This window comes from Pelmatolapia mariae, linkage group LG20, assembly GCF_036321145.2.
Source record: "Pelmatolapia mariae isolate MD_Pm_ZW linkage group LG20, Pm_UMD_F_2, whole genome shotgun sequence".
In the NCBI taxonomy this organism is placed as follows: domain Eukaryota; kingdom Metazoa; phylum Chordata; class Actinopteri; order Cichliformes; family Cichlidae; genus Pelmatolapia; species Pelmatolapia mariae.
In genome coordinates this window covers 34,653,598-34,714,545 of record NC_086244.1, presented here as the reverse complement: position 1 = coordinate 34,714,545, position 60,948 = coordinate 34,653,598, and the positions used below count along the sequence as shown (strand labels likewise).

Sequence of the window (60,948 nt, the reverse complement as noted above, 5' to 3'; positions counted from 1 at the left end):
GTGTGTATGTAGCTGCTGAGGGACAGAGTGCAGATGCAAGTGATTTGTGTCCATTTTGTGAGGAAACAAAGAGTTTGTGAGCAAGTCCTACAATAATAACAGTAAGATTTTGAGAAAGCCCCCCAAAATAGCTAAGTTTTGATGAATAGATTGTGTGTACAGAGCGTAAATTGAGTGAGTTAGAAGCATTTGTTGGGAGGTGAGAGAGCAGATTGAGATGGGCTGTTGAGCAGCTGAGAGAGCTGATTGTGGCAGTGTTTTGCTGAGAAGAGAGAAGAGGAAAGAAAGAGCAAGTGTCATTATTTGAAAGAGAGAAAGATGGCGGGCAGGCCGCCTTTGCGCAAAGAAAAAGGAAAAGAAAAGGGCAAAAGAGTGAGGGGCTCCGGTTCTTTAAGCGCAGCCCAGAAGCCCACTAGCTGCTGAGGAACAGCGTGGATTCGAACCAGCGACCTCAGGTGTCACACACGAGCTAGTAGCCTGGCAGTATACTCCTGCGCCACCTGCGCAAGCCGGAAGAATCGGGACATATTTGGTATATTTAAGTTCTATAAACATGCTCCTACGCAGGGGCGATTTTAGCCCATTTCTGGGGGTGCTTCAGCTCCCCCAAAATGAATCAAAGCACCCCCAAAGATTTCTTACTTCTTTTTTTTTTTTTTTTGACAATATTTGCTGTTTGTGTGACACACTACTAAAAATATAAAAAGCATACAGTACTTGGTTGAGACGGAACATTTGAACAACAAAAGTATAGAGAACCCCTCCCCCCTCCCAAAATGGTTTGTTCCAGCTCGCCCCCACTCTGGCTCTAGGGTCGTTGCTGCCACAGCGATGGTAGCGGAGACGCAGCGGAGCGGAGGTGGATTGGCTGGATTAAAACAGGACATATTAGCAGCATTTAACCTTCAGTTACTCTTTATGTAGTTAGATAGGAGTCGTGTTTCTTTTTAGCTGAAAAACCTTACACCCAGGTAACCTGCAGTGCTGAAAACGTGTTTTCCAATGATGTTTGCTACCCTACAATCCGTCCTACTCTGTAGTAAATTCTGCGACATTTGACCGTCCTGTTGCTCCCACTGAAATGTATACAGCCTATTTAAAATCTAAAACTTAAAATTGTCCGTAGCCTGCCGTTGTTACCACTGTCCTGTTTGAAATGGATACTAACTAGCTAACTGACTGAATGCCCATTAACCTTATAACTCCTGTTGTGTGTGTGTGTGTTTGTGTACAGAGAGACAGCCAGGTTCATAATGGATATAAGGAAGGCTTTTTCAAAAACAGGAGCCACATTCAGGTAAAAGTGTAAGAACAAATGATCCATCAATAAAGGATAATGTTGGATCAGTGTTTCAATATTTTATATCTTTTATTAGATGTTCATGTGGTTTGGTTATTTGCCTTTTGGTTGAAAGTACACTGAGAGAGGACTTTTCGTTAGTGATCTTAATAATTTTTTTTTTCACATGAATGTAATTTTTTCATCTAATTGAATACAATCTATTTGTGTATGATTGTCAGTCCAAAGAGGGAGAGAGGAAAGAGGGGAACGTGAGGAGAAAGTACAAGGTCAGGAAGAACCAGGTAAGAAAACAGACAGGGAACAGTGACAGGCAAAAGAGAAACTATGAAACTGACGAAGAGAAAAAACCTGATTTTACTCATACAGTCTGGAAGTTGTGTCCTCCCTATATTAAAGCTGCTATCTGCAAAACAAACTGGGTTGAAACATTTTTGACCCTCTTTAACAACATTCCAACATAACATTATCATTGATTGGGGAGATTAAAATGAATGATATATTTTTATGTGGTTCAGCCACAACTCTACTAAAACCTCAGCCAGTAATAGGTAGGCCAACTTTTGGACTGTCCAGTTGTGTGTATGACTGCCGCATACAGACCCCCTTATCAGTGTTTCTCAAACTTTTTACAGTGCACACCACCTGAGAAAAATGTCAAGCTCTCCCAAGTACCACTATGAAAGCATGAAACTCATAAATCTTACAACACAAAATTAGTATTATTAAATTAGTATCTGCAGTAAAGATTTTTTCATACATTGTATACATTCTACCACAGGCAAAGTTGCCTCCATTTTTATAGTACTTGTTGACCACCTCCACCTCCTCTCTCTCTATCTGAACTGTCAGTGGACCTGGTCTGGACCTCCCGAAGTCCACAACCAGTTCCTTGGTCTTTGAAGTGTTGAGTTGCAGGTGGTTTGTGTGACTCCATGTAACAAAGTTTCTCACCAGACTCCTGTACTCCTCTTCCTGGTCATCCTAGATGAGGGGTAGGCAACTCCAGGCCTCGAGTGCCGGTGTCCTGGAGGTTTTAGATGTGTCCATGATCCATCACAGCTGATTTAAAGGGCTAAATGGCTCCTCAGCATTTCTTGACGTTCTCCAGAGGCCTGGTAATGAACTAATCATTTGATTCAGGTGTGTTAACCCAGGGTGTGATCTAAAACCTGCAGGACACTGGCACTCGAGGCCTGGAGTTGCCTACCCCTGTCCTAGATACACCCCATGATGACTGTGTCGTCCACAAACATCTGAGATTCAGAGTTGTAGCAGACATCAGAGGTGTACAGGGTGGAGAGAAGAGGGGACAGCACAGTTCCCTGTGGTGCTCCTGTGCTGCTGACCACAGTGTCAGACGTGACGTCCTTCAGCTTGACGTACTGTGGTCTGTCAGTGAGGTAGTTGGTTTTTAATAGTATTCATTTATTTCTCCTCTGACTTTGGCCTGGGTCTTGCGGTTCCAGTGAAAGGAAATCTTAACGCTTCAGGTTACCAAGACGTTTTGGACCAGTCTGTGCTTAAAACACTGTGAGAACAGTTTAGGGAGGGTGTTTTTCCCTTCCAACACGACTGTGACCTAATGCACAAACATGGTCCATAAAGACATGATTGAATGTGTCTGGCATAGAAGCAGAGTGGCTTGCTTTGAGCCCTGATCTTAACTCCTAGATCACCATTGTGATGAACCAGAATGAACCCCTCAGTTTCTTGCACCGTCACAATGAGGCTTTTTCCACCGAGCCTCTGAAAAACACTGGCAAAGGAGCTCCTCTGGGCTTTTACCACGTCCAGAATGTGAGTGCACACACACACATCTGCACCTACACACACACTAACTGTGCTTCAACGATTTTATTCTAACTCAGTTTGTCAAACCCTTTATTTTTATCTGTTGGAGCAGATTTCTGTCGAAGTTACAGAGTCTTTTATTGAGAACATCAAGAGCAAGCCCGTCGTGTTTGAAGTGTTCAGCCACTACCAGCAGCACCCGCTGCACCTCCATGGCCAGGACGTGAACAGGTTGGTGGGGGTCAAACAGCAGATCCAGTCATGCAGTGATAATTCATATTTAATGCAGCAGATTTTGTTAGAAATGTGTAAACGATTGTATTCTAATCACATTGGCTAATTTTATATGCATATATAAATAAAAGGTATTTTTATTAAGTCAACATTCCTCCAACAGCATCCAGGAAATACTATCCTATTCCCATCCGTTGCTTAGAAACTGTCCTGAGGAGACAGCTTCAGGATCAATGACGTGTCATTCACACCAATGAAGACGTGAGTAGAGCAGTTTTCAAGTGTAATAACATTCCTTTCGATCATATTGAGTATAGACGAATGCAACTGTGAGCTTTAGCGATTAGCCCGTTTCAACAGGACCGTGATCCTGATGTGTGAGACAGCAGGGTGCTGCCACTGGTGTTGTAATCTGTGATTTAGTTCCTCCTAATATTTCAGTTTGCTTCCAGTATCTATCCTCTGTGATTACTGGCTCTATAGACAGATTTAATAGAAGTGTGTGAGCTACTGGCTCAGTATAAAGGGTCAGTAGTGTTTTCACGTCACCTATCCATCCTCCATTCAGTCACCCAAAGCATGTAGTAAATACTCCTCACTTTTATTCATCTTCTCTTCAATTCAGAAAATTTTCAGCTTGATAACATTGAGCTTCTGTGTGTGTGTGTGTGTGTGTGTGTGTGTGTGTGTGTGTGTGTGTGTGTGTGTGTGTGTGTGTGTGTGAGTGTGTGTGTGTGTGTCAGTTCCAGCCACCAAGTTGAACACCATCACCAAATCCAACCTGGGTCAGTGTGTCAGCAAGTACGACCTGCTGGTCTGGTTTGAGATCAGCGAGTTGGAGCCCACTGGAGAGTGAGTATCCACCTGGAGTGTTATATTCACGCACAAGCTTTAAAGGAACCATAAAAATGATCTCCATGAAGAATATTATAAGTTGGGATGCTGTGTCTCCTCCTCCCTCCATGCACAGGTGCATCCCAGCCATCGTGGATCACAGTGGAGGCCTGCCCTGCCATGGTACCTACCTGCTGCACCAGGTACAGGATTGGTGCACATGTTGTTTTCTTATTAAAATGGCCTGTATTTGTATAGCACTTTACTAGTCCCTAAGGACCCCAAAGCGCTTTACACATCCAGTTCACATTCACGCACTGGTGATGGCAAGCTACAGCCCCCCTGGGGTGCACTGACAGAGGCGAGGCTGCCGGACACTGGCGCCACCGGGCCCTCTGACCACAACCAGTAGTCAGACAAGGGTGAAGTGTCTTGCCCAAGGATACAACTACCGAGACTGTCCGGGCCGGGGCTCGAACCGGTTTACAAGGCGAACTCCCAACTCTTGAGCCACGATCGCCCGCTTACTCACACAGTGGTAACTGCTTCCTTTGTACACAGTTTAATATCTTCTTTTAAAGCGTAATGTTGCTCTAGCTGTGCTCACTGTGATCCTGAGCTCCTGTTATGTTTGCTGCAGGATCAAGGGTGACCCTCATCCACGAGAAGGGCAGCGAGATATTTTCAGTCTGGAAAGATGAATCTGTCGGGCTTTAGGCTGCTTCTCACTTTAAGCAGTTCATGCTGTAGCTGTAGCTGATGGACCAAAAAATTACATTTCATATTTTAGACATTCAGCTGCTGACTCTGAAGTCAACAGGGCTCTTGAGTGTGGATGATTGTGTTGGTACTGGATGCTGTGATCAAACAGCTGTTCTGATCTGTCTTCATTCATGCCTGTCGATATTAAGCCTCCTAAGCTCCAAACCAGTAAAAGCAATATTTGGAGGCAACACCCTTTTTACTACTTTTCTGTATTTGTTTGTGATTGTGTGACACTGAACCACAGTGCTATGTATATCCTCTGTAACACTCAGACGTTTCCAGATCAATGTTTTCCCCCTCAGCTGTTTCTCACTATAGAGTCTTACCTCAGGAACAATGAGGCCAATGAGGCACCAGCAGAGCATATCTGGCTCTCAGTCTGTGGCTGATAGTGCCCCCTGCTGTTAATAACAGGAACAGTGTAACCTTGTATAGAGCTCATAGTGATGGTCTTAAGATTGCTGCTGCAAGGCAGTCATTTGTATCCATGTGTGCTGTATATATTCTGAGCATATGCAGTTATGTGAGCTCTCAGGTTTTATGTTTTAGGACATAATTAAAAATAAATCAGGTCCTTAGTAGGTCTTAATATGAGGTAAATGCAACCTCAGATGAACAACACATAACACGTTATACCACGTCATTATTTATTTAACAAACACTGAGCCGAAATTCAGATGTTTAAAAAACTAAGTACATCCAAGACTATTTCCATAATTAGTTAAGAGGGTCAGTATTAGCCAAGTGCTAATCAAATGCACTAGATCAGCGGTCCCCAACCCCCGGGCCTCGGACCGGTACCGGTCCGTGAGTCGTTTGGTACCGGGCCGCAAGAGTTGAGGCTCAGGTGTGAAATGTATGGTTTTCAGGGTTTTTATCAGTTTTCAGCGTTATTTTGTTATCGTTTTTATCGTTAACTCGGTTTTCCTGGGTCTTTTCACGTGTGTTATGAATAAATCGTGATGATTATTTGGGCTTTTTTTGCTGCCAAAGAACCTGCAAAGTGTCTAGGTCACTGAGTGAGCCATGAAGTACTCTAGAGTCAAATGAGATCATCGTTGGGTCAGTGACTCCAGAGCGCAGCAGCAAAGCAACAACAGAGTGGTGCTGCAGTGGCTCAAAGTTGAGACTTCAACATGATTGAACGTTAAGAAAGCTGTGAATGAATAAATATCTGCAAACTTCAATGAACCGAAGAAACATTGTAAAGACAAATGGGCCACAAATCCGTCCACACTGCTGTGAAACACTAATAAAAAACGATTACCTCAAGTTTTTGCTGCTAAAGTTGGTTCCATCAGCTGCTGAATCACAGGTACTCACAGGTCACATGTACTTGGTTATAGTCATTTGTGCATTTTGGGTTGTTTTAAATAAATAATGATGTGTTGTAATAATCTAGATCCAGAACCTTAGACTGCTTTTTCACGTGTCTGTAAATGAATTTCTCTCTTATCATTGTCCCGATTGGTGTCGGCTGACACTTGACACTCTGTGGCTCCTGATTTATCTGTTGTCAAGGTCTCACCTCAGTGCGATTCCTCACGTTTTGTCATGATTCAAGGATGAATGTGAACACCGCTTCAGTCACTGTGTTCACTTCCTGATATGTCAGAACTCTGCTCACGTCACTCACTTTTTTTTTTAGCAACATGACACACTGCTGTAAACAGACACCCTGTAATGTTAGCACCAAGTAGGACTTCATAAAAAATAATGCTGTTAAACTAACTTTTCCTCTTTCTGTCTATACTCGTATACTCTATACTCGACACTCATGTTCTCTAGTTCAAGCAGAAATGATGTGGATCGATTCAAATTCCTGAACCTGGATGATTTCAGCTGGAAACAAACCAACTCTGCTTCTTCCTCAGAAAAACAAGCACTCTCTTAAAAAAAAAAAATAAATGAATCAAATCTCTTCTTTTCAGATCTGTTGTGTCCAAGAAGGGTTTTCTAAGCTTCGTGGAGCCTCGCTCTAACTCATAGGTGAAGCATTTTGTGGTTGTTCGCCGGCCCTACGTCTTCATCTACAACAGCGACAAGGACCCCGTGGAGCGAGGCGCCGTCAACCTCTCCACAGCACAGGTGGAATACAGCAAAGACCAGCAGGCCATGCTTAAGGTTTGAGGCAGGATAGAGAAAGGCTCGATGTAACACGTTTGTTTTTAATGAGATTCATTCAAATGGTTTTGGTGCACGTTGGCCAATTTTGGACACATTGAATGATGAAATGGCAAATGGACTGGGATTTATCATTTGAATGAACATGAATATAATGTGATGTTTTCTTTTCAGATGCCCAACACATTTGCAGTGTACACAAAACATCGAGGCATCCTCCTGCAGGCCAACAATGAGAAAGACATGAACGAATGGCTGTACGCTTTTAGTCCTCTGCTAGCAGGAAGGATAAGGTACACACACACGCTCCTCTCACACCACAGTCAAACGTGCAGCTTCTGCACCCTTCAAAAACATTCCCTTCTCCTCACAACATAAAACTCTCCCCGCAGATCTAAGCTGGCGAGGCGGCGCAGCGGCCTGACGAAGAACTGAGCGGGCGGAGCGGTTCCACTGTCGTCCACGTCATACGTAGATCCTCCTCAATCTGTGTACATACGCCGCCTCTAAACCCCCAATAGTGCCAGTGTCAGTTAGTGAGTCAGTAAAATACTCATGCATTTGTGTTAACATTAAAACTGCAGACTAACTAGAGACAAACAAGCGAGGATCGCTTCATATCTCAGCAGTTTAAAAAAACAAACAATGACCAATTGTTCCTGCAGGAGTAGATTTGGGCCCCTTTTTGCTTTTTCATCCCAAGGAATATAAACAAGGTTACAAGGAGATGAGGAGGAGGAGGACTAGGAGGATGAAAACGAACTAAGGAGAAAACTTGATTTGTACATCGGGTGTGTTCTGGGATCAGTGTGTTAGTTAACCCTCATTTAACACATTCCTCTCTGCTCCTCTAGCTTGCTCTATCTCACTGAGAATCAGAAGCCTTGACATTTACTGCTATTAACTTTACACTCTTGTTGTCAAGACGCAAAGAAAACACAGTGAAAAGGTTAGAAGGACGTAAGGAAAAAAGAATGAAGGTGCAATGTTTCTTTAGTTTTTTTGCTTTGACGGCAGTGGTTAGCCAGCAAAGCTGCTTTTAAATGGCCCGCAGGACAGATTACGATGTAGTCCCATGACTCCCCTCGCTGTCACACCAGCGTCGGCTGAAATCTCTGAAGTGAAGTACTCGTGTTCAGCTGTCTGTTACATATAGATAAAAAATAAAGCTCTGACGTGACCTCGGGTCAGCCAGCCTGACAGTCAGAGAAACAGAAACGTGCTGGATTGTGGATCTCTGAGCTGCACATCAAAGATGCACCTATGCACAGATCAAGTCTCAAAAGTGCAATGTACCTCATATACATGTTGATGCGAAGCGCTGCCAGAGCAAACGTTTCCACTTCATTTGCAGAGGTGTTTTTATTTTGGATTGTGTATTTATTGTTTGCAATGTATATGTATTTGTTTGCAGCTCTTTGCACATATTAATAAAAGGTTGAACTAACTGATCAGATAAAGTCTGTGCGGTTTAGTTGTTCCACTCATATTAAACCAAATGAAAGGAAAAGGAGACCTAACATGTAACCCCTGCACCTCCACTGAGGAGGTGAGTTACATTAGTGCTTCCTCTTTATTAGAAAGTGGTTTGAGTGAATTAGAAGTCTGTTGTTTTTTTGGAGGAGATCTACTCATTAGTCATGCTAGGCATCCATCTGAACTCTATCAAAATAAAGGTGTATTTTAACTCATTTTAATTTTTTAATATCAGAGATATAGGACTATACAAAGTAGCTGGTGACATCTAAAACGACAGCAGACTTATTGTGTCTTTCTTCACCTCATCACTTTTTTCTGTGTTTGTTTTTCTGTTGATGCCTTTCAAACAAAACTAGCCGTGATATTTCCCACCTTCCCCCTCTGAAATTTAATATCAGTTAACCCCAGATGTGTCATGCAGATATCCTAATTCTGTGTATGGTAATCTTGCACCATTGAACTGTTAGTGAATGAGGCAACAATAAAAGTGGGAAACGTGCATTAGCAGATGAAGTGCTGCCTGCTTATTTCCTGCTTTATGTGAGCTTCTGCTGTAGTTTATTATGTGCTTTTAGTCCCAAGAAACCAGCCTTTTACTGTGGCGCACAATAAGATCTTCTGATGTTTGGTGTCATCTTCCTGTGATCTCCTGTGAACAGGTGGATTAATTCACTTCAAGTTTATGTATGTAGAACCAAATCACAGCAGGGGCTGAACACTGTAAAGACTCTAGAATAATTATGGAGGCACAACATTTAAAGCTCCAGTCCTTCTATCCCACATACCTAAAAGTTAGTTATATGATAAATAGCCCCGTGTTTGTTTACTTGATTTGTAAAATGCAAAGTGGTGACTTTTTCTTTTCAAGTACGTCCTCGTATGGAGACATGTTTCTTTTTAATGGCATAAAACAAGTCATTGTTTACAAAAATGTACATTTTATTGGGCAGAATGAGGTAAACAGTGAAGAAAAGTATGAGAAAACAGAGCATAGGATCTCCGGAGACTGTGGCAACTAGAATTATTGTATACATGTGTGTGTATTAAGGACTGACACAGACAAAGAACTAATCATACAATGAAGCAATGCCATTTTAAAATGTTTATTTATAAACAGGATAAAACCATTCAAGTATTGAGTCATGAATAAAACAGCACCCTCTGATCTGCTAATTGGGAAACAGAGGATGTCAGTGTGTTTTTCAGTGCTAGTCCAAATTGAGTGAGAGGACTTTACATTTGAATAGATTCGATTACAAGTTATATTTGGCTTTAATTGAATGCAGTTCAGTTTGATTTAAATCAAGCCAATTCACAACATATAAACTTGAAATATATGGTAAGATAAAGGTTGTGCAATAATACAGAAAAAGCCCCAACAATCAAATGATCCCCTATGAGCAAGCACTTGGCAACAGTGGGAAGGAAAAACTCCATTTTCGGCAGAACCAGGCTCAGGGAGGGCGGCCATCTGCCTCCACCGGTTGGGGGTGGGGTAAGAAAATGAAACTAAACTATAGGAAGACAAATAGGAAAGATGTTCATGATATATATGAAACTTTCTGCTAGCCCTGACTAAAATGTTGTTTTTGACAGGAAAGTATTGTTTCATTCATCCATTTAGAGACAATCTGAACCATTTAAGGTGAAGGATTAAGCCTCAACCTAACCCGATTTAGTACTTTGACTTGCAAAGTACTTTTCAACTCTAATAATTGCTAAGAGTATATTTCTTATCATCTATTGGTCATCTGACCTGAGAAACTTCAGTTAACATTATAACACAGAAGTGATTGTCTGATCAGAAACTGTTTATTCCACCAGGTGGACAGCAGGAATAAGACAAACCAGATACTAAGAAATAAATTATACAATAAAATATTCTCAATATGCTAAAATTCCCACCGAGACTAGATAAGATTATTCTAAAACTGGTCAAAATACAATTCTCTTCGTGCACAAAAATCCCACCCAGTCCCACAACCCAGGACGAATATTCCTTGTGTGTTCTTGAGCTGGACAGAAATTCCTCTTGCTGAGCGGGGTCCAGGCCAGCCTCGTGCCAGGCAGACGAGGAGCCTCCTGTCCCAGTCTCGTCCGTCCACTGGGCCCATCACATCCCAGCCCAGTTAGCATTCTGCACTGGAGTCCGTCGCTCGATACCACCGCGGCTCCCCTCACGTCATCACCTGTAAGTAAAAACAAATAGGAGCCAGAACCATCATCCCGGAAGCTGCCCTGGCTTATAGCCATGGCGACCCTCTCCCAACACGGCTGCACCCACTGAACAACAGTGAGACACTACTCACAAATGCAGGCAGTGCTATACATCTGATTTAATCAGATTACAAACAGAAAATGGGATGATCCGTCACAAACTTCGACAATTTACTGTTTTTAATCCGCACAGTGATTTTGGTTTGTGCTGATATCTTTGGAAAAAGGTTTCTTGACTGACAAGTTGGGATCTAACATCACAAACTGACATCTGGTAACACGATGTACCAAATGAAAATGGGTCTCTGTAGACGTCATCGTTCCCTTGCCCTCTTTTGCTGGCCTGCTTCTTTCTCTCTCTCCTCTTTCGGTGTATGCCTGTGTTGTTGTCCGTGTGCTTGTCTTTTTTAGGGGATGCTCCTCCACCTTCCTGTCCCTCGGTCACTTGTCAACAATCAGCTGATTACTCGCCTGTTCCTCATGAGGTCTTCAAGCTGGCTTCTAAACAACCAGATCATTGCATTACCAAGGTATCATGCCACAGTCATGTCACATTTTCCATCAGTTCTTGCCTTTGCTCACTCTCTGTTTCTGTGCAGACGTTTCAACGTTACGGATCTCCGCAACCTTCTGTGACAGTGTCTGAGTGTGCCTTCAGACAACCTTCACTACCTCTGCCCCGTCTCCTGGAGCCCACAGTGTTTATCCTGTATTCATAACTATCTGCAAATAAACCTCTAAAACTTTACCACAGTGTCTCATCATCATTCTGTTGTTTTCATAACAGTACACTGTAGAAATATTGGACTGTGTATTAGGTATTGAGGTCATAGTGAATGTAGTTTATTAGTGTGTGTCGTAGTATGATTTTGTTGTTGATAGGATCAATTTCTTTGGGGGGGGATAACCGACACTGGTTACCCCAGGCTGCACTTTTTTTGCCCAAAGAGGAAGGTGGACAAGGGCTGGTTCGCCTAGAGAGCAGAACTGTGTCTCGTTTGGCTCTTGATGAAGGCGGTCACACTTTCTCCCTCTCCCTTATCTTTCCTGCTTGGCTTTCTCGTGCCTCTGTCTAGTCTTGTCTACTTGTCTCCCTTTACACTGGAAGAGTCTTACAGTCTGTTCTCAAACACCTAAAAGAAGAATTACGGATTTGATCAACTGGTCCCTGAATGCAATTGACGCCCTCTTCTCCACGAGAAGCCTGGGTTCGGGAGAGCCCTCGTGCCCTTTATTCCATACAATTATTATTATTATCCCATACAAACACTTTTGAGCATTAACCATCCGGATGGGAGATGTGCATGAAGAGGGTCACAGCAGATCTCAAAATGTCAGACTGTTACTCAAACTCTTATAGCCTCTGGTGGCCCCCACCTAGCCATAAAACCAACAATCAGAAAAGCAAGGCCACGATTGTCTGCAAACAGTATTCTCTTTATAAATCAGCAGGATGGAATGTCATAAAACAGTGTAACTCATTCACAGTAAATCAGCAGTATAATGTAATACAAATCAGTCTAATAAATCTTATAGTTGTCACCTTCTTCTAAGTCAGGAGTATAATGCAAACTAAACTACATAATGATTACACCATCTATAATAAGTATAAGTGTAATGTGGCCTACAGCAGTATCATGATTCAACCATTCTTTGATTAAAAGTATAATGTAACATATGACAGTATAATAACCTCACACTCATTAGATGCAGCACGGATGACATCTTGGAGAAGCTTGCGGCTGCTGTGAGTACTGAGACTCTGACAACATCTGACAACATCTGGGAGAGGCTCGCGGCTGTCGTGAACACTGGTGGTGAGAGACCAGTGATGGACCTTAGACGACTGTAAAATTGACATGCAGTGGTTCGCGCTAAAGAAAGAACAGCACCGTTATTTCATGCGGCTACCATATCGGCGCCAGCTGCGGTCTGGAGGCTGGAGCTGAACATAGCAAACAATCTCTCCCCTGATAGCAAACTGTGTTTAGACTGTTAGACTTTTCCAAACGCCTTGGTATGCTGATCTCCAAGGCCGAGTCGGAACGGCGGGTGTGTATGTAGCTGCTGAGGGACAGAGTGCAGATGCAAGTGATTTGTGTCCATTTTGTGAGGAAACAAAGAGTTTGTGAGCAAGTCCTACAATAATAACAGTAAGATTTTGAGAAAGCCCCCCAAAATAGCTAAGTTTTGATGAATAGATTGTGTGTACAGAGCGTAAATTGAGTGAGTTAGAAGCATTTGTTGGGAGGTGAGAGAGCAGATTGAGATGGGCTGTTGAGCAGCTGAGAGAGCTGATTGTGGCAGTGTTTTGCTGAGAAGAGAGAAGAGGAAAGAAAGAGCAAGTGTCATTATTTGAAAGAGAGAAAGATGGCGGGCAGGCCGCCTTTGCGCAAAGAAAAAGGAAAAGAAAAGGGCAAAAGAGTGAGGGGCTCCGGTTCTTTAAGCGCAGCCCAGAAGCCCACTAGCTGCTGAGGGACAGCGTGGATTCGAACCAGCGACCTCAGGTGTCACACACGAGCTAGTAGCCTGGCAGTATACTCCTGCGCCACCTGCACAAGCCGGAAGAATCGGGACATATTTGGTATATTTAAGTTCTATAAACATGCTCCTACGCAGGGGCGATTTTAGCCCATTTCTGGGGGTGCTTCAGCTCCCCCAAAATGAATCAAAGCACCCCCAAAGATTTCTTACTTCTTTTTTTTTTTTTTTTGACAATATTTGCTGTTTGTGTGACACACTACTAAAAATATAAAAAGCATACAGTACTTGGTTGAGACGGAACATTTGAACAACAAAAGTATAGAGAACCCCTCCCCCCTCCCAAAATGGTTTGTTCCAGCTCGCCCCCACTCTGGCTCTAGGGTCGTTGCTGCCACAGCGATGGTAGCTGAGACGCAGCGGAGCGGAGGTGGATTGGCTGGATTAAAACAGGACATATTAGCAGCATTTAACCTTCAGTTACTCTTTATGTAGTTAGGTAGGAGTCGTGTTTCTTTTTAGCTGAAAAACCTTACACCCAGGTAACCTGCAGTGCTGAAAACGTGTTTTCCAATGATGTTTGCTACCCTACAATCCGTCCTACTCTGTAGTAAATTCTGCGACATTTGACCGTCCTGTTGCTCCCACTGAAATGTATACAGCCTATTTAAAATCTAAAACTTAAAATTGTCCGTAGCCTGCCGTTGTTACCACTGTCCTGTTTGAAATGGATACTAACTAGCTAACTGACTGAATGCCCATTAACCTTATAACTCCTGTTGTGTGTGTGTGTGTTTGTGTACAGAGAGACAGCCAGGTTCATAATGGATATAAGGAAGGCTTTTTCAAAAACAGGAGCCACATTCAGGTAAAAGTGTAAGAACAAATGATCCATCAATAAAGGATAATGTTGGATCAGTGTTTCAATATTTTATATCTTTTATTAGATGTTCATGTGGTTTGGTTATTTGCCTTTTGGTTGAAAGTACACTGAGAGAGGACTTTTCGTTAGTGATCTTAATAATTTTTTTTTTCACATGAATGTAATTTTTTCATCTAATTGAATACAATCTATTTGTGTATGATTGTCAGTCCAAAGAGGGAGAGAGGAAAGAGGGGAACGTGAGGAGAAAGTACAAGGTGAGGAAGAACCAGGTAAGAAAACAGACAGGGAACAGTGACAGGCAAAAGAGAAACTATGAAACTGACGAAGAGAAAAAACCTGATTTTACTCATACAGTCTGGAAGTTGTGTCCTCCCTATATTAAAGCTGCTATCTGCAAAACAAACTGGGTTGAAACATTTTTGACCCTCTTTAACAACATTCCAACATAACATTATCATTGATTGGGGAGATTAAAATGAATGATATATTTTTATGTGGTTCAGCCACAACTCTACTAAAACCTCAGCCAGTAATAGGTAGGCCAACTTTTGGACTGTCCAGTTGTGTGTATGACTGCCGCATACAGACCCCCTTATCAGTGTTTCTCAAACTTTTTACAGTGCACACCACCTGAGAAAAATGTCAAGCTCTCCCAAGTACCACTATGAAAGCATGAAACTCATAAATCTTACAACACAAAATTAGTATTATTAAATTAGTATCTGCAGTAAAGATTTTTTCATACATTGTATACATTCTACCACAGGCAAAGTTGCCTCCATTTTTATAGTACTTGTTGACCACCTCCACCTCCTCTCTCTCTATCTGAACTGTCAGTGGACCTGGTCTGGACCTCCCGAAGTCCACAACCAGTTCCTTGGTCTTTGAAGTGTTGAGTTGCAGGTGGTTTGTGTGACTCCATGTAACAAAGTTTCTCACAAGACTCCTGTACTCCTCTTCCTGGTCATCCTAGATGAGGGGTAGGCAACTCCAGGCCTCGAGTGCCGGTGTCCTGGAGGTTTTAGATGTGTCCATGATCCATCACAGCTGATTTAAAGGGCTAAATGGCTCCTCAGCATTTCTTGAAGTTCTCCAGAGGCCTGGTAATGAACTAATCATTTGATTCAGGTGTGTTAACCCAGGGTGTGATCTAAAACCTGCAGGACACTGGCACTCGAGGCCTGGAGTTGCCTACCCCTGTCCTAGATACACCCCATGATGACTGTGTCGTCCACAAACATCTGAGATTCAGAGTTGTAGCAGACATCAGAGGTGTACAGGGTGGAGAGAAGAGGGGACAGCACAGTTCCCTGTGGTGCTCCTGTGCTGCTGACCACAGTGTCAGACGTGACGTCCTTCAGCTTGACGTACTGTGGTCTGTCAGTGAGGTAGTTGGTTTTTAATAGTATTCATTTATTTCTCCTCTGACTTTGGCCTGGGTCTTGCGGTTCCAGTGAAAGGAAATCTTAACGCTTCAGGTTACCAAGACGTTTTGGACCAGTCTGTGCTTAAAACACTGTGAGAACAGTTTAGGGAGGGTGTTTTTCCCTTCCAACACGACTGTGACCTAATGCACAAACATGGTCCATAAAGACATGATTGAATGTGTCTGGCATAGAAGCAGAGTGGCTTGCTTTGAGCCCTGATCTTAACTCCTAGATCACCATTGTGATGAACCAGAATGAACCCCTCAGTTTCTTGCACCGTCACAATGAGGCTTTTTCCACCGAGCCTCTGAAAAACACTGGCAAAGGAGCTCCTCTGGGCTTTTACCACGTCCAGAATGTGAGTGCACACACACACATCTGCACCTACACACACACTAACTGTGCTTCAACGATTTTATTCTAACTCAGTTTGTCAAACCCTTTATTTTTATCTGTTGGAGCAGATTTCTGTCGAAGTTACAGAGTCTTTTATTGAGAACATCAAGAGCAAGCCCGTCGTGTTTGAAGTGTTCAGCCACTACCAGCAGCACCCGCTGCACCTCCATGGCCAGGACGTGAACAGGTTGGTGGGGGTCAAACAGCAGATCCAGTCATGCAGTGATAATTCATATTTAATGCAGCAGATTTTGTTAGAAATGTGTAAACGATTGTATTCTAATCACATTGGCTAATTTTATATGCATATATAAATAAAAGGTATTTTTATTAAGTCAACATTCCTCCAACAGCATCCAGGAAATACTATCCTATTCCCATCCGTTGCTTAGAAACTGTCCTGAGGAGACAGCTTCAGGATCAATGACATGTCATTCACACCAATGAAGACGTGAGTAGAGCAGTTTTCAAGTGTAATAACATTCCTTTCGATCATATTGAGTATAGACGAATGCAACTGTGAGCTTTAGCGATTAGCCCGTTTCAACAGGACCGTGATCCTGATGTGTGAGACAGCAGGGTGCTGCCACTGGTGTTGTAATCTGTGATTTAGTTCCTCCTAATATTTCAGTTTGCTTCCAGTATCTATCCTCTGTGATTACTGGCTCTATAGACAGATTTAATAGAAGTGTGTGAGCTACTGGCTCAGTATAAAGGGTCAGTAGTGTTTTCACGTCACCTATCCATCCTCCATTCAGTCACCCAAAGCATGTAGTAAATACTCCTCACTTTTATTCATCTTCTCTTCAATTCAGAAAATTTTCAGCTTGATAACATTGAGCTTCTGTGTGTGTGTGTGTGTGTGTGTGTGTGTGTGTGTGTGTGTGTGTGTGTCAGTTCCAGCCACCAAGTTGAACACCATCACCAAATCCAACCTGGGTCAGTGTGTCAGCAAGTACGACCTGCTGGTCTGGTTTGAGATCAGCGAGTTGGAGCCCACTGGAGAGTGAGTATCCACCTGGAGTGTTATATTCACGCACAAACTTTAAAGGAACCATAAAAATGATCTCCATGAAGAATATTATAAGTTGGGATGCTGTGTCTCCTCCTCCCTCCATGCACAGGTGCATCCCAGCCATCGTGGATCACAGTGGAGGCCTGCCCTGCCATGGTACCTACCTGCTGCACCAGGTACAGGATTGGTGCACATGTTGTTTTCTTATTAAAATGGCCTGTATTTGTATAGCACTTTACTAGTCCCTAAGGACCCCAAAGCGCTTTACACATCCAGTTCACATTCACGCACTGGTGATGGCAAGCTACAGCCCCCCTGGGGTGCACTGACAGAGGCGAGGCTGCCGGACACTGGCGCCACCGGGCCCTCTGACCACAACCAGTAGTCAGACAAGGGTGAAGTGTCTTGCCCAAGGATACAACTACCGAGACTGTCCGGGCCGGGGCTCGAACCGGTTTACAAGGCGAACTCCCAACTCTTGAGCCACGATCGCCCGCTTACTCACACAGTGGTAACTGCTTCCTTTGTACACAGTTTAATATCTTCTTTTAAAGCGTAATGTTGCTCTAGCTGTGCTCACTGTGATCCTGAGCTCCTGTTATGTTTGCTGCAGGATCAAGGGTGACCCTCATCCACGAGAAGGGCAGCGAGATATTTTCAGTCTGGAAAGATGAATCTGTCGGGCTTTAGGCTGCTTCTCACTTTAAGCAGTTCATGCTGTAGCTGTAGCTGATGGACCAAAAAATTACATTTCATATTTTAGACATTCAGCTGCTGACTCTGAAGCCAGCAGGGCTCTTGAGTGTGGATGATTGTGTTGGTACTGGATGCTGTGATCAAACAGCTGTTCTGATCTGTCTTCATTCATGCCTGTCGATATTAAGCCTCCTAAGCTCCAAACCAGTAAAAGCAATATTTGGAGGCAACACCCTTTTTACTACTTTTCTGTATTTGTTTGTGATTGTGTGACACTGAACCACAGTGCTATGTATATCCTCTGTAACACTCAGACGTTTCCAGATCAATGTTTTCCCCCTCAGCTGTTTCTCACTATAGAGTCTTACCTCAGGAACAATGAGGCCAATGAGGCACCAGCAGAGCATATCTGGCTCTCAGTCTGTGGCTGATAGTGCCCCCTGCTGTTAATAACAGGAACAGTGTAACCTTGTATAGAGCTCATAGTGATGGTCTTAAGATTGCTGCTGCAAGGCAGTCATTTGTATCCATGTGTGCTGTATATATTCTGAGCATATGCAGTTATGTGAGCTCTCAGGTTTTATGTTTTAGGACATAATTAAAAATAAATCAGGTCCTTAGTAGGTCTTAATATGAGGTAAATGCAACCTCAGATGAACAACACATAACACGTTATACCACGTCATTATTTATTTAACAAACACTGAGCCGAAATTCAGATGTTTAAAAAACTAAGTACATCCAAGACTATTTCCATAATTAGTTAAGAGGGTCAGTATTAGCCAAGTGCTAATCAAATGCACTAGATCAGCGGTCCCCAACCCCCGGGCCTCGGACCGGTACCGGTCCGTGAGTCGTTTGGTACCGGGCCGCAAGAGTTGAGGCTCAGGTGTGAAATGTATGGTTTTCAGGGTTTTTATCAGTTTTCAGCGTTATTTTGTTATCGTTTTTATCGTTAACTCGGTTTTCCTGGGTCTTTTCACGTGTGTTATGAATAAATCGTGATGATTATTTGGGCTTTTTTTGCTGCCAAAGAACCTGCAAAGTGTCTAGGTCACTGAGTGAGCCATGAAGTACTCTAGAGTCAAATGAGATCATCGTTGGGTCAGTGACTCCAGAGCGCAGCAGCAAAGCAACAACAGAGTGGTGCTGCAGTGGCTCAAAGTTGAGACTTCAACATGATTGAACGTTAAGAAAGCTGTGAATGAATAAATATCTGCAAACTTCAATGAACCGAAGAAACATTGTAAAGACAAATGGGCCACAAATCCGTCCACACTGCTGTGAAACACTAATAAAAAACGATTACCTCAAGTTTTTGCTGCTAAAGTTGGTTCCATCAGCTGCTGAATCACAGGTACTCACAGGTCACATGTACTTGGTTATAGTCATTTGTGCATTTTGGGTTGTTTTAAATAAATAATGATGTGTTGTAATAATCTAGATCCAGAACCTTAGACTGCTTTTTCACGTGTCTGTAAATGAATTTCTCTCTTATCATTGTCCCGATTGGTGTCGGCTGACACTTGACACTCTGTGGCTCCTGATTTATCTGTTGTCAAGGTCTCACCTCAGTGCGATTCCTCACGTTTTGTCATGATTCAAGGATGAATGTGAACACCGCTTCAGTCACTGTGTTCACTTCCTGATATGTCAGAACTCTGCTCACGTCACTCACTTTTTTTTTTAGCAACATGACACACTGCTGTAAACAGACACCCTGTAATGTTAGCACCAAGTAGGACTTCATAAAAAATAATGCTGTTAAACTAACTTTTCCTCTTTCTGTCTATACTCGTATACTCTATACTCGACACTCATGTTCTCTAGTTCAAGCAGAAATGATGTGGATCGATTCAAATTCCTGAACCTGGATGATTTCAGCTGGAAACAAACCAACTCTGCTTCTTCCTCAGAAAAACAAGCACTCTCTTAAAAAAAAAAAATAAATGAATCAAATCTCTTCTTTTCAGATCTGTTGTGTCCAAGAAGGGTTTTCTAAGCTTCGTGGAGCCTCGCTCTAACTCATAGGTGAAGCATTTTGTGGTTGTTCGCCGGCCCTACGTCTTCATCTACAACAGCGACAAGGACCCCGTGGAGCGAGGCGCCGTCAACCTCTCCACAGCACAGGTGGAATACAGCAAAGACCAGCAGGCCATGCTTAAGGTTTGAGGCAGGATAGAGAAAGGCTCGATGTAACACGTTTGTTTTTAATGAGATTCATTCAAATGGTTTTGGTGCACGTTGGCCAATTTTGGACACATTGACTGATGAAATGGCAAATGGACTGGGATTTATCATTTGAATGAACATGAATATAATGTGATGTTTTCTTTTCAGATGCCCAACACATTTGCAGTGTACACAAAACATCGAGGCATCCTCCTGCAGGCCAACAATGAGAAAGACATGAACGAATGGCTGTACGCTTTTAGTCCTCTGCTAGCAGGAAGGATAAGGTACACACACACGCTCCTCTCACACCACAGTCAAACGTGCAGCTTCTGCACCCTTCAAAAACATTCCCTTCTCCTCACAACATAAAACTCTCCCCGCAGATCTAAGCTGGCGAGGCGGCGCAGCGGCCTGACGAAGAACTGAGCGGGCGGAGCGGTTCCACTGTCGTCCACGTCATACGTAGATCCTCCTCAATCTGTGTACATACGCCGCCTCTAAACCCCCAATAGTGCCAGTGTCAGTTAGTGAGTCAGTAAAATACTCATGCATTTGTGTTAACATTAAAACTGCAGACTAACTAGAGACAAACAAGCGAGGATCGCTTCATATCTCAGCAGTTTAAAAAAACAAACAATGACCAATTGTTCCTGCAGGAGTAGATTTGGGCCCCTTTTTGCTTTTTCATCCCAAGGAATATAAACAAGGTTACAAGGAGATGAGGAGGAGGAGGACTAGGAGGATGAAAACGAACTAAGGAGAAAACTTGATTTGTACATCGGGTGTGTTCTGGGATCAGTGTGTTAGTTAACCCTCATTTAACACATTCCTCTCTGCTCCTCTAGCTTGCTCTATCTCACTGAGAATCAGAAGCCTTGACATTTACTGCTATTAACTTTACACTCTTGTTGTCAAGACGCAAAGAAAACACAGTGAAAAGGTTAGAAGGACGTAAGGAAAAAAGAATGAAGGTGCAATGTTTCTTTAGTTTTTTTGCTTTGACGGCAGTGGTTAGCCAGCAAAGCTGCTTTTAAATGGCCCGCAGGACAGATTACGATGTAGTCCCATGACTCCCCTCGCTGTCACACCAGCGTCGGCTGAAATCTCTGAAGTGAAGTACTCGTGTTCAGCTGTCTGTTACATATAGATAAAAAATAAAGCTCTGACGTGACCTCGGGTCAGCCAGCCTGACAGTCAGAGAAACAGAAACGTGCTGGATTGTGGATCTCTGAGCTGCACATCAAAGATGCACCTATGCACAGATCAAGTCTCAAAAGTGCAATGTACCTCATATACATGTTGATGCGAAGCGCTGCCAGAGCAAACGTTTCCACTTCATTTGCAGAGGTGTTTTTATTTTGGATTGTGTATTTATTGTTTGCAATGTATATGTATTTGTTTGCAGCTCTTTGCACATATTAATAAAAGGTTGAACTAACTGATCAGATAAAGTCTGTGCGGTTTAGTTGTTCCACTCATATTAAACCAAATGAAAGGAAAAGGAGACCTAACATGTAACCCCTGCACCTCCACTGAGGAGGTGAGTTACATTAGTGCTTCCTCTTTATTAGAAAGTGGTTTGAGTGAATTAGAAGTCTGTTGTTTTTTTGGAGGAGATCTACTCATTAGTCATGCTAGGCATCCATCTGAACTCTATCAAAATAAAGGTGTATTTTAACTCATTTTAATTTTTTAATATCAGAGATATAGGACTATACAAAGTAGCTGGTGACATCTAAAACGACAGCAGACTTATTGTGTCTTTCTTCACCTCATCACTTTTTTCTGTGTTTGTTTTTCTGTTGATGCCTTTCAAACAAAACTAGCCGTGATATTTCCCACCTTCCCCCTCTGAAATTTAATATCAGTTAACCCCAGATGTGTCATGCAGATATCCTAATTCTGTGTATGGTAATCTTGCACCATTGAACTGTTAGTGAATGAGGCAACAATAAAAGTGGGAAACGTGCATTAGCAGATGAAGTGCTGCCTGCTTATTTCCTGCTTTATGTGAGCTTCTGCTGTAGTTTATTATGTGCTTTTAGTCCCAAGAAACCAGCCTTTTACTGTGGCGCACAATAAGATCTTCTGATGTTTGGTGTCATCTTCCTGTGATCTCCTGTGAACAGGTGGATTAATTCACTTCAAGTTTATGTATGTAGAACCAAATCACAGCAGGGGCTGAACACTGTAAAGACTCTAGAATAATTATGGAGGCACAACATTTAAAGCTCCAGTCCTTCTATCCCACATACCTAAAAGTTAGTTATATGATAAATAGCCCCGTGTTTGTTTACTTGATTTGTAAAATGCAAAGTGGTGACTTTTTCTCTTCAAGTACGTCCTCGTATGGAGACATGTTTCTTTTTAATGGCATAAAACAAGTCATTGTTTACAAAAATGTACATTTTATTGGGCAGAATGAGGTAAACAGTGAAGAAAAGTATGAGAAAACAGAGCATAGGATCTCCGGAGACTGTGGCAACTAGAATTATTGTATACATGTGTGTGTATTAAGGACTGACACAGACAAAGAACTAATCATACAATGAAGCAATGCCATTTTAAAATGTTTATTTATAAACAGGATAAAACCATTCAAGTATTGAGTCATGAATAAAACAGCACCCTCTGATCTGCTAATTGGGAAACAGAGGATGTCAGTGTGTTTTTCAGTGCTAGTCCAAATTGAGTGAGAGGACTTTACATTTGAATAGATTCGATTACAAGTTATATTTGGCTTTAATTGAATGCAGTTCAGTTTGATTTAAATCAAGCCAATTCACAACATATAAACTTGAAATATATGGTAAGATAAAGGTTGTGCAATAATACAGAAAAAGCCCCAACAATCAAATGATCCCCTATGAGCAAGCACTTGGCAACAGTGGGAAGGAAAAACTCCATTTTCGGCAGAACCAGGCTCAGGGAGGGCGGCCATCTGCCTCCACCGGTTGGGGGTGGGGTAAGAAAATGAAACTAAACTATAGGAAGACAAATAGGAAAGATGTTCATGATATATATGAAACTTTCTGCTAGCCCTGACTAAAATGTTGTTTTTGACAGGAAAGTATTGTTTCATTCATCCATTTAGAGACAATCTGAACCATTTAAGGTGAAGGATTAAGCCTCAACCTAACCCGATTTAGTACTTTGACTTGCAAAGTACTTTTCAACTCTAATAATTGCTAAGAGTATATTTCTTATCATCTATTGGTCATCTGACCTGAGAAACTTCAGTTAACATTATAACACAGAAGTGATTGTCTGATCAGAAACTGTTTATTCCACCAGGTGGACAGCAGGAATAAGACAAACCAGATACTAAGAAATAAATTATACAATAAAATATTCTCAATATGCTAAAATTCCCACCGAGACTAGATAAGATTATTCTAAAACTGGTCAAAATACAATTCTCTTCGTGCACAAAAATCCCACCCAGTCCCACAACCCAGGACGAATATTCCTTGTGTGTTCTTGAGCTGGACAGAAATTCCTCTTGCTGAGCGGGGTCCAGGCCAGCCTCGTGCCAGGCAGACGAGGAGCCTCCTGTCCCAGTCTCGTCCGTCCACTGGGCCCATCACATCCCAGCCCAGTTAGCATTCTGCACTGGAGTCCGTCGCTCGATACCACCGCGGCTCCCCTCACGTCATCACCTGTAAGTAAAAACAAATAGGAGCCAGAACCATCATCCCGGAAGCTGCCCTGGCTTATAGCCATGGCGACCCTCTCCCAACACGGCTGCACCCACTGAACAACAGTGAGACACTACTCACAAATGCAGGCAGTGCTATACATCTGATTTAATCAGATTACAAACAGAAAATGGGATGATCCGTCACAAACTTCGACAATTTACTGTTTTTAATCCGCACAGTGATTTTGGTTTGTGCTGATATCTTTGGAAAAAGGTTTCTTGACTGACAAGTTGGGATCTAACATCACAAACTGACATCTGGTAACACGATGTACCAAATGAAAATGGGTCTCTGTAGACGTCATCGTTCCCTTGCCCTCTTTTGCTGGCCTGCTTCTTTCTCTCTCTCCTCTTTCGGTGTATGCCTGTGTTGTTGTCCGTGTGCTTGTCTTTTTTAGGGGATGCTCCTCCACCTTCCTGTCCCTCGGTCACTTGTCAACAATCAGCTGATTACTCGCCTGTTCCTCATGAGGTCTTCAAGCTGGCTTCTAAACAACCAGATCATTGCATTACCAAGGTATCATGCCACAGTCATGTCACATTTTCCATCAGTTCTTGCCTTTGCTCACTCTCTGTTTCTGTGCAGACGTTTCAACGTTACGGATCTCCGCAACCTTCTGTGACAGTGTCTGAGTGTGCCTTCAGACAACCTTCACTACCTCTGCCCCGTCTCCTGGAGCCCACAGTGTTTATCCTGTATTCATAACTATCTGCAAATAAACCTCTAAAACTTTACCACAGTGTCTCATCATCATTCTGTTGTTTTCATAACAGTACACTGTAGAAATATTGGACTGTGTATTAGGTATTGAGGTCATAGTGAATGTAGTTTATTAGTGTGTGTCGTAGTATGATTTTGTTGTTGATAGGATCAATTTCTTTGGGGGGGGATAACCGACACTGGTTACCCCAGGCTGCACTTTTTTTGCCCAAAGAGGAAGGTGGACAAGGGCTGGTTCGCCTAGAGAGCAGAACTGTGTCTCGTTTGGCTCTTGATGAAGGCGGTCACACTTTCTCCCTCTCCCTTATCTTTCCTGCTTGGCTTTCTCGTGCCTCTGTCTAGTCTTGTCTACTTGTCTCCCTTTACACTGGAAGAGTCTTACAGTCTGTTCTCAAACACCTAAAAGAAGAATTACGGATTTGATCAACTGGTCCCTGAATGCAATTGACGCCCTCTTCTCCACGAGAAGCCTGGGTTCGGGAGAGCCCTCGTGCCCTTTATTCCATACAATTATTATTATTATCCCATACAAACACTTTTGAGCATTAACCATCCGGATGGGAGATGTGCATGAAGAGGGTCACAGCAGATCTCAAAATGTCAGACTGTTACTCAAACTCTTATATCCTCTGGTGGCCCCCACCTAGCCATAAAACCAACAATCAGAAAAGCAAGGCCACGATTGTCTGCAAACAGTATTCTCTTTATAAATCAGCAGGATGGAATGTCATAAAACAGTGTAACTCATTCACAGTAAATCAGCAGTATAATGTAATACAAATCAGTCTAATAAATCTTATAGTTGTCACCTTCTTCTAAGTCAGGAGTATAATGCAAACTAAACTACATAATGATTACACCATCTATAATAAGTATAAGTGTAATGTGGCCTACAGCAGTATCATGATTCAACCATTCTTTGATTAAAAGTATAATGTAACATATGACAGTATAATAACCTCACACTCATTAGATGCAGCACGGATGACATCTTGGAGAAGCTTGCGGCTGCTGTGAGTACTGAGACTCTGACAACATCTGACAACATCTGGGAGAGGCTCGCGGCTGTCGTGAACACTGGTGGTGAGAGACCAGTGATGGACCTTAGACGACTGTAAAATTGACATGCAGTGGTTCGCGCTAAAGAAAGAACAGCACCGTTATTTCATGCGGCTACCATATCGGCGCCAGCTGCGGTCTGGAGGCTGGAGCTGAACATAGCAAACAATCTCTCCCCTGATAGCAAACTGTGTTTAGACTGTTAGACTTTTCCAAACGCCTTGGTATGCTGATCTCCAAGGCCGAGTCGGAACGGCGGGTGTGTATGTAGCTGCTGAGGGACAGAGTGCAGATGCAAGTGATTTGTGTCCATTTTGTGAGGAAACAAAGAGTTTGTGAGCAAGTCCTACAATAATAACAGTAAGATTTTGAGAAAGCCCCCCAAAATAGCTAAGTTTTGATGAATAGATTGTGTGTACAGAGCGTAAATTGAGTGAGTTAGAAGCATTTGTTGGGAGGTGAGAGAGCAGATTGAGATGGGCTGTTGAGCAGCTGAGAGAGCTGATTGTGGCAGTGTTTTGCTGAGAAGAGAGAAGAGGAAAGAAAGAGCAAGTGTCATTATTTGAAAGAGAGAAAGATGGCGGGCAGGCCGCCTTTGCGCAAAGAAAAAGGAAAAGAAAAGGGCAAAAGAGTGAAGGGCTCCGGTTCTTTAAGCGCAGCCCAGAAGCCCACTAGCTGCTGAGGTACAGCGTGGATTCGAACCAGCGACCTCAGGTGTCACACACGAGCTAGTAGCCTGGCAGTATACTCCTGCGCCACCTGCGCAAGCCGGAAGAATCGGGACATATTTGGTATATTTAAGTTCTATAAACATGCTCCTACGCAGGGGCGATTTTAGCCCATTTCTGGGGGTGCTTCAGCTCCCCCAAAATGAATCAAAGCACCCCCAAAGATTTCTTACTTCTTTTTTTTTTTTTTTGACAATATTTGCTGTTTGTGTGACACACTACTAAAAATATAAAAAGCATACAGTACTTGGTTGAGACGGAACATTTGAACAACAAAAGTATAGAGAACCCCTCCCCCCTCCCAAAATGGTTTGTTCCAGCTCGCCCCCACTCTGGCTCTAGGGTCGTTGCTGCCACAGCGATGGTAGCTGAGACGCAGCGGAGCGGAGGTGGATTGGCTGGATTAAAACAGGACATATTAGCAGCATTTAACCTTCAGTTACTCTTTATGTAGTTAGGTAGGAGTCGTGTTTCTTTTTAGCTGAAAAACCTTACACCCAGGTAACCTGCAGTGCTGAAAACGTGTTTTCCAATGATGTTTGCTACCCTACAATCCGTCCTACTCTGTAGTAAATTCTGCGACATTTGACCGTCCTGTTGCTCCCACTGAAATGTATACAGCCTATTTAAAATCTAAAACTTAAAATTGTCCGTAGCCTGCCGTTGTTACCACTGTCCTGTTTGAAATGGATACTAACTAGCTAACTGACTGAATGCCCATTAACCTTATAACTCCTGTTGTGTGTGTGTGTGTTTGTGTACAGAGAGACAGCCAGGTTCATAATGGATATAAGGAAGGCTTTTTCAAAAACAGGAGCCACATTCAGGTAAAAGTGTAAGAACAAATGATCCATCAATAAAGGATAATGTTGGATCAGTGTTTCAATATTTTATATCTTTTATTAGATGTTCATGTGGTTTGGTTATTTGCCTTTTGGTTGAAAGTACACTGAGAGAGGACTTTTCGTTAGTGATCTTAATAATTTTTTTTTTCACATGAATGTAATTTTTTCATCTAATTGAATACAATCTATTTGTGTATGATTGTCAGTCCAAAGAGGGAGAGAGGAAAGAGGGGAACGTGAGGAGAAAGTACAAGGTGAGGAAGAACCAGGTAAGAAAACAGACAGGGAACAGTGACAGGCAAAAGAGAAACTATGAAACTGACGAAGAGAAAAAACCTGATTTTACTCATACAGTCTGGAAGTTGTGTCCTCCCTATATTAAAGCTGCTATCTGCAAAACAAACTGGGTTGAAACATTTTTGACCCTCTTTAACAACATTCCAACATAACATTATCATTGATTGGGGAGATTAAAATGAATGATATATTTTTATGTGGTTCAGCCACAACTCTACTAAAACCTCAGCCAGTAATAGGTAGGCCAACTTTTGGACTGTCCAGTTGTGTGTATGACTGCCGCATACAGACCCCCTTATCAGTGTTTCTCAAACTTTTTACAGTGCACACCACCTGAGAAAAATGTCAAGCTCTCCCAAGTACCACTATGAAAGCATGAAACTCATAAATCTTACAACACAAAATTAGTATTATTAAATTAGTATCTGCAGTAAAGATTTTTTCATACATTGTATACATTCTACCACAGGCAAAGTTGCCTCCATTTTTATAGTACTTGTTGACCACCTCCACCTCCTCTCTCTCTATCTGAACTGTCAGTGGACCTGGTCTGGACCTCCCGAAGTCCACAACCAGTTCCTTGGTCTTTGAAGTGTTGAGTTGCAGGTGGTTTGTGTGACTCCATGTAACAAAGTTTCTCACAAGACTCCTGTACTCCTCTTCCTGGTCATCCTAGATGAGGGGTAGGCAACTCCAGGCCTCGAGTGCCGGTGTCCTGGAGGTTTTAGATGTGTCCATGATCCATCACAGCTGATTTAAAGGGCTAAATGGCTCCTCAGCATTTCTTGAAGTTCTCCAGAGGCCTGGTAATGAACTAATCATTTGATTCAGGTGTGTTAACCCAGGGTGTGATCTAAAACCTGCAGGACACTGGCACTCGAGGCCTGGAGTTGCCTACCCCTGTCCTAGATACACCCCATGATGACTGTGTCGTCCACAAACATCTGAGATTCAGAGTTGTAGCAGACATCAGAGGTGTACAGGGTGGAGAGAAGAGGGGACAGCACAGTTCCCTGTGGTGCTCCTGTGCTGCTGACCACAGTGTCAGACGTGACGTCCTTCAGCTTGACGTACTGTGGTCTGTCAGTGAGGTAGTTGGTTTTTAATAGTATTCATTTATTTCTCCTCTGACTTTGGCCTGGGTCTTGCGGTTCCAGTGAAAGGAAATCTTAACGCTTCAGGTTACCAAGACGTTTTGGACCAGTCTGTGCTTAAAACACTGTGAGAACAGTTTAGGGAGGGTGTTTTTCCCTTCCAACACGACTGTGACCTAATGCACAAACATGGTCCATAAAGACATGATTGAATGTGTCTGGCATAGAAGCAGAGTGGCTTGCTTTGAGCCCTGATCTTAACTCCTAGATCACCATTGTGATGAACCAGAATGAACCCCTCAGTTTCTTGCACCGTCACAATGAGGCTTTTTCCACCGAGCCTCTGAAAAACACTGGCAAAGGAGCTCCTCTGGGCTTTTACCACGTCCAGAATGTGAGTGCACACACACACATCTGCACCTACACACACACTAACTGTGCTTCAACGATTTTATTCTAACTCAGTTTGTCAAACCCTTTATTTTTATCTGTTGGAGCAGATTTCTGTCGAAGTTACAGAGTCTTTTATTGAGAACATCAAGAGCAAGCCCGTCGTGTTTGAAGTGTTCAGCCACTACCAGCAGCACCCGCTGCACCTCCATGGCCAGGACGTGAACAGGTTGGTGGGGGTCAAACAGCAGATCCAGTCATGCAGTGATAATTCATATTTAATGCAGCAGATTTTGTTAGAAATGTGTAAACGATTGTATTCTAATCACATTGGCTAATTTTATATGCATATATAAATAAAAGGTATTTTTATTAAGTCAACATTCCTCCAACAGCATCCAGGAAATACTATCCTATTCCCATCCGTTGCTTAGAAACTGTCCTGAGGAGACAGCTTCAGGATCAATGACATGTCATTCACACCAATGAAGACGTGAGTAGAGCAGTTTTCAAGTGTAATAACATTCCTTTCGATCATATTGAGTATAGACGAATGCAACTGTGAGCTTTAGCGATTAGCCCGTTTCAACAGGACCGTGATCCTGATGTGTGAGACAGCAAGGTGCTGCCACTGGTGTTGTAATCTGTGATTTAGTTCCTCCTAATATTTCAGTTTGCTTCCAGTATCTATCCTCTGTGATTACTGGCTCTATAGACAGATTTAATAGAAGTGTGTGAGCTTCTATTGTGTGAGCTACTGGCTCAGTATAAAGGGTCAGTAGTGTTTTCACGTCACCTATCCATCCTCCATTCAGTCACCCAAAGCATGTAGTAAATACTCCTCACTTTTATTCATCTTCTCTTCAATTCAGAAAATTTTCAGCTTGATAACATTGAGCTTCTGTGTGTGTGTGTGTGTGTGTGTGTGTGTGTGTGTGTGTGTGTGTGTGTGTGTGTGTCAGTTCCAGCCACCAAGTTGAACACCATCACCAAATCCAACCTGGGTCAGTGTGTCAGCAAGTACGACCTGCTGGTCTGGTTTGAGATCAGCGAGTTGGAGCCCACTGGAGAGTGAGTATCCACCTGGAGTGTTATATTCACGCACAAGCTTTAAAGGAACCATAAAAATGATCTCCATGAAGAATATTATAAGTTGGGATGCTGTGTCTCCTCCTCCCTCCATGCACAGGTGCATTCCAGCCATCGTGGATCACAGTGGAGGCCTGCCCTGCCATGGTACCTACCTGCTGCACCAGGTACAGGATTGGTGCACATGTTGTTTTCTTATTAAAATGGCCTGTATTTGTATAGCACTTTACTAGTCCCTAAGGACCCCAAAGCGCTTTACACATCCAGTTCACATTCACGCACTGGTGATGGCAAGCTACAGCCCCCCTGGGGTGCACTGACAGAGGCGAGGCTGCCGGACACTGGCGCCACCGGGCCCTCTGACCACAACCAGTAGTCAGACAAGGGTGAAGTGTCTTGCCCAAGGATACAACTACCGAGACTGTCCGGGCCGGGGCTCGAACCGGTTTACAAGGCGAACTCCCAACTCTTGAGCCACGATCGCCCGCTTACTCACACAGTGGTAACTGCTTCCTTTGTACACAGTTTAATATCTTCTTTTAAAGCGTAATGTTGCTCTAGCTGTGCTCACTGTGATCCTGAGCTCCTGTTATGTTTGCTGCAGGATCAAGGGTGACCCTCATCCACGAGAAGGGCAGCGAGATATTTTCAGTCTGGAAAGATGAATCTGTCGGGCTTTAGGCTGCTTCTCACTTTAAGCAGTTCATGCTGTAGCTGTAGCTGATGGACCAAAAAATTGCATTTCATATTTTAGACATTCAGCTGCTGACTCTGAAGCCAACAGGGCTCTTGAGTGTGGATGATTGTGTTGGTACTGGATGCTGTGATCAAACAGCTGTTCTGATCTGTCTTCATTCATGCCTGTCGATATTAAGCCTCCTAAGCTCCAAAAAAGCAATATTTGGAGGCAACACCCTTTTTACTACTTTTCTGTATTTGTTTGTGATTGTGTGACACTGAACCACAGTGCTATGTATATCCTCTGTAACACTCAGACGTTTCCAGATCAATGTTTTCCCCCTCAGCTGTTTCTCACTATAGAGTCTTACCTCAGGAACAATGAGGCCAATGAGGCACCAGCAGAGCATATCTGGCTCTCAGTCTGTGGCTGATAGTGCCCCCTGCTGTTAATAACAGGAACAGTGTAACCTTGTATAGAGCTCATAGTGATGGTCTTAAGATTGCTGCTGCAAGGCAGTCATTTGTATCCATGTGTGCTGTATATATTCTGAGCATATGCAGTTATGTGAGCTCTCAGGTTTTATGTTTTAGGACATAATTAAAAATAAATCAGGTCCTTAGTAGGTCTTAATATGAGGTAAATGCAACCTCAGATGAACAACACATAACACGTTATACCACGTCATTATTTATTTAACAAACACTGAGCCGAAATTCAGATGTTTAAAAAACTAAGTACATCCAAGACTATTTCCATAATTAGTTAAGAGGGTCAGTATTAGCCAAGTGCTAATCAAATGCACTAGATCAGCGGTCCCCAACCCCCGGGCCTCGGACCGGTACCGGTCCGTGAGTCGTTTGGTACCGGGCCGCAAGAGTTGAGGCTCAGGTGTGAAATGTATGGTTTTCAGGGTTTTTATCAGTTTTCAGCGTTATTTTGTTATCGTTTTTATCGTTAACTCGGTTTTCCTGGGTCTTTTCACGTGTGTTATGAATAAATCGTGATGATTATTTGGGCTTTTTTTGCTGCCAAAGAACCTGCAAAGTGTCTAGGTCACTGAGTGAGCCATGAAGTACTCTAGAGTCAAATGAGATCATCGTTGGGTCAGTGACTCCAGAGCGCAGCAGCAAAGCAACAACAGAGTGGTGCTGCAGTGGCTCAAAGTTGAGACTTCAACATGATTGAACGTTAAGAAAGCTGTGAATGAATAAATATCTGCAAACTTCAATGAACCGAAGAAACATTGTAAAGACAAATGGGCCACAAATCCGTCCACACTGCTGTGAAACACTAATAAAAAACGATTACCTCAAGTTTTTGCTGCTAAAGTTGGTTCCATCAGCTGCTGAATCACAGGTACTCACAGGTCACATGTACTTGGTTATAGTCATTTGTGCATTTTGGGTTGTTTTAAATAAATAATGATGTGTTGTAATAATCTAGATCCAGAACCTTAGACTGCTTTTTCACGTGTCTGTAAATGAATTTCTCTCTTATCATTGTCCCGATTGGTGTCGGCTGACACTTGACACTCTGTGGCTCCTGATTTATCTGTTGTCAAGGTCTCACCTCAGTGCGATTCCTCACGTTTTGTCATGATTCAAGGATGAATGTGAACACCGCTTCAGTCACTGTGTTCACTTCCTGATATGTCAGAACTCTGCTCACGTCACTCACTTTTTTTTTTAGCAACATGACACACTGCTGTAAACAGACACCCTGTAATGTTAGCACCAAGTAGGACTTCATAAAAAATAATGCTGTTAAACTAACTTTTCCTCTTTCTGTCTATACTCGTATACTCTATACTCGACACTCATGTTCTCTAGTTCAAGCAGAAATGATGTGGATCGATTCAAATTCCTGAACCTGGATGATTTCAGCTGGAAACAAACCAACTCTGCTTCTTCCTCAGAAAAACAAGCACTCTCTTAAAAAAAAAAAATAAATGAATCAAATCTCTTCTTTTCAGATCTGTTGTGTCCAAGAAGGGTTTTCTAAGCTTCGTGGAGCCTCGCTCTAACTCATAGGTGAAGCATTTTGTGGTTGTTCGCCGGCCCTACGTCTTCATCTACAACAGCGACAAGGACCCCGTGGAGCGAGGCGCCGTCAACCTCTCCACAGCACAGGTGGAATACAGCAAAGACCAGCAGGCCATGCTTAAGGTTTGAGGCAGGATAGAGAAAGGCTCGATGTAACACGTTTGTTTTTAATGAGATTCATTCAAATGGTTTTGGTGCACGTTGGCCAATTTTGGACACATTGAATGATGAAATGGCAAATGGACTGGGATTTATCATTTGAATGAACATGAATATAATGTGATGTTTTCTTTTCAGATGCCCAACACATTTGCAGTGTACACAAAACATCGAGGCATCCTCCTGCAGGCCAACAATGAGAAAGACATGAACGAATGGCTGTACGCTTTTAGTCCTCTGCTAGCAGGAAGGATAAGGTACACACACACGCTCCTCTCACACCACAGTCAAACGTGCAGCTTCTGCACCCTTCAAAAACATTCCCTTCTCCTCACAACATAAAACTCTCCCCGCAGATCTAAGCTGGCGAGGCGGCGCAGCGGCCTGACGAAGAACTGAGCGGGCGGAGCGGTTCCACTGTCGTCCACGTCATACGTAGATCCTCCTCAATCTGTGTACATACGCCGCCTCTAAACCCCCAATAGTGCCAGTGTCAGTTAGTGAGTCAGTAAAATACTCATGCATTTGTGTTAACATTAAAACTGCAGACTAACTAGAGACAAACAAGCGAGGATCGCTTCATATCTCAGCAGTTTAAAAAAACAAACAATGACCAATTGTTCCTGCAGGAGTAGATTTGGGCCCCTTTTTGCTTTTTCATCCCAAGGAATATAAACAAGGTTACAAGGAGATGAGGAGGAGGAGGACTAGGAGGATGAAAACGAACTAAGGAGAAAACTTGATTTGTACATCGGGTGTGTTCTGGGATCAGTGTGTTAGTTAACCCTCATTTAACACATTCCTCTCTGCTCCTCTAGCTTGCTCTATCTCACTGAGAATCAGAAGCCTTGACATTTACTGCTATTAACTTTACACTCTTGTTGTCAAGACGCAAAGAAAACACAGTGAAAAGGTTAGAAGGACGTAAGGAAAAAAGAATGAAGGTGCAATGTTTCTTTAGTTTTTTTGCTTTGACGGCAGTGGTTAGCCAGCAAAGCTGCTTTTAAATGGCCCGCAGGACAGATTGCGATGTAGTCCCATGACTCCCCTCGCTGTCACACCAGCGTCGGCTGAAATCTCTGAAGTGAAGTACTCGTGTTCAGCTGTCTGTTACATATAGATAAAAAATAAAGCTCTGACGTGACCTCGGGTCAGCCAGCCTGACAGTCAGAGAAACAGAAACGTGCTGGATTGTGGATCTCTGAGCTGCACATCAAAGATGCACCTATGCACAGATCAAGTCTCAAAAGTGCAATGTACCTCATATACATGTTGATGCGAAGCGCTGCCAGAGCAAACGTTTCCACTTCATTTGCAGAGGTGTTTTTATTTTGGATTGTGTATTTATTGTTTGCAATGTATATGTATTTGTTTGCAGCTCTTTGCACATATTAATAAAAGGTTGAACTAACTGATCAGATAAAGTCTGTGCGGTTTAGTTGTTCCACTCATATTAAACCAAATGAAAGGAAAAGGAGACCTAACATGTAACCCCTGCACCTCCACTGAGGAGGTGAGTTACATTAGTGCTTCCTCTTTATTAGAAAGTGGTTTGAGTGAATTAGAAGTCTGTTGTTTTTTTGGAGGAGATCTACTCATTAGTCATGCTAGGCATCCATCTGAACTCTATCAAAATAAAGGTGTATTTTAACTCATTTTAATTTTTTAATATCAGAGATATAGGACTATACAAAGTAGCTGGTGACATCTAAAACGACAGCAGACTTATTGTGTCTTTCTTCACCTCATCACTTTTTTCTGTGTTTGTTTTTCTGTTGATGCCTTTCAAACAAAACTAGCCGTGATATTTCCCACCTTCCCCCTCTGAAATTTAATATCAGTTAACCCCAGATGTGTCATGCAGATATCCTAATTCTGTGTATGGTAATCTTGCACCATTGAACTGTTAGTGAATGAGGCAACAATAAAAGTGGGAAACGTGCATTAGCAGATGAAGTGCTGCCTGCTTATTTCCTGCTTTATGTGAGCTTCTGCTGTAGTTTATTATGTGCTTTTAGTCCCAAGAAACCAGCCTTTTACTGTGGCGCACAATAAGATCTTCTGATGTTTGGTGTCATCTTCCTGTGATCTCCTGTGAACAGGTGGATTAATTCACTTCAAGTTTATGTATGTAGAACCAAATCACAGCAGGGGCTGAACACTGTAAAGACTCTAGAATAATTATGGAGGCACAACATTTAAAGCTCCAGTCCTTCTATCCCACATACCTAAAAGTTAGTTATATGATAAATAGCCCCGTGTTTGTTTACTTGATTTGTAAAATGCAAAGTGGTGACTTTTTCTTTTCAACTACGTCCTCGTATGGAGACATGTTTCTTTTTAATGGCATAAAACAAGTCATTGTTTACAAAAATGTACATTTTATTGGGCAGAATGAGGTAAACAGTGAAGAAAAGTATGAGAAAACAGAGCATAGGATCTCCGGAGACTGTGGCAACTAGAATTATTGTATACATGTGTGTGTATTAAGGACTGACACAGACAAAGAACTAATCATACAATGAAGCAATGTCATTTTAAAATGTTTATTTATAAACAGGATAAAACCATTCAAGTATTGAGTCATGAATAAAACAGCACCCTCTGATCTGCTAATTGGGAAACAGAGGATGTCAGTGTGTTTTTCAGTGCTAGTCCAAATTGAGTGAGAGGACTTTACATTTGAATAGATTCGATTACAAGTTATATTTGGCTTTAATTGAATGCAGTTCAGTTTGATTTAAATCAAGCCAATTCACAACATATAAACTTGAAATATATGGTAAGATAAAGGTTGTGCAATAATACAGAGAAAGCCCCAACAATCAAATGATCCCCTATGAGCAAGCACTTGGCAACAGTGGGAAGGAAAAACTCCATTTTCGGCAGAACCAGGCTCAGGGAGGGCGGCCATCTGCCTCCACCGGTTGGGGGTGGGGTAAGAAAATGAAACTAAACTATAGGAAGACAAATAGGAAAGATGTTCATGATATATATGAAACTTTCTGCTAGCCCTGACTAAAATATTGTTTTTGACAGGAAAGTATTGTTTCATTCATCCATTTAGAGACAATCTGAACCATTTAAGGTGAAGGATTAAGCCTCAACCTAACCCGATTTAGTACTTTGACTTGCAAAGTACTTTTCAACTCTAATAATTGCTAAGAGTATATTTCTTATCATCTATTGGTCATCTGACCTGAGAAACTTCAGTTAACATTATAACACAGAAGTGATTGTCTGATCAGAAACTGTTTATTCCACCAGGTGGACAGCAGGAATAAGACAAACCAGATACTAAGAAATAAATTATACAATAAAATATTCTCAATATGCTAAAATTCCCACCGAGACTAGATAAGATTATTCTAAAACTGGTCAAAATACAATTCTCTTCGTGCACAAAAATCCCACCCAGTCCCACAACCCAGGACGAATATTCCTTGTGTGTTCTTGAGCTGGACAGAAATTCCTCTTGCTGAGCGGGGTCCAGGCCAGCCTCGTGCCAGGCAGACGAGGAGCCTCCTGTCCCAGTCTCGTCCGTCCACTGGGCCCATCACATCCCAGCCCAGTTAGCATTCTGCACTGGAGTCCGTCGCTCGATACCACCGCGGCTCCCCTCACGTCATCACCTGTAAGTAAAAACAAATAGGAGCCAGAACCATCATCCCGGAAGCTGCCCTGGCTTATAGCCATGGCGACCCTCTCCCAACACGGCTGCACCCACTGAACAACAGTGAGACACTACTCACAAATGCAGGCAGTGCTATACATCTGATTTAATCAGATTACAAACAGAAAATGGGATGATCCGTCACAAACTTCGACAATTTACTGTTTTTAATCCGCACAGTGATTTTGGTTTGTGCTGATATCTTTGGAAAAAGGTTTCTTGACTGACAAGTTGGGATCTAACATCACAAACTGACATCTGGTAACACGATGTACCAAATGAAAATGGGTCTCTGTAGATGTCATCGTTCCCTTGCCCTCTTTTGCTGGCCTGCTTCTTTCTCTCTCTCCTCTTTCGGTGTATGCCTGTGTTGTTGTCCGTGTGCTTGTCTTTTTTAGGGGATGCTCCTCCACCTTCCTGTCCCTCGGTCACTTGTCAACAATCAGCTGATTACTCGCCTGTTCCTCATGAGGTCTTCACGCTGGCTTCTAAACAACCAGATCATTGCATTACCAAGGTATCATGCCACAGTCATGTCACATTTTCCATCAGTTCTTGCCTTTGCTCACTCTCTGTTTCTGTGCAGACGTTTCAACGTTACGGCTCTCCGCAACCTTCTGTGACAGTGTCTGAGTGTGCCTTCAGACAACCTTCACTACCTCTGCCCCGTCTCCTGGAGCCCACAGTGTTTATCCTGTATTCATAACTATCTGCAAATAAACCTCTAAACCTTTACCACAGTGTGTCATCATCATTCTGTTGTTTTCATAACAGTACACTGTAGAAATATTGGACTGTGTATTAGGTATTGAGGTCATAGTGAATGTAGTTTATTAGTGTGTGTCGTAGTATGATTTTGTTGTTGATAGGATCAATTTTTTTGGGGGGGGGATAACCAACACTGGTTACCCCAGGCTGCACTTTTTTTGCCCAAAGAGGAAGGTGGACAAGGGCTGGTTCGCCTAGAGAGCAGAACTGTGTCTCGTTTGGCTCTTGATGAAGGCGGTCACACTTTCTCCCTCTCCCTTGTCTTTCCTGCTTGGCTTTCTCGTGTCTCTGTCTAGTCTTGTCTACTTGTCTCCCTTTACACTGGAAGAGTCTTACAGTCTGTTCTCAAACACCTAAAAGAAGAATTACGGATTTGATCAACTGGTCCCTGAATGCAATTGACGCCCTCTTCTCCACGAGAAGCCTGGGTTCGGGAGAGCCCCCGTGCCCTTTATTCCATACAATTATTATTATTATTCCATACAAACACTTTTGAGCATTAACCATCCGGATAGGAGATGTGCATGAAGAGGGTCACAGCAGATCTCAAAATGTCAGACTGTTACTCAAACTCTTATATCCTCTGGTGGCCCCCACCTAGCCATAAAACCAACAATCAGAAAAGCAAGGCCATGATTGTCTGCAAACAGTATTCTCTTTATAAATCAGCAGGATGGAATGTCATAAAACAGTGTAACTCATTCACAGTAAATCAGCAGTATAATGTAATACAAATCAGTCTAATAAATCTTATAGTTGTCACCTTCTTCTAAGTCAGGAGTATAATGCAAACTAAACTACATAATGATTACACCATCTATAATAAGTATAAGTGTAATGTGGCCTACAGCAGTATCATGATTCTACCATTCTTTGATTAAAAGTATAATGTAACATATGACAGTATAATAACCTCACACTCATTAGATGCAGCACGGATGACATCTTGGAGAAGCTTGCGGCTGCTGTGAGTACTGAGACTCTGACAACATCTGACAACATCTGGGAGAGGCTCGCGGCTGTCGTGAACACTCATGGTGAGAGACCAGTGATGGACCTTAGACGACTGTAAAATTGACATGCAGTGGTTTGTACTAAAGATGGCACTAAAGGTGGCAGAGGAAAAATGTTTAACACACATGTGATGTCCACATACGTGGACGCCAGGTCCTAGGAGGTTATTTGTTAACGAGATTGGGTGAAAGTAACTCAGTCTAACTCTGATCAGCTGTACGGAAACAAACAAAATAAACAAACAGACTCTTCCTATCAGAAGTCATCAACTCAAAAACTGTTCAGCCCGCACTGCGCTCATAGTACAAACCGGATTCCAAAAAAGTTGGGACACTAAACAAATTGTGAATAAAAACTGAATGCAATGATGTGGAGATGGCAAATGTCAATATTCCATTCAGAATAGAACGTAGATGACAGATCAAAAGTTTAATCCGAGAAAATGTATCATTTTAAAGGAAAAATATGTTGATTCAAAATTTCACGGTGTCAACAAATCCCAAAAAAGTTGGGACAAGTAGCAATAAGAGGCTGGAAAAAGTAAATTTGAGCATAACGAAGAGCTGGAAGACCAATTAACACTAATTAGGTTAATTGGCAACATGACTGGGTATAAAAAGAGCTTCTCAGAGTGGCAGTGTCTCTCAGAAGCCAAGATGGGTAGAGGATCACCAATTCCCACAATGTTGCGCAGAAAGATAGTGGAGCAATATCAGAAAGGTGTTACCCAGCGAAAAATTGCAAAGACTTTGCAGTTATCACCATCAACTGTGCATAACATCATCCGAAGATTCAGAGAATCTGGAACAATCTCTGTGCGTAAGGGTCAAAGGCGTAAACCCATACTGGATGCCCGTGATCTCCGGGCCCTTAAACGACACTGCACCACAAACAGGAATGCTACTGTAAAGGAAATCACAGAATGGGCTCAGGAATACTTCCAGAAATCATTGTCAGTGAACACAATCCACCGTGCCATCCGCCGTTGCCAGCTGAAACTCTACAGTGCAAAGAAGAAGCCATTTCTAAGCAAGATCCACAAGCTCAGGCGTTTCCACTGGGCCAGGGATCATGTAAAATGGAGTGTGGCAAAATGGAAGACTGTTCTGTGGTCAGACGGGTCACGATTCCAAGTTCTTTTTGGAAATGTGGGACGCCATGTCATCCGGACCAAGGACAAGGACAAGGACAACCCAAGTTGTTATCAACGCTCAGTTCAGAAGCCTGCGTCTCTGATGGTATGGGGTTGCATGAGTGCGTGTGGCATGGGCAGCTTGCATGTCTGGAAAGGCACCATCAATGCAGAAAAATATATTCAGGTTCTAGAACAACATATGCTCCCATCCAGAAGTCATCTCTTTCAGGGAAGACCCTGCATTTTTCAGCAAGATAATGCCAGACCACATTCTGCATCAATCACAACATCATGGCTGCGTAGGAGAAGGATCCGGGTACTGAAATGGCCAGTCTGCAGTCCAGATCTTTCACCTATAGAGAACATTTGGCGCATCATAAAGAGGAAGGTGCGACAAAGAAGGCCCAAGACGATTGAACAGTTAGAGGCCTGTATTAGACACGAATGGGAGAGCATTCCTATTGCTAAACTTGAGAAACTGGTCTCCTCGGTCCCCAGACGTCTGTTGAGTGTTGTAAGAAGAAGGGGAGATGCCACACAGTGGTGAAAATGGCCTTGTCCCAACTTTTTTGGGATTTGTTGACACCATGACATTTTGAATCACCATATTTTTCCCTTCAGATGATAAATTTTCTCAGTTTCAACTTTTGTTCCGTGATTTATGTTCTATTCTGAATCAAATATTGACATTTGCCATCTCCACATCATTGCATTCAGTTTTTCAGTTTTTATTCACAATTTGTTTAGTGTCCCAACTTTTTTGGAATCCGGTTTGTACTAAAGTCAGTACTAAATCTGATTTAAACTGTTGTAACCAAACTATACAATCCAGCAGCAAGCAGTCAAAATTCAATAAAACCTTCCCGTTGTATACTCATGGATGAATTGTAGTATTTACAAAACTCGTATATATCCAAAAGCTGATGAAACAATTTCCCAGCAGCAGCTCTGAGTGAATAAATGACTGTTTACAGACTTAACGTGTCTGTACTTGTCAGTTCATCAATGAAAATATGAATAACAAATTTAAAAATATTCCAGCTGATGACAGGAGCTGACGAGTAGCCTAATTTACACGACAAGTTGAATCAGCTGACACTTGTACCAAAGATCACAAAAAACTATCAGCTTCATTTATCACAAAGTCCTACTTTGTGATTCTCTGAGACAGTTTGAAAAGCAGCCTCTAAGAAGGCATCCACACGGTGATTTTTCTGTGCTGATAGAAGAAATGTTAGTTTCAAGAGTCTTCACATTACAACCCAAAGAAGAAAATAATAGAACTATTTCTGAATGAAATAAGACTGTTGTTGGGCACCATCTTTCATTCTTTCACTATTAAGAGTTTAAAACTAAAGACGACTTGAATAATTTTGACTCATGTAATGAAAAGAGAGGTTTGTTTTACTTACCCTGAAGGCTCTGAGGACTGCTAATGGGTCATCGGCTGTGAGTCTCTGCAGGAGTGCTGGCCAGCAGCGATGAGCCATAGGCAGCAGTTCATTTTCCCTCTCACTCAGCACCTGAACGCACAACTCCAGCACGTCCAGTACCTAAAGACAAAGACGCACAACACGCCTAACAATTATCTCTGTTTTGATCCTGATTATATGTGAGCTGAAACTAATTACTGAGGTCTTCATTGAGAGCCCAAACTCCTGAGCAGGCACGACTTCAGCACAGACGTGACTTATTTCTGTTTCACTCCTGGACCAGACTGAATGTTTTTCCTTGATGAGCATTACACCACTGAACAGTCATCCACACAGTTCTGACAGGATGAATTGTACCAACGCTGGCGGTCCTACCTTCACAAGAATGATTATTTTTGTTATTAGTCCAACAGTTGACTCTACATAAAACTACCTTGAGTCGGAGCCTGAGGCTGGGATCAGACAGCAGATGAATGCAGCGCTCCTTAACATCCTTAGTGATGCTGAGGTGGGAGGGAAGCTCTGCTTTCACATCAGGACTACCAATATCTTCCACATCCTCACACTCAGTGGGAGGGACCTCTGCAATGGCAGCACATGTACAGTTAGACCGCCAGTTTAGCAGTGAGGTTCAGATTTCTATGACTCTTAATTACAATGATCCATCTCCTCTACACTCTGAATCTAATATAACCACCACTACAACCTATAGCTTATATTCCACTGGCCCTTAGACAGACCCATTACCTCGGTCTTCGGTGTCATCGTCCTCTATTCCAATGCCCTCTGCCAGTTCTTTCTGGCGCAGAGCACTTGCCGGCCCCTGGCAGGTTGAAGCACAGACAGTCGATGGTTCAATTCTCACTCAATCACTCATTCCGAATCCTGTCTGTAGCTTCGGTCTGCTAGGGGGATTCCTGGCCTGCGCAGGGAATCCCGATCTCTTTTTTGGGGTGTTGGGGCCTTTATTTAGAAAGCTGGGACTATCTCCGTTGTCATGGCTACCAAGAACAACGCCAGCTTGGGGGAGAGCGGAGAGCCGATAAGCACAGACTCATTCATCCTTTCTCCACTTTCTTTTCACAGCTGCTGCTGCTGCTGCTGCTGTGGGAAACGCTGGGACTTGTGTGGCTATGCACTTTTTGTGTTGTTGGGAGCTTTTAAGGACCAGCCTTGAATTTTACACATTTGATAAGTGAAGACTGGATGTTTAGTGACGAGAGCTGGGATAATCTGGACAGAATCTGCAGCCTGCATCTCCAAATCAGAAATGGCTTTAGATCTGACGCTAGCAGACAGGCATGCATGTCTCAGGGTGATTACACACTAACACATTGTGATTAATCACACACATTTTTATACATTTTATTCAGATTAAAAAAAAAACCACACTATACAAAATGTGTTTTTGTGACAGGCTGCTAGTAACAAAGTGCTTAAAGATTTAAAATTGGTTCTTTCCCAAGTTTTCTGTTATGTGCACACACATTCCTTGACTTAGGTGCTTTTTAATTCTCCAATAATGGTCAGTGCAAAGTGTTTGCACAAACAAACAAAAAACATTACTCAGAAAATGGCCAGGTACAAGAACTGGACTAAAAAGGAGTGGAAAAACCAGATAATGTCCAAAGAAATACTTCAGCGTGTGGCTCACGACTTTTGCACAGTACTGTAAATGTTATTAATAATGAAAGATGTCAAAATGTAGCTTTCTCATTTTTATTCTTTTCTTCTAGTGAAGGTGCCTCCTCCTTCTGACCTTAGGGTAACTAATTTCTCAGACAGTGACTGGGAAGCTGCAGCTGATGATGATGTTTCTTACCTCACTAAGTGGAGGCAACCTGAGACAGGTGGGGAAGAACTATTGGATTGTTGGAGTACATATTATGAAGTAAAAATACAATATGTCAATAAACTGTTGTCCTGTGTCTTAAGGAGTATCAGATATCACTGTCTGCACTCTATGGAGATGGAGCTCAGAGTGAAGCTGTGGCCATACGCTACAGCACCTGTGAGTCACACATTTTCTGATCCTGAACGTTTCTCAAACTCAGGAGGGGAGAGCCTGAAACCATTTACCTAAGTCGCATTAGCAGCAGTGTTCAGCCTAAAAAATACACAAGTTAAAAGTCATGCATTTGAGTCATGCATCCATATTATTTGTTTATTTATTAAATTATTTTCGAGACACTGTTAGTTGTTAGAAGCCAGTGTTTTAATGATAGGACATATATGACAGTAATGAGACAACCTAAGATATCCAAGATTACCACAAAAAAACACAAATAGAATCACAGAAAGCTTGTTTCTCTCCCGTTAGTCTATCGGCCCAGTTACCTTTTACTTTTCTGTGGTCAGTAGCCCTTCATGTCATATTCTGTCTCTATGTACAATATAGCATTACTAATACAATAACCTGTACGTAAATGAACTTCATTGTGTAACTGATGGCAGTTCTCAAAGCACTAGTCACTTAAAGGTTCAATTTCACATCTAAATTCTCATCTTTGAATAACTAGAACTCTGAGCTATGAAATAAATGTAGTGAGGTTAAAGTATCAAATTCTCTGTTATACTTTACATTTATTGTCCAAAAAACACTTTGCTCTGCTGCTGAAATAATTTCCTTCTATAAAGGAACAAAGTGAGTGTTAAACATAGAAGCTCTGCAACTGCCTGTTTAATGTCACCCATGATTTCTCAAAAAAAAATTACGTAAAAAAATCTCGACTCACCAATTTAACAGTGACACTTTTCTGTTTTACATAAAAAAGAATTAGACAAACTTGCCCAACATGTCAGTCATGCTCGGATTAAATCAGGGAGTCTGTGTCATGGTGACTGCAGTGACCACACACCTCTGTCTGTCCTTTACACTTCTGTGAAACACTTCCAAGCTGTGTTGTCTGTGTCTCAACACCACCATAGCTCAGACCCTCCTCTGTGATTTTGATGAGTCTTATCACTCTAAACGACATCATGAATCAAGCTGAGAGAGAAAGTCTCCAATTCACCTCATAACCTTCTTCAGTTGATCAGCTAGTGGAGAAAGAAAAAGAAGAAGAAACAAATAATAAACAAAATGTAAGAAACTCCAAATACGAGTGTGAGTATTAAAACTGACTTACGTAATGTGTGCTTCTCTCCTCGGCTCCAGTAGTGAGGCTGTGTTTGAAACCGCTTTTCTCCTCGCTCAGGGACTCACAAGCTTCTGACACTTCCTTCAGCATTTCCAACTCCTGAGAAGAGCACAGACCAGAGGACAACATGTCACTGTTTTTGTCCTACGAGAAGTGTCAGTTTATTAGTTACACTGACCTGATATCAGTAATGGAAAGAATCCTCACTCAAAAAGGTTCAGATTTTCAGCTTGTGTTAAAGATGTCAGAAGGTCGACATGGTACTTTTTTGGACGAATATGAAAGGGGAGGCGGGGGGTTTTGTTTTTGCTGACAGGCGGAGAGTGCTTTCGAGCTTTTTTTCTTATAAAACGCCGTTTTTACCGTTTCTTCCCGCAGTAAATATAAACAACGATAGTATTCAGGAAGAAAACCAAACATTGCATTTTTTTTATATCACAACTCTGGTTTTACGTGGCCTATCAACACAATTTAAAAACTGGTATAAAGTCCACACTTGTCCCGTCAATTGTTCCGTCTCTCCTGCTCGCACCTCCAATGGTTGTACACGTTGTCATTTACGTGGCTTCACTCCACATCAGCCACGCCGCTTTGCTAGCTAAAACACCGGTGTCGGCACATAAGGACGCTGTCATAGCCTGTCAACTACGTTGATTGGCTGCGTATATACGAATGTGAATCGCATTATTGGCTGGACTATGGGATAAGGTGGCATCGTTCTAATCCCATATGGGAGCAGCCAGTCACTTACTGACTCACACTGCAAAACAGAATTGTTAAAGTATTAATTTTAATTTCAATTCAGGTACTGTCAGTTTTTTTTTTTTGTGCGCAACGCAGATTTTCTGTGCGCAGAGACTGTGCCAGCAGTGCGCAATTGCGCACGTGCGCAGCTTAGAGGGAACATTGCCTATAGCTTATATTCCACTGGCCCTTAGACAGACCTATTACCTCTGTCTTCGGTGTCATCGTCCTCTATTCCAATGCCCTCTGCCACTTCTTTCTGTTTGCGGTAATTCAGCAGGAATTGGCGAATGCTGAGGTCTTCCTGGTCACTGGAGCTTTTCCTGGAGCTGGCAGACGTACTGGTCCTGCTACAAGTGGAAGGAAACCACCTCGCTAAAGGAAAAACAAGGCAACAATATGAGCATAGGTTTGGTTACAATAAAATAAGTCAGTTGATCAAAATCAGTGTGACACAGACGCTGATGTTTTTGAAAAGAGCCCATCAGTAACATTTAATTCATACATTTTTACTGCGAGGGCTTGTAAAACTTCTGTATGAATATTATTATGAATATTAATTCTACAACAGAAAACGACTCAGCAATTAAACCATCACGATGTATTAAATGTTTCCAAAGATACTGACAATTTCATAACGAGCAAATTATACATCCTGAAGTGTACTCCTTGATAGAAACTTTGAAGGGCACTGCAGAAAACAAAGTTAAGCAACATAAAAAAAATGTGGCAGAGCATGCAATGAGTCACATTTTCTTCCTTGTCCTCTTTGACTCCCAGTATACGTGAGACTCAAGCTGACATCACTGTTGAAATCTTACCCAGTGCCTTCATGAGCGCGTGCAGCGCGGAGCAGAAAAGAGCAGCTGTGCGCTCGTAGCTGAGATCCAGATCCTGAACGATGTCCCCGACCAGCAGGCTGCAGTCAGAGTGAGTCAACAGAACTGTCAACACCGGTGGAGCCTGGCCAACAAAACAGGATTATAATGAAATACAGTACAAGCTCAGGGCAGCACAGGCTTAAGCAGATCAAGGAGGAAATCGGGTAAACCCTCCAACAGTTATTTCTGTGTCCATTTTGGGTTAAAAACAAAAACACGTCATAACAACCTGTGGATGCTGGCTGAGTCTCTGAAGGTTGAGTGATATGTCATTAAGCAGGTAGTCAGAGTTCTCATTGATCAGTTCCTTCAGGGAAGCGTATCCACAGACCTTATTGATGTTCCATATGGAGCTCAGCGCCGCCTGGCTGACCAGCAGCGTCTCCTCACCAGCTTTCTCCAGCACAGGATACAGCGAGGTCGTCAACAAGGGACGGAAATCGCGGCCCAGAGCCTGAGCACAGCAGGCGAAGGCCTCGAGTTGGATGCACAGCTGACAGATGTTGCTGTTGAGCTGGTGGATCGTGGATGCAGATGTTGATGATGAAAGAAAGTTCTCCCACTTAAAAAGATGAGAGAGGCCTGTAATTTTCATCATAGGTGTACCTCTAACTTGTCTGAGTTTTAAAGAATTGATTTGCAAATTATGGTGGAAAATAAGTATTTGGTCACCTCATTTTTTGCCCCACTGTAAGTGTAAACTTCTTTATACTCCTTTTCGACTATGTAAACTGTGTGATATACTAAGATATTTGTGGCAACTCGATGTGCTTTGTCCACTTTTATTATCGCATTGCTCTGTTAACCAAAGAGAATACCCCAGTTCATTGTATGTTTGACTATAATTTACAAAAAACTAAAACATGATTTCACATCCTTTCTACAATAACTGTCATCTGAGCCCACAAACTCAACAGGACAGTGCTTACTCAAGTCATGGATCAAGTGACCTAAAGGGCCAACTAAAAGTTGTATAAGCAACCAAGGAAGTGAGTCCTACCTGGCCACTGGACAACATTCAGTGACAGTGCACTTGCTGGCATCTCGGGTGGGCAGAGCCCTGATTCAGTAGGGTGAATAAGGGATCTCGTCTCCTCCGTACTTAATGAGTGTGGCGTATCTGTCAGTCATGTCTGGCACATAAGACACCAGGTAGGTCCCATCATGGTTGTCACAGATATTTGCTTCTTGGGCTTCCCGTCTGGGTCCTTCAGGAGAAAACAAAAACTGTTACCTAAATATCAGCGCTTTGATTACATTATTGTGTGGTCCACGTTCATGCACTCACAGTGATCTGCACTGCCAGCAGTCCCTCACCTGCATCTTTGGCATCAATGTTGAACTTCACTGGCAGAGAGGTGGGCACTCCAGTGGTTTTAAGGCCGGATCCACTTGCACGCACCTTGCTGGCATCATGGGTGGGCAGCACCTTCACCTTGTAAGGGTGGACAAAAGGGAAGAGAAGAACAACAGTCTCACAAATGAAAGGAGCCTCATTTACAGAACCGAGTAAACCACACAAAGAGTTTTCCATTTTTAAAGCTGGCCAGAGTGCAACACTGTAACATGTAACACCTAGAAGGTTCAGATGGTTGCAGTACTTTGCTCATTTGGATCAAAAGTTTGGGGGAAAATCTTTAATTAAATCAAGTGATTGTAATGCTGTTGCTTCCGTTGTGTAGTTAACCATCTATCATTTTAGATGTTTCATAAGCAGCCTGATGAAATTAGCTGTGTCGTTAGCCGACTTCAGCCATCCAAACAGATGACCATCTAAGGTGAATTATGCAGATCACTAGCACAGTACGCAGATTACCACTTCTTATTCCAGCCAGACTTGTTGTTACTTCATTCTAATCATGCAGTAACAACAAAGATTTATTCCTACTGGCTTTTTAAAATGTGGTTCTTCTATTCTAGAAAAACAAAAACATGTTATCACAGGGTTTTGTTTTTTTCAATGACATTTGTGTTGGCTGTGTCAGTCGCAGGCAAACATTTATCATAATGGTTAGATATTAGGAAATAGCTTCAAATTAGTGCATATTTAACTTGTTACGTTGCCTGCATGGGATCTCCTCATGAGCATATGACTGTACCCTGGATGATGATATGTGAGGAGCTTAAACTTGATTCGCTAACAGAAACTAATTTAGCTAGCTTAGCGCACGTCTTGTGGCAAGATATATGCAACTAAATGCTTTAAGTCATTGGCTGTTCTGCCAAATTGCCACCAACCTGCAACTTTGTGAGCTGACTGTTTCGGGATTTTTGTGTTTTAGACAACAAAAATAAAAGAAAAAGATCTACAGATTCAGCCTTTTCCTTACCTGTGGTAGTCGCGTAGAATGACGTCACTGACACTGGTTTAATACGAAAACAAACTTTCTCAAACAAAAAAAAAAAAGAAAAAAAAGAAGAAGAAGAAGTGAGTCGGCGTGTCATCTTTACCGAGCACCATACATGTTTTGCCTTACATTAAAATTATTATTTTTCTTTTTCAAAAATAATTCGTATTCAGAGAAGTCAAATATGTCAAATTTGCACGAATTACACGGCCGCCAGGTGGCGCAGAGCACTTGCCGGCCCCTGGCAGGTTGAAGCACAGACAGTCGATGGTTCAATTCTCACTCATTCCGAATCCTGTCTGTAGCTTCGGTCTGCTAGGGGGATTCCTGGCCTGCGCAGGGAATCCCGATCTCTTTTTCTTTCTTTTTTGGGGTGTTGGGGCCTTTATTTAGAAAGCTGGGACTATCTCCGTTGTCATGGCTACCAAGAACAACGCCAGCTTGGGGGAGAGCGGAGAGCCGATAAGCACAGACTCATTCATCCTTTCTCCACTTTCTTTTCACAGCTGCTGCTGCTACTGCTGCTGCTGCTGCTGTGGGAAACGCTGGGACTTGTGTGGCTATGCACTTTTTGTGTTGTTGGGAGCTTTTAAGGACCAGCCTTGAATTTTACACATTTGATAAGTGAAGACTGGATGTTTAGTGACGAGAGCTGGGATAATCTGGACAGAATCTGCAGCCTGCATCTCCAAATCAGAAATGGCTTTAGATCTGACGCTAGCAGACAGGCATGCATGTCTCAGGGTGATTACACACTAACACATTGTGATTAATCACACACATTTGTATACATTTTATTCAGATTAAAAAAAAAAACACACTATACAAAATGTGTTTTTGTGACAGGCTGCTAGTAACAAAGTGCTTAAAGATTTAAAATTGGTTCTTTCCCAAGTTTTCTGTTATGTGCACACACATTCCTTGACTTAGGTGCTTTTTAATTCTCCAATAATGGTCAGTGCAAAGTGTTTGCACAAACAAACAAAAAACATTACTCAGAAAATGGCCAGGTACAAGAACTGGACTAAAAAGGAGTGGAAAAACCAGATAATGTCCAAAGAAATACTTCAGCGTGTGGCTCACGACTTTTGCACAGTACTGTAAATGTTATTAATAATGAAAGATGTCAAAATGTAGCTTTCTCATTTTTATTCTTTTCTTCTAGTGAAGGTGCCTCCTCCTTCTGACCTTAGGGTAACTAATTTCTCAGACAGTGACTGGGAAGCTGCAGCTGATGATGATGTTTCTTACCTCACTAAGTGGAGGCAACCTGAGACAGGTGGGGAAGAACTATTGGATTGTTGGAGTACATATTATGAAGTAAAAATACAATATGTCAATAAACTGTTGTCCTGTGTCTTAAGGAGTATCAGATATCACTGTCTGCACTCTATGGAGATGGAGCTCAGAGTGAAGCTGTGGCCATACGCTACAGCACCTGTGAGTCACACATTTTCTGATCCTGAACGTTTCTCAAACTCAGGAGGGGAGAGCCTGAAACCATTTACCTAAGTCGCATTAGCAGCAGTGTTCAGCCTAAAAAATACACAAGTTAAAAGTCATGCATTTGAGTCATGCATCCATATTATTTGTTTATTTATTAAATTATTTTCGAGACACTGTTAGTTGTTAGAAGCCAGTGTTTTAATGATAGGACATATATGACAGTAATGAGACAACCTAAGATATCCAAGATTACCACAAAAAAACACAAATAGAATCACAGAAAGCTTGTTTCTCTCCCGTTAGTCTATCGGCCCAGTTACCTTTTACTTTTCTGTGGTCAGTAGCCCTTCATGTCATATTCTGTCTCTATGTACAATATAGCATTACTAATACAATAACCTGTACGTAAATGAACTTCATTGTGTAACTGATGGCAGTTCTCAAAGCACTAGTCACTTAAAGGTTCAATTTCACATCTAAATTCTCATCTTTGAATAACTAGAACTCTGAGCTATGAAATAAATGTAGTGAGGTTAAAGTATCAAATCAAAGTATCAAATTCTCTGTTATACTTTACATTTATTGTCCAAAAAACACTTTGCTCTGCTGCTGAAATAATTTCCTTCTATAAAGGAACAAAGTGAGTGTTAAACATAGAAGCTCTGCAACTGCCTGTTTAATGTCACCCATGATTTCTCAAAAAAAAATTACGTAAAAAAATCTCGACTCACCAATTTAACAGTGACACTTTTCTGTTTTACATAAAAAAGAATTAGACAAACTTGCCCAACATGTCAGTCATGCTCGGATTAAATCAGGGAGTCTGTGTCATGGTGACTGCAGTGACCACACACCTCTGTCTGTCCCTTACACTTCTGTGAAACACTTCCAAGCTGTGTTGTCTGTGTCTCAACACCACCATAGCTCAGACCCTCCTCTGTGATTTTGATGAGTCTTATCACTCTAAACGACATCATGAATCAAGCTGAGAGAGAAAGTCTCCAATTCACCTCATAACCTTCTTCAGTTGATCAGCTAGTGGAGAAAGAAAAAGAAGAAGAAACAAATAAAAAACAAAATGTAAGAAACTCCAAATACGAGTGTGAGTATTAAAACTGACTTACGTAATGTGTGCTTCTCTCCTCGGCTCCAGTAGTGAGGCTGTGTTTGAAACCGCTTTTCTCCTCGCTCAGGGACTCACAAGCTTCTGACACTTCCTTCAGCATTTCCAACTCCTGAGAAGAGCACAGACCAGAGGACAACATGTCACTGTTTTTGTCCTACGAGAAGTGTCAGTTTATTAGTTACACTGACCTGATATCAGTAATGGAAAGAATCCTCACTCAAAAAGGTTCAGATTTTCAGCTTGTGTTAAAGATGTCAGAACATTTTGATGGATAGATTCAACAGCTCTGTGAAACACTTCCAAGGTATTTGCTAATTACTGCTTCCAAATACATAAAATAGAATTTCACATACAACGACCTTTGATAAGCCATTAGTATAACCAACTGCACTGCTGCACCAAACCCAGGACCTGAAGAGGTTCAGATCAGTGAGTAAAATGAGATGAAATGAACTGAAGCCTAGAACACAGAAGTTGGCTGTATAGCTGCCTGTGTCTGCACACCCAGAAAGAGTAATAAGAGTAATATTAAAACTAAGTGGCTGCCGCCGGCTGGGGCATGCTATGAATTGTGGGATATGGTGGGTCACGATGGATATACCCGACGCATCCTTCAAATCTGGGGAAAAGGAGGACGCATTTGTCGGCTGCATTTAGAGGAGTCTACGAATTTGGACAGCCTTCGTTGCATCGCTGTGACGTAATCGGCCTACAAATGTGGCCTCAGCAGGATGCAGCATCTGAATTTGGACACCCCAATAGTTTATGTTTACTTATATAAACACTGAGTTGAATTAACAGAGAATTGAATAATCAAAACTTTTACTTTGTTAAGTCTCTCAGAAAATTCTGTCTTTTGAACAAATTGTTTTAGTTAACGACCTCGGGTGAAACCAACTCTGATCAGCTGTACAGAAAAGATCAAAATAAACAAACAGACTCTTCAAATCATAAATGTCAAAGTCAAATTTATTTTTATAGCACATTTAACAGATCAACCAATGTGCTGTACAATTAAGATGATTAAAAGAAATAAAAACATAGGGCGATATGTGACATGAAATAATCAACTTAAAGACATCAACTATGAACATTATTAATATCTCTGAACAGATTTTATTTTTATATTTTGATTTCAGTGCTCCATGTCATCCAGGATTAACTGGAGCAGGTGAGGCATGCTGATGGAGGGGGCATCCAGGCACAAAGATATTAGGTCCAACCCCTTCAGCTGGATCCGGTTCCTAAAGATCCTGTGCTTCCTCCTGGCACCTTTCTTCCTATTGCATAGGAGGACTTCTGAAATCCAGGCTGCAATGTAGAAAGCCCTGTGACCTTTGGGCTCTTTGGTGAGCAGCTTCTGCTTCGCAAAGAGCTTCTCAAGGAAGACTTGGATAAATGCTGGTGAGCTGACCATCTTAAGCAGGGGCAGCCAAAAGCGCAGAAACGTTTTTGGCAATCTGGGCTCAGTGAGACTGGCACAGTATGAGGTGTCACAGCCAAATTCTTCCAGCTGCCCAACTGTAGGAACCAGAAATCCATCCCCCAGCAGCACATCAATCAACTGATTCCTGGACTGCAAGGCAGACTTTTTGATTCTTTTTAACATGCCACCTTCCTGCCGCTTGAGGTCAGTCTCCTTATACTTGGCCCAGTGCTCTTCTTTGAGCCACTCCAGCGCCGCCTCACATCCCTGTCGCAACGACTTCAGGGATGGAGGAGTCGTCCAGTGAGTGGCCCTGTGCCTCAGATGTACCAACCACACTGGGATCTTTAGCTTTTTAGCCCCGATCCTCATCATCCGGGGCTGTCACAGTCTGGCAGAGGCAGACTGTATGTATAGTGAAGAGCGGACCCAAAATGCAGACACGAAGGAACTTGGACCAAAACTTGACTATCAACAAAAAGCGAGCAGATTAATATGGCTGATAAAAAGCTACAAAAACAAAAAGGCAGATGCACACAAGAAAGAACCTAACTAGAACTAAACTGGGAAAACTAAATGCTAAACACAAAAAGGTAAAGAACAAAACCTTGAACATTGCAAAAAACCTAATCATGGAAAATCCTGGAAACATGACGTTGAACAACAGACAAGGGTGATTAGGGGAAGTGGAAACACATGGGGAAACAGCTGACACTGGTCTGACATAAGGAGACAAAGGAAGCAAAGCTGACTACACTAACATAGGACACAGACCTTCAAAATAAAACAGAAAACATGAGATGCAGACAAGACAATATAAACTTGACAACATAAGACACGCAGCATGAAACACAAAGGGCAATAGGAGACTAAAACACAGGGGTAGAAGACACAAGGGGAATCTAAATAAACAAATAAGCTTAGATAACCTAATGAACTTAAAAATAAACCATAAACATCAAAATAAACTAAAACTCAAAACGCTGGGTCAACAGACCCAGGAACGCGACAGGGGCTTCCTCTTCTTTTTGCCCTCGGAGATGAGGCTAACAAACCTCACCAAGGCCATCCCGTACATTAGCGCCAGCTCTTCGTCATTTAGCGGTCCGGACCGGTCACGCACCTGGCAGCGAACCAGAGCCTCTGTGCAGTCAATGGCCACAGAACTAGAGATATTGGGACACCTGTCCCTCCAAGCCGATATCCTCTGTAAGGCTAACCTTTGCAGAGAGGAGTCCCTGGAGAACAAGTTGTGGCGAACTTGATCCCACTCTGTTTTGTTCAGCCAGGCAGCCATTTTACAGAGGACTTACTCAGCGCACACACAGATAATATATTACAAATCATAACGGTCACGCCTTCGATTTCTTACCGTTACTTTTCGTACAGCATCCAGGAAATGACGTAGACTGTTTCTACTGCTTCATTTGCATTTTACATTCACTCTGTGGGCACATCTCAGCTAAAATCTCATATAAACCATTTCTACAACCACCAAACACAACGAAAAGAAGCCATGATTAAAAGAGCTGTTACGTAAATGCACACAAGTCCACTAAACAAACAAAACTGAACCACAAGCTATCTTCCAGAGCTATCATCGATACCAAACACCAAGTTTCACCGCGCTCTGACTAAAATTCAGTGAAAGAGCCGCAAAAGAAGACTGAAGAAGAAAAGGAGAAATGAAGAAGAAATGATCCTGGTGAAATATACAGTGTACAAACAAGCTGCAAGTGAGCAGCAGCAATTAAAAACATTGATATGTTAATTAAACAGGTGATGAGTCAGATAACCATGTTAAACTGGATTATAGTCTGACAGCTGCTGGTAAGAATGACTGAATTGGTAGCGCTCCTTCCTACACTGTGGGTGTAAAAGTCTTCTGCTGAACGAGCTGCTCAGTGCTCGTACAGTCTCATGCAAGGGGTGGGAGGGGCTGTCCATGATGGATGTTAGCTTATCTGCTCAATGAACTTCAGCAGACAGTCCAGGACAGAGCTGGGCCTCTTGACCAGTTTGTTAAGTTTCCCCCAGTCCCTCTCTGCCATTCCACCACTGCAGCAGACCACAGCATAAAAGACAGCAGACGCCACCACAGTGTCGTAGAACGTCCTTAGAAGAGTCCTGTTCACACCAAAGGATCTCAGCCGCTGTAGGAGGATATCGACAGCCTAACAACCTGCAGAAGAGACTATATCAACTTTTGTGTGGATAACACTGTACCGACCAGGAAAATTTATCATATTGGTAAATAAAAAAGTGGTATGGTGCCATCTCTAGTATCTATGCTTTCACTGAGCATTTACCTGCATCACGATGAACTCTGCAGGCTGAAAGGTCCTGTCCTCGGTCAGCCCCGGTCCACTCACACGGCTCACATCACCAATCCCTGACTGCTTGATCATAACAGCAATTGGGCTGCTGGGAACATGACGGCCGTTCTTCTTGATGTTAACAAGGTGCTCACCAATCTCCTTGGAAACAAAGGAGATTCCTAAGACAGACAGACAAAACAGATGAGGGTTAACGCTTATTCTTGTGTGTATGCAGCCTGTTTCAGTTGCTCCTGATTCTTTCTCCATGCTTTAACTTTTATTACTTTTCCCCCTCTGTCTTTTACTCAGTGATTAATAAAGTATTTGGATTCTGATGAGTCTCATTGTTTAGCAAACTTCTCACTTATCAGACGGACACTCACCAATGTGAGCGTTACGCAGCATCTTCAGCAGGCAGGGCTCCTCTCGCACCGAGGGTGTTGTAAGAGAGGCTGTCAGCTGGCTGAGGTCAAGCTCTCCTATGTCCAGTGGAATATCTGCAGCTCAGCCCACCTTCAGATGGTACATCCTCATGGAATCGTCACCTAGAGATCCAGCAGTGATTCCTAGGGCACACTAATGGCATAAATGCACCTTTTCTATCATATTGTGGTGGGCTGTGGTTTGTGGCTGAGCTGCAGGAGAGGGGAGAAGCAGGTGGTTTGGGGCATCTGATCAGAATGTTTCCAGGTATGTAGTCTTGGAACATCTCCAGATCCAGCAGGAAATGAATTACTTTACTGTAGTGTTTGGGCTGCCATCTTAGAGGCTGCATGGATGGTCTACACTGATGTTAGCAGTAATCCTAGCAGACAAGGGGCTGCCTGGGGTGTGTTTGTCATTGTATTTAACAAGGATGCTGCAGTCTCATGGCAGCACTGGAAGGTAAGACACAGTGCAGGTTCCGCCATGGTTGTCCACACAGTCCAGCCTTGGATGGACCCTTAATGGCCAGAGACAAAAGACAAACCACCTACAAAGATGTGATATGAACAGACAGTGTCCCGTGTGTTGAAAATCTGAGGAAGCAAGTAAGTTATAGCATTCCACAGCACACAATGTGTGTTTGGCCATGTGACTGTTACCTACCTTCTCCAGCCTCTTTGGTGTTAACAGTAAAGACAGCTGGCTTGTTGACCGTCCCGTGGATAAGGCCAGGGCCATAGGCACATGTAATCCACGTAGAACTGCAAGGGACTTCCTGTTGACAGACAGAAAAAGAGTGGTTAGTGACTTCCTTCCAAACTATTTTCTCCATGCACTTTATTCCCACACATTACTCCTAAACATATGCAGATACCCGGGATGTGCATGGATCCATCTCATGCAGACCGGCCTCTGTGGGAGCATATTCGACAGCAACTGTGCCGTCGTTGTTGTCTGTGATGTCAAGCTTAGCAACTTTGCCTGATGCCATTCAGATCTCACCTAAAGCAGAGGACAAAAACAATGACACACACACACACACACACACACACACACACACACACACACACACACACACACACACACACACACAGAAGCTCAATGTTATCAAGCTGAAAATTTTCTGAATTGAAGAGAAGATGAATAAAAGTGAGGAGTATTTACTACATGCTTTGGGTGACTGAATGGAGGATGGATAGGTGACGTGAAAACACTACTGACCCTTTATACTGAGCCAGTAGCTCACACACTTCTATTAAATCTGTCTATAGAGCCAGTAATCACAGAGGATAGATACTGGAAGCAAACTGAAATGTTAGGAGGAACTAAATCACAGATTACAACACCAGTGGCAGCACCCTGCTGTCTCACACATCAAGATCACGGTCCTGTTGAAACGGGCTAATCGCTAAAGCTCACAGTTGCATTCGTCTATACTCAATATGATCGAAAGGAATGTTATTACACTTGAAAACTGCTCTACTCACGTCTTCATTGGTGTGAATGACATGTCATTGATCCTGAAGCTGTCTCCTCAGGACAGTTTCTAAGCAACGGATGGGAATAGGATAGTATTTCCTGGATGCTGTTGGAGGAATGTTGACTTAATAAAAATACCTTTTATTTATATATGCATATAAAATTAGCCAATGTGATTAGAATACAATCGTTTACACATTTCTAACAAAATCTGCTGCATTAAATATGAATTATCACTGCATGACTGGATCTGCTGTTTGACCCCCACCAACCTGTTCACGTCCTGGCCATGGAGGTGCAGCGGGTGCTGCTGGTAGTGGCTGAACACTTCAAACACGACGGGCTTGCTCTTGATGTTCTCAATAAAAGACTCTGTAACTTCGACAGAAATCTGCTCCAACAGATAAAAATAAAGGGTTTGACAAACTGAGTTAGAATAAAATCGTTGAAGCACAGTTAGTGTGTGTGTAGGTGCAGATGTGTGTGTGTGCACTCACATTCTGGACGTGGTAAAAGCCCAGAGGAGCTCCTTTGCCAGTGTTTTTCAGAGGCTCGGTGGAAAAAGCCTCATTGTGACGGTGCAAGAAACTGAGGGGTTCATTCTGGTTCATCACAATGGTGATCTAGGAGTTAAGATCAGGGCTCAAAGCAAGCCACTCTGCTTCTATGCCAGACACATTCAATCATGTCTTTATGGACCATGTTTGTGCATTAGGTCACAGTCGTGTTGGAAGGGAAAAACACCCTCCCTAAACTGTTCTCACAGTGTTTTAAGCACAGACTGGTCCAAAACGTCTTGGTAACCTGAAGCGTTAAGATTTCCTTTCACTGGAACCGCAAGACCCAGGCCAAAGTCAAAGGAGAAATAAATGAATACTATTAAAAACCAACTACCTCACTGACAGACCACAGTACGTCAAGCTGAAGGACGTCACGTCTGACACTGTGGTCAGCAGCACAGGAGCACCACAGGGAACTGTGCTGTCCCCTCTTCTCTCCACCCTGTACACCTCTGATGTCTGCTACAACTCTGAATCTCAGATGTTTGTGGACGACACAGTCATCATGGGGTGTATCTAGGACAGGGGTAGGCAACTCCAGGCCTCGAGTGCCAGTGTCCTGCAGGTTTTAGATCACACCCTGGGTTAACACACCTGAATCAAATGATTAGTTCATTACCAGGCCTCTGGAGAACTTCAAGAAATGCTGAGGAGCCATTTAGCCCTTTAAATCAGCTGTGATGGATCATGGACACATCTAAAACCTCCAGGACACCGGCACTCGAGGCCTGGAGTTGCCTACCCCTCATCTAGGATGACCAGGAAGAGGAGTACAGGAGTCTGGTGAGAAACTTTGTTACATGGAGTCACACAAACCACCTGCAACTCAACACTTCAAAGACCAAGGAACTGGTTGTGGACTTCGGGAGGTCCAGACCAGGTCCACTGACAGTTCAGATAGAGAGAGAGGAGGTGGAGGTGGTCAACAAGTACTATAAAAATGGAGGCAACTTTGCCTGTGGTAGAATGTATACAATGTATGAAAAAATCTTTACTGCAGATACTAATTTAATAATACTAATTTTGTGTTGTAAGATTTATGAGTTTCATGCTTTCATAGTGGTACTTGGGAGAGCTTGACATTTTTCTCAGGTGGTGTGCACTGTAAAAAGTTTGAGAAACACTGATAAGGGGGTCTGTATGCGGCAGTCATACACACAACTGGACAGTCCAAAAGTTGGCCTACCTATTACTGGCTGAGGTTTTAGTAGAGTTGTGGCTGAACCACATAAAAATATATCATTCATTTTAATCTCCCCAATCAATGATAATGTTATGTTGGAATGTTGTTAAAGAGGGTCAAAAATGTTTCAACCCAGTTTGTTTTGCAGATAGCAGCTTTAATATAGGGAGGACACAACTTCCAGACTGTATGAGTAAAATCAGGTTTTTTCTCTTCGTCAGTTTCATAGTTTCTCTTTTGCCTGTCACTGTTCCCTGTCTGTTTTCTTACCTGGTTCTTCCTGACCTTGTACTTTCTCCTCACGTTCCCCTCTTTCCTCTCTCCCTCTTTGGACTGACAATCATACACAAATAGATTGTATTCAATTAGATGAAAAAATTACATTCATGTGAAAAAAAAAATTATTAGGATCACTAACGAAAAGTCCTCTCTCAGTGTACTTTCAACCAAAAGGCAAATAACCAAACCACATGAACATCTAATAAAAGATATAAAATATTGAAACACTGATCCAACATTATCCTTTATTGATGGATCATTTGTTCTTACACTTTTACCTGAATGTGGCTCCTGTTTTTGAAAAAGCCTTCCTTATATCCATTATGAACCTGGCTGTCTCTCTGTACACAAACACACACACACACAACAGGAGTTATAAGGTTAATGGGCATTCAGTCAGTTAGCTAGTTAGTATCCATTTCAAACAGGACAGTGGTAACAACGGCAGGCTACGGACAATTTTAAGTTTTAGATTTTAAATAGGCTGTATACATTTCAGTGGGAGCAACAGGACGGTCAAATGTCGCAGAATTTACTACAGAGTAGGACGGATTGTAGGGTAGCAAACATCATTGGAAAACACGTTTTCAGCACTGCAGGTTACCTGGGTGTAAGGTTTTTCAGCTAAAAAGAAACACGACTCCTATCTAACTACATAAAGAGTAACTGAAGGTTAAATGCTGCTAATATGTCCTGTTTTAATCCAGCCAATCCACCTCCGCTCCGCTGCGTCTCCGCTACCATCGCTGTGGCAGCAACGACCCTAGAGCCAGAGTGGGGGCGAGCTGGAACAAACCATTTTGGGAGGGGGGAGGGGTTCTCTATACTTTTGTTGTTCAAATGTTCCGTCTCAACCAAGTACTGTATGCTTTTTATATTTTTAGTAGTGTGTCACACAAACAGCAAATATTGTCAAAAAAAAAAAAAAAAGAAGTAAGAAATCTTTGGGGGTGCTTTGATTCATTTTGGGGGAGCTGAAGCACCCCCAGAAATGGGCTAAAATCGCCCCTGCGTAGGAGCATGTTTATAGAACTTAAATATACCAAATATGTCCCGATTCTTCCGGCTTGCGCAGGTAGCGCAGGAGTATACTGCCAGGCTACTAGCTCGTGTGTGACACCTGAGGTCGCTGGTTCGAATCCACGCTGTTCCTCAGCAGCTAGTGGGCTTCTGGGCTGCGCTTAAAGAACCGGAGCCCCTCACTCTTTTGCCCTTTTCTTTTCCTTTTTCTTTGCGCAAAGGCGGCCTACCCGCCATCTTTCTCTCTTTCAAATAATGACACTTGCTCTTTCTTTCCTCTTCTCTCTTCTCAGCAAAACACTGCCACAATCAGCTCTCTCAGCTGCTCAACAGCCCATCTCAATCTGCTCTCTCACCTCCCAACAAATGCTTCTAACTCACTCAATTTACGCTCTGTACACACAATCTATTCATCAAAACTTAGCTATTTTGGGGGGCTTTCTCAAAATCTTACTGTTATTATTGTAGGACTTGCTCACAAACTCTTTGTTTCCTCACAAAATGGACACAAATCACTTGCATCTGCACTCTGTCCCTCAGCAGCTACATACACACCCGCCGTTCCGACTCAGCCTTGGAGATCAGCATACCAAGGCGTTTGGAAAAGTCTAACAGTCTAAACACAGTTTGCTATCAGGGGAGAGATTGTTTGCTATGTTCAGCTCCAGCCTCCAGACCGCAGCTGGCGCCGATATGGTAGCCGCATGAAATAACGGTGGTGTTCTTTCTTTAGCGCGAACCACTGCATGTCAATTTTACAGTCGTCTAAGGTCCTTCACTGGTCTCTCACCACCAGTGTTCACGACAGCCGCGAGCCTCTCCCAGATGTTGTCAGATGTTGTCAGAGTCTCAGTACTCACAGCAGCCGCAAGCTTCTCCAAGATGTCATTATACTCCTGACTTAGAAGAAGGTGACAACTATAAGATTTATTAGACTGATTTGTATTACATTATACTGCTGATTTACTGTGAATGACTTACACTGTTTTATGACATTCCATCCTGCTGATTTATAAAGAGAATACTGTTTGCAGACAATCGTGGCCTTGCTTTTCTGATTGTTGGTTTTATGGCTAGGTGGGGGCCACCAGAGGCTATAAGAGTTTGAGTAACAGTCTGACATTTTGAGATCTGCTGTGACCCTCTTCATGCACATCTCCCATCCGGATGGTTAATGCTCAAAAGTGTTTGTATGGAATAATAATAATAATTGTATGGAATAAAGGGCACGGGGGCTCTCCCGAACCCAGGCTTCTCGTGGAGAAGAGGGCGTCAATTGCATTCAGGGACCAGTTGATCAAATCCGTAATTCTTCTTTTAGGTGTTTGAGAACAGACTGTAAGACTCTTCCAGTGTAAAGGGAGACAAGTAGACAAGACTAGACAGAGACACGAGAAAGCCAAGCAGGAAAGATAAGGGAGAGGGAAAAAGTGTGACCGCCTTCATCAAGAGCCAAACGAGACACAGTTCTGCTCTCTAGGCGAACCAGCCCTTGTCCACCTTCCTCTTTGGGCAAAAAAAGTGCAGCCTGGGGTAACCAGTGTCGGTTATCCCCCCCAAAAAATTGATCAACAAAGATTGATGTTTACACAATAAGCCAGGCAGTGGCTCCAGACAAGCTAATCGATGCCACAATACAGAAGCAACTAAGCTGTTTATAATCAGCGCCCTCCCCCTATATGACATCTGGGGTAATAACCATCTCCACTTCCCTAATTTCCCCTCAACTGTACCCAACACCCCTTCCCAGTTCTTGTTAACTGTATCTTCATCTCCCAAGTACACACCCAAATATTTCAAACAACGACTTTTCCACTTCAAAACACCTGGAAGTTGCGGGAGTCCAGCACGACAATATCCTACTGCAAGAGCCTCATTATTAGCCCAGTTTACTCGTGCAGCTGAAAATCTGCAGAAGTT

At 42.6% G+C, this 60,948-nt stretch overlaps 5 protein-coding genes and 1 long non-coding RNA gene across 10 annotated transcripts; 3 read left to right on the top strand and 3 right to left on the bottom strand.

The window, feature by feature from the left end:
• Positions 1-858: 858 nt before the first annotated feature.
• Positions 859-8,693, top strand: LOC134618169 (uncharacterized). 3 transcript variants are annotated; one of them, XR_010573364.1, is made up of 10 exons: positions 859-971; positions 1,235-1,297; positions 2,975-3,100; positions 3,207-3,325; positions 3,492-3,589; positions 4,072-4,180; positions 4,299-4,365; positions 6,859-7,051; positions 7,226-7,344; positions 7,444-8,693. It is a non-coding gene; the product is annotated as an uncharacterized LOC134618169 (long non-coding RNA). The 3 variants fall into 3 exon arrangements; XR_010573365.1 differs by lacking the exons at positions 859-971; positions 1,235-1,297 and adding an exon at positions 1,337-1,584 and having other exon boundaries at positions 7,444-8,692; XR_010091845.2 differs by lacking the exons at positions 859-971; positions 1,235-1,297; positions 2,975-3,100 and adding an exon at positions 1,339-1,584 and having other exon boundaries at positions 7,444-8,692.
• Positions 8,694-14,360: 5,667 nt separating this feature from the next.
• Positions 14,361-21,455, top strand: LOC134618162 (kinesin-like protein KIF1B). Its single transcript, XM_065469609.1, has 9 exons — positions 14,361-14,383; positions 15,774-15,899; positions 16,006-16,124; positions 16,291-16,388; positions 16,835-16,943; positions 17,062-17,128; positions 19,622-19,814; positions 19,989-20,107; positions 20,207-21,455. The coding sequence occupies exons 2-4, from the start codon at positions 15,786-15,788 to the stop codon at positions 16,382-16,384; spliced, it is 327 nt and encodes a 108-aa protein (XP_065325681.1). The 5' UTR covers positions 14,361-14,383; positions 15,774-15,785; the 3' UTR covers positions 16,385-16,388; positions 16,835-16,943; positions 17,062-17,128; positions 19,622-19,814; positions 19,989-20,107; positions 20,207-21,455.
• A 5,667-nt stretch (positions 21,456-27,122) lies between these two features.
• LOC134618184 (kinesin-like protein KIF1B) lies at positions 27,123-34,235 on the top strand. Its single transcript, XM_065469615.1, has 9 exons — positions 27,123-27,145; positions 28,536-28,661; positions 28,768-28,886; positions 29,053-29,150; positions 29,620-29,728; positions 29,847-29,913; positions 32,401-32,593; positions 32,768-32,886; positions 32,986-34,235. Exons 2-4 carry the CDS (start codon positions 28,548-28,550, stop codon positions 29,144-29,146), a joined length of 327 nt encoding a protein of 108 aa, XP_065325687.1. The 5' UTR covers positions 27,123-27,145; positions 28,536-28,547; the 3' UTR covers positions 29,147-29,150; positions 29,620-29,728; positions 29,847-29,913; positions 32,401-32,593; positions 32,768-32,886; positions 32,986-34,235.
• A 924-nt stretch (positions 34,236-35,159) lies between these two features.
• LOC134618136 (TELO2-interacting protein 1 homolog) lies at positions 35,160-43,875 on the bottom strand. 2 transcript variants are annotated; one of them, XM_063463429.1, is made up of 7 exons: positions 43,781-43,875; positions 43,511-43,691; positions 41,400-41,475; positions 41,086-41,234; positions 40,632-40,772; positions 37,989-38,136; positions 35,160-36,261 (listed from the first exon to the last, which is right to left on the bottom strand). In XM_063463429.1, exons 2-7 carry the CDS (start codon positions 43,631-43,633, stop codon positions 36,008-36,010), a joined length of 891 nt encoding a protein of 296 aa, XP_063319499.1. In that variant the 5' UTR covers positions 43,634-43,691; positions 43,781-43,875; the 3' UTR covers positions 35,160-36,007. The 2 variants fall into 2 exon arrangements, with proteins under 2 accessions (XP_063319499.1, XP_063319500.1); XM_063463430.1 differs by lacking the exon at positions 37,989-38,136 and having other exon boundaries at positions 36,146-36,261.
• A 2,565-nt stretch (positions 43,876-46,440) lies between these two features.
• On the bottom strand, positions 46,441-47,771 carry LOC134618148 (filamin-A-like; the record flags this gene model as incomplete). Its single annotated transcript, XM_063463449.1, has 3 exons — positions 46,441-46,625; positions 46,735-46,852; positions 47,748-47,771. Coding segments are annotated over 3 exons (285 nt in total), but the record flags the coding sequence as incomplete, so codon positions are not given.
• Positions 47,772-53,880: 6,109 nt separating this feature from the next.
• Positions 53,881-58,725, bottom strand: LOC134619295 (filamin-A-like). 2 transcript variants are annotated; one of them, XM_065469617.1, is made up of 11 exons: positions 58,613-58,725; positions 58,287-58,349; positions 58,000-58,062; positions 56,484-56,609; positions 56,259-56,377; positions 55,995-56,092; positions 55,382-55,509; positions 55,171-55,282; positions 54,465-55,054; positions 54,073-54,260; positions 53,881-53,945 (listed from the first exon to the last, which is right to left on the bottom strand). In XM_065469617.1, exons 9-11 carry the CDS (start codon positions 54,484-54,486, stop codon positions 53,910-53,912), a joined length of 246 nt encoding a protein of 81 aa, XP_065325689.1. In that variant the 5' UTR covers positions 54,487-55,054; positions 55,171-55,282; positions 55,382-55,509; positions 55,995-56,092; positions 56,259-56,377; positions 56,484-56,609; positions 58,000-58,062; positions 58,287-58,349; positions 58,613-58,725; the 3' UTR covers positions 53,881-53,909. The 2 variants fall into 2 exon arrangements, 1 of the variants encoding a protein (XP_065325689.1); XR_010573356.1 differs by lacking the exon at positions 58,000-58,062.
• Positions 58,726-60,948: the final 2,223 nt, after the last annotated feature.

Excerpts from the sequence above, each read along its gene's own strand:
- LOC134618162 (XM_065469609.1), top strand. The coding sequence starts at position 15,786 with ATGAACCAGAATGAACCCCTCAGTTTCTTGCACCGTCACAATGAGGCT. Across the intron at positions 15,900-16,005 it reads GCTTTTACCACGTCCAGAAT|ATTTCTGTCGAAGTTACAGA; the intron begins GTGAGTGCACAC and ends CTGTTGGAGCAG. Across the intron at positions 16,125-16,290 it reads CATGGCCAGGACGTGAACAG|CATCCAGGAAATACTATCCT; the intron begins GTTGGTGGGGGT and ends TTCCTCCAACAG.
- LOC134618184 (XM_065469615.1), top strand. The coding sequence starts at position 28,548 with ATGAACCAGAATGAACCCCTCAGTTTCTTGCACCGTCACAATGAGGCT. Across the intron at positions 28,662-28,767 it reads GCTTTTACCACGTCCAGAAT|ATTTCTGTCGAAGTTACAGA; the intron begins GTGAGTGCACAC and ends CTGTTGGAGCAG. Across the intron at positions 28,887-29,052 it reads CATGGCCAGGACGTGAACAG|CATCCAGGAAATACTATCCT; the intron begins GTTGGTGGGGGT and ends TTCCTCCAACAG.
- LOC134618136 (XM_063463429.1), bottom strand. The coding sequence starts at position 43,633 with ATGATGTCGTTTAGAGTGATAAGACTCATCAAAATCACAGAGGAGGGT. Across the intron at positions 41,476-43,510 it reads AGTGTAAAGGACAGACAGAG|GGGCCGGCAAGTGCTCTGCG; the intron begins GTGTGTGGTCAC and ends TCAACCTGCCAG. Across the intron at positions 41,235-41,399 it reads CGATGACACCGAAGACCGAG|AGGTCCCTCCCACTGAGTGT; the intron begins GTAATGGGTCTG and ends CTGCCATTGCAG.
- LOC134619295 (XM_065469617.1), bottom strand. The coding sequence starts at position 54,486 with ATGCTGCGTAACGCTCACATTG. Across the intron at positions 54,261-54,464 it reads GCTGCGTAACGCTCACATTG|GAATCTCCTTTGTTTCCAAG; the intron begins GTGAGTGTCCGT and ends TGTCTGTCTTAG. Across the intron at positions 53,946-54,072 it reads CAGAGTTCATCGTGATGCAG|GTTGTTAGGCTGTCGATATC; the intron begins GTAAATGCTCAG and ends TCTCTTCTGCAG.